This window comes from Eublepharis macularius, chromosome 5, assembly GCF_028583425.1.
Source record: "Eublepharis macularius isolate TG4126 chromosome 5, MPM_Emac_v1.0, whole genome shotgun sequence".
Taxonomy (NCBI): Eukaryota; Metazoa; Chordata; class Lepidosauria; order Squamata; family Eublepharidae; genus Eublepharis; species Eublepharis macularius.
Window position 1 is genome coordinate 37809777 of NC_072794.1, and position 72089 is coordinate 37881865.

The 72089-nt window shown below is 44.1% G+C and overlaps 1 protein-coding gene across 1 annotated transcript; it reads left to right on the forward strand.

Annotated features, from left to right (window-relative positions):
• Window positions 1-19274: 19274 nt before the first annotated feature.
• RGS13 (regulator of G protein signaling 13) lies at window positions 19275-47924 on the forward strand. The gene is made up of 5 exons (XM_054981218.1): window positions 19275-19595; window positions 27264-27332; window positions 34839-34900; window positions 39560-39726; window positions 47400-47924. The coding sequence occupies exons 2-5, from the start codon at window positions 27268-27270 to the stop codon at window positions 47610-47612; spliced, it is 507 nt and encodes a 168-aa protein (XP_054837193.1). The 5' UTR covers window positions 19275-19595; window positions 27264-27267; the 3' UTR covers window positions 47613-47924.
• The last annotated feature ends 24165 nt before the right edge of the window (window positions 47925-72089 follow it).

The following is a 72089-nucleotide window of genomic DNA, read 5'->3' on the forward strand; positions in this document are numbered from 1 at the left end:
TCCCGGGGTCAGTGAACTCACACGAGTAGCATGTAGTGTGAAGTGGGGAGTCTGAAATGGGGAGGGGAGAACCGGCAGAAACTGCCACCCCCTCTTTCACAAGTGGAAATGCTCTACTGTCAATGGAACCACATGGTTGAATACATGGCAATGTGCTTGCTGAAAGCTCAGAAGTCCAAAGGGCAGCTGAATGAGACTTCCAGTAGTCAATGGTGGGCCTTCAGTATCATGATAGCTCCTTGAGCCTCAACCTGATTAGCAATACTGGGGCGGGGAATGCAAAAGTAAACATTGCAGAATAAATTATACAAACATATTATGCAAAAGAGCTCAAAACCAGCATAATATATACAGAATGCAGAATTCTGTCTTTTCTGGGTGCATTACCTATATTGCTTCTGCACAGAATTTTGTTTTTATTACAGAATGCACACACTGCCTGGGCAAAGGACCACCAAGGCGATGAAAGCTGGACATGAACTATAGTGCACACTAGAGTGGCTCCATTTCAAGCTTAGGACTGGACTTATGACTCATTTGCCAAAAAGACTGACCACCCAGAGGGCTAGATAAAGTCAGTCCCACATAAACATTTTTCTGCAGTTTACCTTCTAAGAAAAAAGGAGTGAGACAGAACACTTCAGAGTTGTACTAACTAAGCAAAATAACATAAATTGTAGCCGGTTTGCAGATCAGCAAATTTAATCACTCACTTAAAAAGAGAGACACACATTTACTGCTTTGTTGGAAGAGGGCCTGGAATAGTCCAAATGGTTGTAAAAATAGTAATGTGCCCAGCCAGCCTTTGAGTATCCAAAGATCTCTCTGAAGTAGGGTTGCTAAGTATGGCCTAACAACTTGTGGGAGTCTGGAGGGTACATGGGGGGAGGTGCACTTCAGGGCGAACCCCAGAAGTGACATCATGCATCTCTAGGAATCACTGAAAAAACTATGGTAAAACCACAGATTTTCAGGCTGACATCACTTCTGGGTTTTCCCCAGAAGTAACACCACACTGTCACCAACAGCTATTTTGTAACCTTACTTTTTCCCACTGGCTGCAGGAGCAGTGCTGGCAAACAGGAGCCAAGGGCAGAGAGTCTTCCACTTCTAGCAAGAACCTGGGAACCCTACGGGAACCAAAATGATCAGACAAAAATTTGCCTTAAAAAATCAGCTTCCATGGGAGACATTACATGGCAACAGTGCCTTTGCACTTACCAAGTTTTCAAACACAATAATGGCTTCCAGTTTTCTATTTATTTAGGAAATATATATGTTGCTGATAGAGTCCTGCTGGAGGCAACTTATACGTAAAAACAATACCATAACATCTTAAAAACAGTAAATTATTGAACAAAATGAGTCATTAAACTAAGCTGGAACATAAAAACAACAAAACTACCATACAGCACCCTTAAAAAGATGCATAAAACATATCTTACAGACTGAAGTTACTGAGAGCCAAGCGACAAGTGACTTTTTTCACATGGAGAACACTTGATTGTTTTCACAAGTTTTCCTGGGAACTGAAGTCCTAGTGTCCTTCCCCTCAGTGTTAGAATCGCTGCCTGAAGAGCCAGAGAAAGCTGTCGGCGGCGGCAGCTTTTGCCTTCAGTCACAAGCCTGCTCTCAATGATCTTTGGGGGCGGGCAGCTGCAACTTTCTCCCTGAGCATCCTGCTCGACTTCACCAATATGTTGGCTTTCTCCAGAGCAGCTCACCGGGAGCAAGACACCCAGGGAGAAAGTTGCAGCTCCCCGCCCCCAAAGATCATTGAGAGAAGGCTTGTGACTAGAGGAACAATTTGCAAAAGCTGTTGCTGCAGCCGGCTTTCTCTGGCTCTTCAGGCAGCAATTCTAACAGTGAGGGGAAGGACACTTGGACTTCAGTTCCCAGGAAAACTTGTGAAAACGATCAAGTGTTCTCCACATGAAAAAAGTCACTTGTAGCTTGGCTCTGAGTTCAGTTCAGGCCTCTAGGATCAACAAGGAGTGCCAACCAAGACTCCGCCCACATCCACCAACTTACTACTGCTATTCCTATGCCTGACTGCATACATCCAGCTATCCTGCTATCTTTGTGTCTGCCTTCATCGCTGCCACTGCCCAGGATCCAGGGCAGTTCATGCTCCTTCCCTCCTGGTTCCTCCTGCTTTCTTTAAAGACAGCACAGCAAGGTGCATGTGCCCAATGCAAACTGTGAGAGTTCAGAAAGCCCTGTTGACATACTCAGCTTGCTGTCCTGTGTTTAAAGACTCACAGGGAAACAGGAGGGAAGGAGTGCTACTGCTCTGGCTCCTGGAGGAGAGGGTAGGAAAGGGGGGAATTTAAGGTTGTAAATTCCAGCTTGAGAAATTCCTGGAGACTTGGGGGCAGTGCCTGTGGAGGATAACACTTGGGTAGGGAAGGGAGCTCAGCAGGGGTGAGATGCCATACAGTTCACCCTCCAAAGCTGCCATTTTCTCAAGGGGAACTGATCACTGTTGTCTGGAGAACAGTTGGGAATTCCAGATTACCAAGTAGGTTTGCCAACCTCCAGATGATAGCTGGAGATCTTCTGGAATTACAACTGATCTCCAGGCAACAGAGATCAATTTCCGTGGAGAAAATGGCTGCTTTGAAGGGTGAACTCTATGACATTATATCCCACTGACGCCCCTCCCCTCCCAAACCCTCCCCTCTTCAGGATCTGCCCCCCAAATCTCCAGGAATTTCCCAACCCGGACCTGGCAACCCTATCTCCAGGCCCCACCTAGAGGTTGGTAACTAGAGGTGGGCAAGATCCCCCCCAAAATACCGATCAAGCTGATCGTGGATCAGTGCCGGCGACGATCCCAAATTAACGATCCACACCGATCATCTCCCGTTCCCGAGCCGTGGATCATGGATTGTGGAGGCAAAAGCCGAGGGGTGCCCCACTGTTCCCAGCGATACAGGAACGGTGGCTGATGCCGGCGGCATCTGTGTTTGTGTTTGGCTGTCTGTGTTTGGCCTTCAGAGCCGCCTATCAGAGTTTGCAGGGATGAGATTGGAGTGCCCATGGCTACAGAACACCCCCTTCCCCCTCCTTCCCTTGGGTGTCTTCTCCCAGCTGGTGATTGCTTTGCTGCTCCGTGGTTGGAAGGAAGCCCTGCTGATCAAGGCAAGCTAGGTTCCATTCAGGTTTCCAGGGCGACAGAAGGAGGGCAAACACAGCTCAGGCATTCCCCTAGCTCCATTGCCAGGGCAATAGATTGCTGGCGCCTGAGTGTCTGGCTTCCCAATCTGAGCACGATTGCCCCGATCAAGCCCCGATCCAGCCTCCCTCCCAACCGCTGGATCATTGGCCATGCCTGAGCACGATCCGCCGTGTCCCGATCGCGTGATTGCCATTATCGTGGGGGTTTTTCAATCGTAATGCAGATCATGCCCATCTCTATTGGTAACTCTCATGGCAATGACAGGCTGAGGGTGAAGGTGAGGAGATGGAAGCCATCTCCGGTGATGGGTTTCGGGAAGTAGTTTTGTCCACCTCCTTGTAAGAATAGGCGACTCAGTGAGACTTGGACGTTGGGGCTCTGCATTTGACTGTGTATATATTATTTTCCTGATGAGTAAGTTGCTTCTCTTTTCTAAGGCTCTCTCTGGGTGCTCCTCTTCTTTCTGTGTCCATTGTTTGAGAGATTCCTTTTTATATCCCCTTGAGGTCACAAAAGGTGCAGGATTTATTTTATTATTTATGTTATTTATAGTTCACCATTCTCACTGAGACTCAAGGTAGAATCAATAAGTCAATACGAACATTGGCTGAGATGTTCAATAAACAATACAATAGGGTAAGGATAGAAAAGTTTGAAAACAAGCAGAAATCGAATACAGAGACAGGGAGAAATGCTGAAACAAAACAGCATGGAAACATACAGTAGGAGCATACTTACCACAACAGACACTACACAAAAGTATAGTCTACTACAGTCCCTAGCCCTGTACCAAGGCATCTCTCTGAACTATTTCCTTACAGCACAGCCCTATCACCTGTGTACAAAAGCCCTCCAGAATATGTCCAGAGGAGTTAGCCACGTTAGTCTGCAGTTGCAAAATAGTAAAGAGCCCAGTAGCACCTTTAAAACTAACCAACTTTATTGTTGCATAATATATTGAGAACCACAGCTCTCTTTGTCAGATGCATCTGATGAAGAGAGCTGTGGTTCTCAAAAGCTTATGCTGCAATAAAATTGATTAGTCTTAAAGGTGCTACTAAGCTCTTTATTATTTTGCAGGATAATATGGTTTTTGCACAGTTTGCAGTAAGCAAGAGAGTGGGAGCTTTCCTGGCCTCTTCAGGCAGGCTGTTCCATAAGGTTGGGGCCATCATAGGGAATGCACTGTACAGGCAGCTGTTGATTTTGCTTATTTGCAGGGTCTCACAGCTACCATGATGGATGCATCTACATCTCTCTCCTGCAATGGGAATTTTCATCCATATACTCATGCAGCCATGACTAGAGATGGGCACGAACAGAAAAAAACCCAAACATGATATCCGTTGTTTGTTGCCATCCACGAACAGGGACTCATGAACAACCACGAACATGGCCCTGTTCACGAATATGTTCGTGGTTGGCTGTTCGTGGGGGCCAGCAGGCTCTCCTCCAGCCATCATCCAAGTCAAGATCCCTATTGCACCACTCCCAGAAACCTGACCTGAGCAGGCACCAGGAAAGGTACCAACAATAAATAACAGCTTGGCCCCAGAGCCTGGCAGCAGCCCTGGAACTTGAAGGGGTAGATCCCGATCCCACCACACACAAAGAAAATTCAAGCTCCAATGCACTCTCTCTATCAAAATGCCAACAGCTATGGTCTCTCCACTGTCTGCAAAGTCAGAGCTGAGAGCCCCCTACCCCCTGCTCTTTGCTCCCTTGTAACAAATTTGGAGCTCCACACTTGAAAGTAAGACCTGCCTATCAAGCTAAATTGGGCTTAGATTGGGGTTTTCAGGGCAACAGCAAGAGTTCAGACAGAGTTCAGACAATCCCTGCCTATGTTGCCAAGGGAATTGATTGCAGGTGACAGACTGGCTGGCTTGATGAACAGCAACCAACAGCAACAAACGAGGTTTGCAACGACCACCTGTTCGTTTAGAATGGGGCCTCACGAACAACTTGTTTGTGAACAGCAGATTGGGCTGTTCGTGGCTTTTTTTTGTTTGTATTGCTGTTCATGCCCATCTCTAGCCATGACGCTGTACAAATAAGCCATGTCGATAGTGAAAGTAATACTTTAGGCAAAGATTATTTTTCTTTCTTCTACAATTTTGTGAATTGGAATCTACCTCAATAAATTGTAAGCTGTATCTTTTTCTATAGTGGCCGTTTTCACACGTCTTACCTGCCGCCGGAACATCACACAAAACACCCGGAAGACAGCGTCTTCTTGTGCGAATCATGCCAGGAAGACACGATTTCATGCAAAACTCCCAGATGACAGAATCTTCCTGGCACAATTTTGCGTAAGAAGATGCTGTCTTCCGGGTGTTTCGCGCAATGTTCCGGTGGCAGGTAAGATGTGAAAATGGCCAATGTTTGCATTAGAGCTTTCTGGCTGGGTAATTATGCTAGCAAATGAAATCTAAACATCCCAATACTCCTCACTTTCACTCTTTTCTTGTCAATGTCATGTCTTGTTCCGCATCAAGATATCCTATCCAACATCATGCTTGTGTATAGGTGGGGGGGTTGTTATGGCAAAGTTAGCGCTTCTTAAAATACTTGCTGCCATAAAGTGAAATCCAAGCCTGCACAATTTCCAGAAGCACGTACAGGACCCTCCTCTTTGTGCGAGACTTTGGGGCTAAAGATTCGGGCCCATTTATACAATCAGCAGATGAAGCAATATGGTTTTTTCTGAGTTGTACTAATTTGGGATTCAAGTAAGCAGTTTCAGGTGGGTGCCCATGTTGGTCTGTAATAGAAGAGCAAGTTTCAGGTCCAGTAGCACCTTAGAGATCAACTAGTTTTCCAGGGGGTGAGCTTTTGAGAGTCAAAGCTCCCTTCATCAGTTGTTTCACTGAAGTCTCCTCCATGGAGATAAAAACCTCTTTGGATATAGAAAACTAGCAATTCAGGGAGAAGGGTTTCAACCTTTTTTTTTTTTGTAGCACCCTAAGAATGTAAGAAGAGCCCTGCTGGATCAGACCATTGACCCAGTGGCCAACTAGATGCTCACAGAAGGACAACAAACAAGGCACAGAGGCTGAGGACTCCCCCTAATGTTGCCTCCTGGTACTGATACTCAGAGGTTTATTGCCTCTTAATTTGGAGGCTCCCTTTAGTCACGTAGTAGCCATTGGTGGATTTCTCCATTGCTAGTTTTTCCTATTTTGCGACATACAGAAAAACTTTAGTTTGAGTTTTTCACCCCATTAGGGGAGCGTTTGAACTTTCAACCCTCCACTTACAACCTGAATTCCTGGACAGTATTCAGGAAAAAAGTTACTACCATTAGGAAACTGTGACCAAATTTCAATAGAAATTTAATGCAGTAACATTTTATTCCAGTTTGCAGGAGAAGGGATATATTTTTTAATGTTGCTATTCTTTTGCTTTTCTGACCCAATGTAAGACCCACTTGTAATAAGCTGGACCATGACTCTAAATTAAATCAGTCAGTACAGTAAAATGAAAGATGCAGCACGGCAGTAGGCATCTGTGTGAGAGAATGAGAATGAAGGGCTTAAGAATAAGCAAGAGGAATGAATAGAACTGCAAAAGGGAGCCAAAACCAATGGCCAGGGCAGAGGCCACAAGGAAACAATGACAATATTTCAGATGGGAGGAAAAGTATTAATTGAGAACTTCAAGAGAGAGTCAGAACAGCCACACAGGTGAGTCGGAGCTTGTTCAGTCTGTTACGTAGCCCTCAACACCATAATAATTGCTACTATAAATTGCAGCCATAAAGTGGTGGGCCTGATATACAGGCATACACAATCATTTGAGTGGTCTATAAAATCTGAGCAAAGCTGCCTTCAGTTTCTTGGAAGCAGGGAAGGGGCTGCAGCTCAATAGTAGAGCATTGGCTTTGTACACAGAAGTGCCTGGCAACTTTATCCCTGGCACGTCCCACCAAAAACAGTTCTTAGGTGGGAACAGAGCTGTAGATGGGACATCTGGGGCCTAAGACAAAACATAATATTGAAACCAGCCTCATGCACCCCTCCACCTAAAAAAAAAATATCAACACAGCATGATTTAGCACACGGAATATTGACATTATAAATATATTATACAGTAGTATCTAGTATTTTATGATTGCAAATAGGAAGCCTATTTGAATCTGTAAACCACTGTTCTCAGTATGATTGCCAACTCTGGGTTTGGAAATGCCTGGAGATTTTGGGGGTGGAGCTTCGGGGTGCATTTGGGGAGAGGCTAGAGCTCAGCAGGTAATAATGCCATACAGTCTACTCTCCAAAGCAGCCATTTTCTCCAGGGGAACTAGACTTGCCAGTCCCCCATGGAGGTGGAGGATTCCTCCACCTCTCACCAGGCTGGTGGTGGGAAGAAAGGTGTGGGAATGTGATGAGTTGTGCTGGGGTGATTGAGTGAAAATCGGCCCCGAATTTAGGGTTTGGAGCACATCTTCACTCAATTACTCATGGGAGTAAGGCCCATTGAATAACAGTGGACTTACTTCTGGACTGTTTAAAATTGCTCCTTTAGTCTTCTTCCAGATATAAAATAGGGGTCTGTCATTTTTAAAAATCTGCCAATCATTGTGGGTACAGTGGCCAGCAATGCCTTAGCAAATGCCATAAGATTTTGAGGGCAGTGCCTAGGAAGGGTGAAGTTTGGGGAGGTACTTGTGACATCACTTCCAAGTAATGGTCTAGGATTTCCCCCAATATTTAACATAGCAACATGGGGAAATTCCTAGAGTTCACTATGAAAACCATTTTCCAGCCATTTTTTTCTCCCGCTTTTCAGTTTCTCAGCAGTGGGAAACTAGTCAATGATGGGCAAATGGCTAGTCTAGTTGTGGGGAAACCTGCAGAGGCCTAAGCGTTAAGCCCCTGATATTCCACTTTGGCCTGAAGGGTGAGAATAGCCTCCACCTCTGCCTCCTCCGCCTCCTCTTCATGGTACAGAAGTATCTGGGCACCAAGAGACTTCTAGGACTTCTTTACCTGCCTCCCAACTCCAACTTCTTTCCCCCTTGCTCATTACTAGCTAGGTTTACCAGCCTCCAGGTGGTAGCTGGAAGTTTCCTGGAATTACAACAGATCTCCAGGCTGTAGAGATCAGTTCCCTGGAGAAAATGCCTGCTTTAGAGGGTAAACTCTGTGGCATTATACCTTGCTGAAGCCCCCCTTGCCAAACCCTGCCCCTCCAGGTGTTACCAGAACTGCTATTTTTATAGGGGAAATTAGCAAGCAATTCAGCTTGAGCTAACGCGGGTCTTTAACCAATGTATACCAGAGTCAGTCTTTCAGATTACTCAGACAAGAAAGAGGACGCTAATATTCAAATAAATAATGTTTACTAAAAGTGTTGCATATGCCTACAATAGCACTTACATACATACAACATACAAGAACTAAGAAACAAAGGTCAGAAAGAATCAAGAGACATTTGCATTAGCAGGTTCCCACTTGAGGTCGATGGAAGAGAGGCAATATGTACCTGACTACGGCAAGGAGCAGAGATTCCAGCAGCGAGGATGGGGGAACGATGTACAGTGCCAGCACCATACATGCAGAAGGTCTGTCAGGAGTGGGGTAGGGTTGGAACAGCACCAGTCCGAACCCCTAGTGTCAGGCAGAGCCTGCTTAAATAGCTGAAATGTGCCCTGAGGCGGGGGCTCTTTGGGGGTGCCTCATGGTGGCTCTCAGGATGTTTTCAACAAAAGATATAATGGGCCAATGTTAGGAATTTGATGGGCCACTTTAGAATCTAATTGTGTGATAGCAACACCCTTGGGGTCAGGACAAAAGGAAGGGAAGGAGTGCAGGGCGGGTTGATTGAATCTGACAGGAAGCCAGGTTGCACTTGATGGGATCGGCTTGGAATGATGATGTTTGATGGGCATATTGATAAGCATCCATTATCCACACTGTACAATCAGCACGCTGCTCCTGTCCCTGGGCTGCTGCAAGCATCTGCATATCAGGGCGAGGCATAGCTTCAGACGTGACAGGAGCCTTGCAGTGAAATGGTGGACTCAGGGAGAACTGTCTGTAGTAACTGCCTGTTGCCTGAGAAGATGGCTGCCCTCTGGTTTGCTTCTGTGCGTTTGTGGGCTCGCTAGCATGCTTCTCTGGGTGTTATGGCGGGCACAGGGCTTTCCTGCGGGAGCAGGCCAGGGGGCGCCCAGTTCATCTCACAGAGAATCCTTCCTTCTTGCATGTCGTTGCTAGCTGCCAGGTTCTTGTCCCAAGGTACAGTTCATGCCCAGCACAAGAGATGCAGAGAGAGAGAGAGAGAGCGTCCATAATCCAGGGGGCAGAAAACAGGCACGGATAACATAGTCCATGATTCAGAGGGCAGGAGACAGGCACAGGTAACATAGACCATGATTCTGAAGGGGGAGGTTGGCAACACAGGCGCCACCCCCAAATCTCCAGGAATTTCCCAACCTAGAGCTGGCAACTCTATTACCAGCCCTTTATGTGTGGCCATAGGATATGCAAGCAAGCAGCCCATTAGATGCAGCATCAGACTTGTACCTATGCTCAAGTTGCTCCTCCTTCAGTTTCCCAGCAACCTCTAGGTTTTCCCTTGACCTCTGGACAATCATAGCAAATTCTATCTGGTTTCAAACAGATAAAAGTTCAGTGCCAAAGCTCCCACCAGCAATTTTAGGAGCGACTCCTATATCCTAAATCGTTTTAATTCTGCTGCCCAGAACAAGTCACCCAGCACAGATAAAAAGTAGGCAAAATACAAAAGCACATTATTTATGAGGTGAACCAGGGACTACTTTCCAATGCACGAGAGCATGCCTTCCACTCAGACAAGACCTCCATTTTCGGTGTGTTTGTCCTTTGCTCCCAGGCTTGTAGCTGGTTAGTTTGTTTCCCAGCACACATTGTTGGCACCCTGCAAGTAAATCTGTTTTCAATCTACTGGACATGGCTATTTTGTACTCAGTGTACGGTACGCCCATTAAAAAAAAAATTGAACAGGGTACAAATCATTTAATCCAATTATTGCATTGAATAGCACAACACAGGAACAAAAATCTCACTATTTAAAGAAGTGTATAATTTATAAGTTAATCAGGATATCTTTGGTCATTCAGGAAAGTGACCTCAGTTCACCAAACATAAACAACAACTTTTCGAGAAGAAATGAAATTTTTGCATAGCCACAAAGCTTCATTTGCCACATTTTGCATGCCGAAATTTTGGCACGGAGAGTTGAGAGCATTTAAGCATATGTGCAATTTGCATCCCAAGGAGAAGTAAGTCTTTTAGAAAAGAACCTAAACATGAACCCATAAAACTGCCTTATACTGAGTCAAACCATTGGTCTTATTAAGATCAGTCTTTGAGTTGCCGTAGTTCTTCAGGCTATCAGGCTGAGATCTTTCTCATCACTTACTTCCCGATTGTTTTATTAGGAATTGAACCTGACCCATATAGGTGAAGCTGTCATTTAGGGTACCAGGCTCTATGGGTACCAAATTCGATGGAGGTGAATATGTTTTCTCTGTTTTAAAAAATATACCAATATGTTATTTCTTATAAATGAAAGAAGCAAATATTGTACTTCTCTTTTTTTCTCTATATTGAATGGGAGGATAGGCACCAAAGTCATACCTCAATTAGGGCACCAAAAACCTGTGAACCAGCCTTGGTTACTAATAAACTTGCAAAAATAGTAAACTAGGAAGGAAGAGGGAGAGCAGCCTCAGCTGTTCTTTTGCCACCAATAGTAGAAAAATGTACTTAAAATCAGTATGCGAAGCTTTTCACAGCACAGACATAAATGCTACCATCTGTTAGTGTCTTCGCATCAAACTACTATTAAAGGCTACCAAACACTTGAGACTTGGTTGTGGTAAAACCATTGTTTTGCATGCAGAAGGACCCAGATTCAATCCGTGGACTCTCCAGTTGCAAAGGAACAGAAGTGAAAAATCTTGACCCAAGAGAGCTACTGCTAGTTAGATAGTATATAAAATGCCATCAAGTTGTAGCCCACTTGCTGGGGTTTTCAACGGAAGACACTAGCAGAGGTGGTTTCCCATTGCCTGCCTCTGCATAGCAATCCTGGTGGTCTCCGATCCAAGTACGAACCAGTGCCACCTCTACTTAACTTCCAAGCTCTGACAAGACTGGGCTAGCCCGGGTCATTCAGGTAAGGGCAGTTGGGGGATATAACAGCCTTAACAGACTAGAAGTATAGGGCACTTTCTCTCATGTGAAGTTGTAGCAACACCGTCACTTCACAGATTTTGCTGCTGAACACTGATGAGCATGCTCACTTAGAACACAGCATGCTCTGCAGAAGCAGCTTAAGTCCATTGCTCTTTTGCTGCCCACTGCAGTAATCATATCACAAAACTCTGAAGTGATGGTGGATAGGTATGTATGGTGCTATTTTACATCCAAGTAAGGTAAGATGGGAAGAATGTGATATAGCTTATTATGAAAAACTTGCACTGCTGCAAAACAGCCCCCAAACTGGGAAGAATAAACTGTCAGGTGAAGTTACTGTTGTCATAGCCCAAGACACTTTGTATGTGTTCAGGCATATCACTTCCTTAGAGGCTGGCCACTGCTAATTTCTGATGCATACAAGAACAAAAGAACTGGCTATCATAACATTCCATTGGTAAGTCAAGCCAGCAGGTGTGTGTTTTTAATTTTCAGTGCAACAAAAAAGGGTACCTTGCTTGCAATAAGTAATTTTGACAGGTAGGGTTTTTTGTAGTTCAGAAAATGCCATTAGGGGATAAAATTGGCAAGGAGGTGCTTTTGTTGTTCTTAGTACCAGTTCATATAACTGGCCCCTCCAGCTGAGCTCTCTCTTGATTGTGGTCTGGGTAGCAGCCCCATGGCACTCAACTGAGGACTGTTGCGTGCATGTGTGAACTAATCGTGGTGAATAAACTCAAGAAATGCTGACCTGGGCCTGCTTTGGGTCATGTTTTGTTCAAGCTAAACCTGTTTAAATAAATATTAATAAATGAGAGGCTGCTGCTAACCACAGTTTCTGGCCACAGCTGCTGACCGCAGGGGGCAACATTGACAAAATGTTTCTCACAGTACAGCAAAGCCTCCTACAGAGTTATTAATTTCCCAGAACCTTCAAAACTGCTAGATACATTTGTTCTTTGGTGAGAATATGCACAGAGACCATTTTAATTTAAGATCAAATTGAAATGTTTTTGACTGAAATGGAACAAGGCAATCTATTTTACACTATCAGATTGCACCGCTGAGATAACAGGAACTATTGTTGTAGCTTTTTTGTTTACAACTGCTGTGGGTGAGGCCTTCCTTTGCCACCAGGTCCTCTCTTAGGTTGTAGATCTTTCACAGAGGTGAACAAGACAAAGAGCCATATGCAGCCCAACAACATAAATAGTGTGACTTGCATGCCCCCTCCTCCATTTTGGTGGTAAAATAGCTAAAATGTATATGCCAGGCTTTGGTTGAGCTGATTAGTTATGCTGATTGCTTCCTCGTGACACAATTGAATCAAGAGCATTCTCAGATCTGTCTTTCAGCATTTCAAGTTTCAGATAAATTCTTCACGCAGTTTAGGATGTTAAGCATTTGAGTTGTACAAGAATTATTACAGTTCACAATGGAACAGGGTTCCCAGTTAGACGTGGGCACGATTGGAATTACAGTCTGAAAATTGCCCCGATTTTGTCGTTTGCGCCATCAGGACCAGGCTGATCGGTTCCGTCCACGGCTCCTGGTTCAGCGCTCGGGTGGGGCACTCTATCGGGTCTCGATCGGATCGATTGGTTTACGTTCGGGATTGCAGTCTGCAGACAGTCTGGCGCCAGCCATCTGTTCCCGAGGGAACGGAGCCCTGTGGAAACGGAGCCTGGGGAATGCCGGAGCTGTTTGCCCTCCTTCTGTCGCCCTGGAAACACGAATGGAAGCCCAGCTTTCCTTGATCAGCAGGGCTTCCTTCCAACCACGGAGCAGCCAGAAAAGCACGCGCCCGTCTCGTCCATTTGGGAGAAGAGAGGGGAGGGCAGGGGAAGGGGGTGTTCTTCGGTAGCCATGGGCACTCGAATCTCATCCCTGCAAAGCCTGAGAGGCAGTTCTTACGGCCAAACACAGCCCTCCTGCGTAGCAGACCCAGGCTTTATAAATAGCCATGTGCTGTGCAACAAAGTTTCACTTTCCGCTCGCGGGTGGAGTGGGACAGAGGCGAGCTCTCGCTTGCCGCTTTTGGAGAGAGAAAGCGCAAGAGAGGAGGGGGGAGCTTTAGCTTTGGGCTTCAGCGGATAGGGAATTAGGGAATAGGGAGCTATCTCCTCTGGTTCCAGGGCTGCCGCCTAGCTCTGGAGCCAAGCTCGGTGGGCACCTCGGCTGAGGGCTCAGGTTTGGGGGGGAGTGTTGCAGCTGGGGTTAGGCTCTATTCCTATTCTCTCTCTCTGATTCCAGGGCTGCCGTCTAGCTCTGGGGCCAAGCTCAGTGGGCACCTCCTTGGCTGAGGGCTCACACAGTATTACACACTCTAGTGCCTGGTCACTCTGGTCTGGGGGAGTGTTGGTGGTGGGGCACCCTCCTGCGTCGGCCTTCCTGATTCCTGATTCCCGATTCCCGATTCTGTATCGGAAATGGGACTTGATGGGTGAGGTTCAGGTACCCGGGTTCGGCAGCGCCGCGGAATCATGATCAGCTAAATCGGGATTATTTTTTGGATCGTGCCCATGTCAATTCCCAGTCTCCCAGTGGGGCAGGGGATCCCTCACTCCCAGCCTCTGCCCCCTGCTGCCTCTTGCGGAAGAGAAATGTGTGGGAAACGGGCCTGGGAGCTCTGGAGCATGACTTTGTTGTCATGCAGGGAATGACATCATTCATGGTGCAACAACAAAGGTGTGATGGACTGCATGTTTTAACAAGCCTGGAAGCGCTGTACACACAGCTGCAGGACTGTTTCACAAAAACAAAGAGCTTTGAGTGACAGGCTACTCTAAGGCATCTGACTGGGTAGCATGAGCTGGAAAGAGGAGAGTTTGTTTTCAGTCCTAGCAGAGAGGAATTGAGTATGAAGAGTTGGGACAGCCAAAGTCCTAAGGGAGAGCAGTTTTGACACCGGCTGGGAAACTGGAGAAGGTTAGTGAGGAACAAAGACAAAGCACATTCCAAGGATGATTTCCTTCCAAAGATGATAAGGAGAGAGCATAAACCCCTTCTCCTCCTGTGGAGATACATGACTACTAACATGTCGCTTATGGTGGCCGTTTCCACACGGCTTACCTTATTCTGCAAAATAGCGAAATCTCGTGCGAAATCTCGCGAGAAGACGCTGTTATTGAGTGAGAAGACGCTGTTATCATGCGAGAAGACGTGATAACAGCGTCTTCTCGTGAGATTTTGCTATTTTGCAGAATAAGGTAAGCTGTGTGGAAATGACCGGTGTTTGAGTAAGGGGTCTGCATAACCATATAAAGGCAAAATCAGAACGTAGCAATGTGATAGGCCACACAATAGTTGTAGAGATATCATGAGAATTAGAATGAGAAGTAGACGGCAACCAATTAATTAGTGCCAAAGCAGCCAGGTGTATGTAAAGGCCAATGATTGATCACCCTGCAAAATGATACTTTAATGATGTAACTGTAGTATAAGAGGACGTGTTCATTTATTCAGTTGAACACTTAGAGGCCTGCTTTGAGCAGTGTTCCCTACTGCAATAATCCTTCCTTTCTCAGCACCCTTGTTTGTCTTCACTCTCTGTTCCTGGAATGGGTGGGAACAGAGGGGTACCTTTGTCTGTGCAACATTAGCAAGGAGGTATGGGGAATAGATGCAGACTCCCTATTGGGCCAAAGAAAAAGGATAAGTCTTCTAAGGAGAGGAGAATTTCCCTACCCAGTCAAACAGTAAGGTACCTCTGGAGAGTGAAGAGATCCCTGGTCAGGTGTGGTTGGAAATTGCCTGTGGAGTAGAGGTGGGCATGAACTGTGAAAAAATTAACTGTGTGGTTCGTGGTTCGGGCATTTTCACGAACCATGAACCACCAACTTCCACAAACTGGGGCAAGTTCGTGAACCGGTTCGTGGTTCATACTTCATGGGGTTTAAATGCCCCTTTGCTTTGCAGTGGCATGAAAAGGTGCATTTAAACCCATGAATCAGCTGCTTGTTGGTGAGATCCCCAACAATCTGATCATTTAAACAGTGGGGCTTGGCTGCCCAGCCAGGAGTTCCCAGCTGGCCAGCCAAACACCGCCCGCAGTTTAAATGGCCATTTAAAGTGAGCAGTGGGAAATGGCCATTTATAGTGAGTGGTGGGAAATGGCCATTTAAAGAGCGGGTGGAGCTTGGCTGGCTGGCTGGGAGTTCCCGGCCAGCCAGTCAAGCCCCAGCTGCAGTTTAAATGGCCATTTCCCTGCAGCTTGGAGCAGTGGGGAAATGCCCATTCAAAGAGCAGGTGAGGCATGGCTGGCCAGCCTGGAACTCCTGGATGGCCAGCGAAGCCCCACTCGCAGTTTAAATGGGCATTTCCCCACTGCTCGGAGAGGCGGGGAAATGGCTGTATAAACTGCGAGTGGGGCTTGGTTGGCCGGCTGGGAACTCCTGGCCCGGCAGCCACGCCCCACTGTTTAAATGATCAGCTGCTTGTTGGGGATCTCCCCGACAATCAATTGATCCACAGGTTTAAATGCCCCACGGGTTTAAATGCCCCAGCGGCACAGAAAGGGAAATTACTTTTTAAAACGAACCCAATGAACAACAGACCAGTTCGTGGAAGTTCATGGAAACGAGCTTTCACGAACCACTGGTCCGCGAACTACGAACCGGGCCAGTTCATGATTCCTTTTGGTTCTTGTTCCATTTTGTGCCCATCTCTACTGTGGAGACCTTTAGATTCAGTTAACTACTGAAGGAAAGCATTGGTTTTTGGAGCAAAGTGGATTGGGGCACTAGAAAGCGTGTACCAGCATTCCTAATTCCAAAAGAGAAAGAGAATACTAAAAGAAAGTATACTAGAGTGGGGAGGGGGAAACCAAGGGAACAAAAGCCTCAAAACATAAACATTTAAGTATCTGTGAAAAGCATAAGAACTAAAGTCTGTGCAAATACCGATTTTACCTTAGAGGTAGATATATGTTGAATTGCCTCAGAAATTTTCAAGCCTGATTTCACTTGACCTTTCCCCTCTAAAATAAATAAACTAGTTTTTGAATTTTAAAAAACACCTCTGGTGCCATTTCTGCTGTTTAAGAATGAAGGAGCATGTGATTTTAAGCAAAAAAGCTGATTTTAAGCAAAATACCCCATATGCTCCAGAGCCTTCGTTGTCATGCCGAGAATGACATCATTCCCCTCATGGACCCCCTCCCATCCCCCAATTTCGACACTGGAGGAAATGACAGCCCTATAGTGGAAACAGACCAAGGGAGATTCCACACAAATTATGTGTCTTGAGTTCAATACTTTTGGGAAGAGGTTCCCCTGCCCTGCTTCCCCACAGCATTGTGGTTCATTTGTGCACCTCTGGCAGGTTCCCTGGCTTTTCTCTGAATTTTCTCAATCCTGCTTTGCTCCAAAGCTTTGGGAATTATCACCGTCTGAAGGGCTGCTGTGTGGGCAGATTAATTTGTTCTTTCTGGTTTACATGGCAGCCATTTTGCTTGACCCAGTCCCCAGGAATACACAGTCAAGGCAATATATCCAAATGTTTATAATTCATATATTAGTGCAATGGTGCAAAAGTGCAAAGTGCTGTATAAATATAAACAGTAAATATAATATCAATAAATACAATAAAACATCATATACATGTTCTACAAGATGAATAGATGATCCATGCAACAACTGCAATAGGAGTTCACCAACATGCAGATGGAGAGCCGGAGTAGCAAATAGGGCTGACTCCAGTCCAAGCCAAACTGAAATCTGGATGTGCCGACGGGATTATGTGTGCATATTTTACCATTCCGATTTCGTAAAATATACTTCTTCCTGGGCACAATTTACTGGATAGTCACCAAACCCTTGGTTTCTCCGGTATAGCTGCTCACATCATATTCATTTCAACATAAGGATTCTCCAACGGACATCCTCTCCCCACCACCAAATAGGCTTTTTAAAAAAAATCAGCAGCACTAGAATATTGTTATATTGATATACTGTTGTTACAAATAGGTGTAACATATTTTCCAAATTCTCAGCTTTTATTAAAAAATAAGTCTCTTGCCATGGCCTGTAGAGATACAAGGGGAGGGGGAACATATCTTTGTAAGGAAAGGGGCTAGAGACTTACTCTTTCTTTGAAATTAATGCTGGGAATTCAGAGAACCTGCTCCACAAATGATTCTTGTTGGATATAAGCTAATGATGATCATTTGTTCAGAGCTACAGTGTTGGCTCTCTTAAATATGCTCTCAGTTTTGAAGCACGCTTTGATGTGAAAATGTGCATGAATGCTGACAATAAAGCCTTGTTACAGATACTCATCTGAAACAAATTCTTGTCATTGGTACAATCTCAGATTCAGTTGTTCACACAGAATGGAGTAAGTGATGATCATTGAAGAAAATCCATTGATCTTAAAAATAAATCAGAGATGGGATTGGAGAAACATCAGGAATTTAAGAACTTTAACCAACTTGTGCAGCCACAACATGGATACTCAACAACAGATATAAAGAATAGAAAGCCAAAGCGCCACTTGTGCCCTTGTAACACACTTTTTATGCAGCCCTTCTTCCAGGGACCTCAGGGAAGCGTATGGTGTTGGTCTTTCATGCTGTCATCCCTGCAACCATCATGTGAAGAAGGTTAGACTGAGAATGTGTGTCTGGCCCAAGCACTCCCAGTGGACTTCATGACATGGTAGGGATATGAATTCAGAACTACTACATCATGCTGTCTCTCCCTTAGGTTAGGTCTTTTCTAGTGGAGATAAGGACAACCACTTGCTAGTAAAATTCAAACAGTACCTTCTGAGCATCACTTTTAGGCATCTGGTGAGACAGAAAAAGAGCTAGGAACTCCGCTCTTTAGCTGAAGTATATTTAATTTATTAAAATATTAATTTAGTTATGGTGAAAATGGGATTTTTTAAAAAAAATTAAGTTCATTGGGGCCAGACCCAGCAGAAACCACTGGGCAACTTGCTACAACCCAACTTGCATGACTTACCCAGGCCTGGCTACTTTCTACTGTTCATCCATAGCCATTTCATGAAAACCAGTTTAATGTAGTGGTTACTGTCTCGAACTAGGATCTGGAAGACACAAGTTTGAATCCCCACTCTGCCATGGAAGCTCACTGAATGCCCTTGGGACACACATACACAGCCTAATTTACCTCACAGGGTTGTTGTGATGGTAAAATGGAGAAGAGGAGAATGAATTCTGAACTGGACCCTAGAGTGTGAATTAAAAAAACATACAAAGAGGCCATGGACAAATGGACAATGGTGTAGGGTTCCTGCAAACGTGAAGAATGCCCCAGATTTGCAGAAAAATATTATTTTTATTGAGGTTTAAAACACCATTAAATTAATAAAGCAGCGCTCACTGAGAACTCCCAAGACATTCTGAGATCTTGGTGACCATTTCAGGAGGTTGCAACTTGCTAGCCAACCACAATAGTATTATAGTCAGGAAAACTAATGGAACCAAACTGGATGGGGGAGGGAGATTGAAAACTAACTTGTTTTTCAAGAGAAGTTTCCTCTATGCTAAAAGTACTGATTTGGACCCAAAATTTAATCTCCTCCTTAAAATGTTCATTGGGAAAGCCAATTTAAATAGTATAGTTAAATGTGAATGACAACTACTTTTTAGACCTGAAAACTCAATAACCATACAAAAAATGCCAGTTGCATTTCTTGATAACAGGCCACAAATGTGTCAGTATGGGAAGATGAGTGTTAAGACTTATCTCTTGTCCCCAGTCATTTTTGGTTCTTTAAGGAAGAGGCTTTGCAGTTTACAAAGGAAGTATCATTCGATAAAGGTTGGAAAATATTAGTCACAAAATAATGGTCTTGTCTGCCAACCATTTTACTACCAAAACACACACACACACAACTTCAGTCAGTTTAGTTGATCAGTAAAGATATCCTGAGAGACACAGAACAAACATCCTCTTATCAATGGTTCATTGAAGGCAAATGGAACATTTTTTTTTATCCACACCACAAGTAATGTTGGCAAGTAGATTCATGAACGGCAAGTCACAGAGCAGAATTGGCAGAGAGGATCCGATTCCCAACTGCCAAGGGTAAGATCTTGGTTCTTTAAGGGAAAAAAATGAAGAGGAACCATATGATAATGGATATTTTTGCAGACAAGCCCCTCAAGTGCCGTTGCAGCTGCTAAAGAGAAACCAATATCAGATTTCAAACAGAAGCAAATTATTTCATCAGCAATAAAACCCAAAGCCCTGGAGGATATTGTGGTGAGTACAAGACTTGCTTAATCCCAGTATTTTCTCTGTTTCTCCCCACACGGAGAGAGTTTTAAAAGCCACAGGGCTCTCCTGGCCTTTTAAAGACCAGGGGTTGGATCCAAAGGTGCAATTCTATCCCCATGATAGTAGCTGTGTTGATGTTATGGCACTTCTGTCAGAGAAGGGGGGGCGTGTATTTTTGCCAATTCCCCTTTCCCATTGCGGTTCCATTTAAACCTGCAGTTGTTCCTTTTACAGAGGCTGTTTTGACCCCAAGAACAGAAATCCAGAGGGTTCAGTAGGCTGCAGCAGAAGAGGGAAGCCTAACTCAGCTTTGGGGCCAACGCTGACATGATTTTATTTCAGCATAAGTTTGGTGGGCTAGAGCCTGCTTTGTCAGATACATGATTGCCTCCCCATTTTGCTGTGACAGCCTAACATGGCTACCCCTCTGAAATGAAAAGGGATGAGTGTTGCAGATTTCTGAGCGAGCTTCCCAAGCCAGCCCATCCAGCTCTATGAGCATCTTTTCCATAAAGATCTTTGACCCCCGCTTCATATCTGGCAGTCAAGCCAGATCGATCGCCGCTCTGATTGTTGTTTGCCACTCTGAGCTTGTGTGCGGGGAGAGCGGGGTACAAATGCAAAAAAAATAAAAATAAATAAAATATAAATAAATAACAGGTTGATTGACTGGGAACACCTTTGGCAGAGTCAGTTTTAGGGACCTCTGACTTTCCAAGATGTGACATTCTTCCATACCTCATAAATATTTTATGCCTTGTATGGCACAACATTTCTGTGCTGCTGATAATGTGAAGAAACATCATTTGGACCCTGGGAAACAGGTTTCCTTTTCTATTCCTCATTCTTCAGTCCCAAGGAAAGGAACTTCACAAAACTAAAAATAGAGTTATTCTTAATTGTATTGGTTCATCAGCGGAACAAGACTGAAGTGTGGCCAGTCAACAAAACAAGGAAAATTTATTTATGTATAGATGGTTTTTAAAGAACAGAACAGCAGCCTAAGTCTCCCCACATTCAAAGGCGATACCTGGCTGAGGCACTTAAACTTAAGCTAGCTTTGCTTTAGGTCCTGATCTAAATTCCTTTTGATGCTTGTGGTTACAAACAGGCTTTCACAGGTTGGATCCTCTCACACACAGGATTCCAATCTGCCCTTTCCCAAGAGTCAGACTAAATGGCAGCAGGTCTGCTCATCACCAGAGATAGGCTTCATGATGACAGGGTAATATGTTCTCTCCCAGATGTAGAGCTAAACCACTCTGCCACACTAGGAACCAGGGCTATACATGAAACTGCCTGCTCTTTCGCAAACAAAGACCCCCAAACTGTCTGCTCTCTCCATGAGGTAACCCTGAACGGAACTGCTTCGGCATTTCCCTCCAACATTCCATCCAGGGCTGTATTATTCATAAGGCCAACTCGGCTGAAACCTAGGGGCCCCGCAGGGACTAGGGGCCTGTCAATTTTTTTTGCGGAGGCACCCCCCCATATAAATTACAATTAATTGATTAACCTCTATTAATAAGATAATTAACTGCTTCCTTATTGAAGTGAAACAAATTGTCTCTTATATTAAAACAATTATCCATAAATTATATATTTTTAATAAATAATAAAAAATTTATTCACTTAAAAGTATTACAATATTGAACAATTATACCCCCAAAATGCGCTTTCCTGAAGAGTTCTACTTGCGCAATAAAAATATTTTTAAAATGTGACTAGAATTCCTCAGGAGACCCTCAAAATGGATATAGGGCTATGTACTGCGGTCTAGTACCGTAACAGGGTCAGGCTGTCAGCTGTAGTGGAGTGAAAGATTGAAGTGCTGGAGGGGGCCCAAAATACCTGAAAGCCTAGGGGCCTGGCCATGGGTTTATATGGCCCTGATTCCATCCCCCTCTGAAAGGTGACTGGATGCTGGGGTAACACTTCCTATAGACTCAAGGATGTTACAGCTGGGTGGCCTCCTATCCATCACACTTAGTCCTTCATCAGTTAGAATCTGGGAAATATTGAGTTAATGTGCAAATTGTACGCCTGGCACCTCTCATGGAAACTGGGATTAAATCACATCAGTAGAATAAGCCCAACCTGGGTGGAACTCTAAACAGCTATGCAAAAGCAAATTTACTAACTTCATGCAATTCTTATGCATGGGTTTGCATAAATAAAAAAAAATGGACCAAGAGCAGCAGAAGCCAGCTTTCAGGAAGTACAAATATGCTGTTTGTTCAACAAGCCCTCAAGCATGAGATTTGCTTAACACCTTTGTATTTGTTCCATGTAAATCTTTCAAGATCCAGGAGACCTCTCTTTAAACTTGAAGTTTTCATATACCGTGGGAGAGGGGGGAAAATCCTTCTCATTCATATTTTAATCAGAAGCCAACTAGACAGCACATGTCAGTTGAATGCTAATACATTTTCCTCACTTTATGCCATAGATCTCAGTGGTACTGTCAGGGCCAGATTTGGGGTTGGAAGTCCAGAGCCCCAAGACATGGGTTTGGAGGGGGGTTAACATAAGTTGTAGCATCACATTTCCTACCTTTCCTCCAAGGAGTCCAGGATGGTAGACATGGTTCTCCTCTCCCTCATTTTATCCTCACAACAACCACCATATCAAGTGGGCTACTTTGAGACAGTGGACCAATGTCACTAGTAGGGTTGCCAGGCTGTAACCAGTAACCATCAGGAGGAAATAAGAGGCGGGGCCTATCACACCAGCAATGCTCCAGCATACTTAAGTTACTTCCAGTAAAAAACAGAAGTGTCATATGTGTTCCTACCTCATTCCATTTTCTTCTGTCAGTGACCAATGCCCAGCAGGAAACAAAACAGGATACCAGAAGGATATCCCTAGTTACTGGTAAGTTTTATCCAAAGTGGGGATTTCAGCCCAGGTCTCCTAGGTTCTAGGTCTGCTACTCTTACTGCAGTACCACACAGGCTTACAGCAAGGCTAAACACAACTCACAGGAATGATCTACTTTCATGGAATCCAGCAGGCATCCAGAGACATTCTGGATACCTCAACTTCAAGAAGTGCATTCCCAGCCATCTAGAAACCACATTTGTATACTTAGCCGGTATCACAGGCCATTTTCCTCAGGGCACCTGACTTCCTCAGTACATGGTGATCCATTTGCCAATCTGCATAGATCCTCTGCTTATCTATAATGGAGGTGAGGTGAGAAAATTGTACAGGATGATTCACTTGTTGGAAGGCCAAGGGTGAACAGGCCTTTTAACTTACAGGGAAATTTCCGGGTGGGTTACTGCCCTGAAGGTAGGCTAGCCAGGCGATTGCTGGTAAATTCCTGGTGGTTTGCCTCTCTGCCCACCAATACTTCCTCCTACCTATTGCCAGGAAAACCAGCCAGCCCTACCCAGTGAGCCCGGAGCAAGCAGAGCTGAACCCCAGCAACTCTGCCTGATCCTCAGGGGCGATTGGGCCAAATTCCTCACCAGCCATGGCAGTTGGCAGCTGGTGTCAGCCCACCAAATGTCTCTTGTTGTGTTGCTTCCAGTTTGAGAGATGATGCAGTGAGTTAATGACCAGCATCAGTTCTAGTGAGTTTGCAGTGCTGACTCTTAGCACAGCAAGGGCAGTGCAGCTTGACTTGCTCCAGGACCATTGTCCCTTCCCAGTCCCTCGCCTCCAGCCTCCACCCCCCCCCCACAACCTCTCACTTGGCCGTGGGGGGGGCGTGGCACAGGAACAGGGTAGTAGGTGCAATGTATCAGGGCCATGTCAGTAATAATGGTATTCTAAAATATTATATTTACTGAAATGGACAAGACAGGTTTAATACCCGATGCTTGGACAAATGCAATATTGGTGCCTGCCAATATTCAAAAAAGGGGATTGTCAACTCCCAAGTAATTACAGACCCATTAGTCTTCTGTCTATTGCAGGGAAATTTTATCCAGGACACTTAGCGAATAAACTTAGTGTATGGGTGTCAGAGCGGCAAATTCTGGGACCAGAACAAGCTGGATTCTGTCACGGGAAATCTACCTTAGATCACTGTGTAGTGCTTAGCCATCTTGTGAATAAATATAAGAAAGTGAAGGGCTCCAAATTGTTTGTGACCTTTCTAGATCTTAAGGGAGCTTTTGATTCCTTTGGAAGAAGCTTATAAGTGCTGGAATAGATAAGAGATTATTATTTTTTATTTAAAAGTTACATCAAAACACTACTTGTTGGGTTAAATGCTCTTGTGAAGATATAACTCCAAAAATTCAAATAAATATTTGGGTGAAACGAGGTTGTATCTTAGCCACACTATTATTCAACCTCTTTATTAATGATCTGCTCCCTTCTTGGAGGATATAGATTGCCACGGTCCCAGACTTGGGGCAATCCATGTTCCATTGCTTTTATACGCAGATGATGCAGTTTTACTTTCCCTCTCACAAATTGGTATGAAACGACTTTTATCACACTTTTATGATTACTGTGAAATAAACAAATTGACCCTGAACTTTGAGAAATCGAAAATCGTGGATCTTGCAAAAGCGTGCAAACACTTAAAATGGAATATAAGAGGTAATAGGATTGAACATTTCAAAAGTTTTCATTATTTAGGAATCTATTTCAATTACAGAGCCAGCTGGGTTCCTCATAGAAGGGAATTGATGAAATCTGTGAACTGCAATGTACTTGCACTCACTTGCTTCTATTTTTACCAAGGGTAATCAATTTGTGCCCACTGCTATTTAAGTATTCAACTACAAAATTAGTGCAGGATTGTTTTATGGAATACCTGTATGGATTATAGCTTTCAACAAGGAAGTGGAGAGAATACAATCTACATTTCTATGGATTCGGTTTCGTTTTCCCAGCCATGTCGGACGCTCCTCTCCGCAGGTCCGGGAGGAAACGTCTGAGAAGCCTGACCGGGCGGTTGACCTGTGAGGGTTAACCCCCAGGACTCCCAGTGAGGGGGCCAGGGTCCGGAGCGCGGCGGGAAGAACCCCCTGAAAGCAATGCAGGGGGTAAATTGCCTGTTTGCTCCAACGGAGGCCAGCAGACTTGCGCAGCACATCGCGTGCCGCCGGGCCATGGAGAACGGCAATAAGCAGATTTAAGGTGAAAACCTGTAAGTAAGCGAATCCCTTCTGATTTCTAAGTGTATGCGAAGGATTGGTGGGAGTTGAAGCTAAGAAGGCTTGGATTTCTTCCCCTTCACAGAGTTTCGAAACTTAGCTGGCGCCCCCCCCCCCCTAAGATGGCGACGAAAAAGCAGAGCCCTGCGATGAGTAAATCGGTGATGGCGATGTTACAGGGGAAGGGGGAAACCCTGGAAGAGATGGTCAGACGAGCGGTCTTTGAAACTATGCAGCCCTTTGCAGCGAAGTTAAATGAAATGGGGCAAAAGGTTGATTCAGTGGAAAGCGAAGTGAAAACCATTAAAGAAACAGCATCTGGAGCAGAGCAGTCTGCACGTGAAAACGTAGTACTCATGAAAGCAACAAGTAAAGAAGTGAAGCTCTTGGAGAATCAAATAATAGGATTGCAAGTGGACCGTGCCCAAACGGTACTGCGTCTTCAGAATGTAAAAGAGGCACAAAGTGAAAATTTAAAAGATTTGGTGTCGGAACTTTTGGCGTCATTCGCAAAGGCAACTAAAGAAGAGTTAAAAAGTGATATTCTGGAAGTCCGTCAGACATCTTCAAAATATGCAATGAAGCGTCAGCTGCCTCGCGAGATTATTATTGACTTTTCATCTAAGAAGACTCGGGACACCATCTTATATAATTCGTATAATGTGGACTTGGACTATCTGGGCAATAAGGTTAAAATATTGAAGGATGTTCCATTTTTGGCTCGTAAAAGAAGATTTAAATATAAAAGACTTGCGGCTTTCCTGAGGAACTGTGAAGTAAAATATAAATGGTTGTTTCCGGAAGGCATCTGGTTCAGATACAAGGATCAAACCTACAAGATAACATCGGAAGTACAGCTGAGGGACTTTTTGTTTAACCATCAGGAGTTTCAGCAAGAAGAAAGTCCAAAGTCTGAAGGGGAGAGTGGGGGGGAGGAGGGAACGAGCGCAGCTATTGTAGCTGCACAGAGAGAACTGAGACCGAGACGCGGGGGGGGGGAGAAGACCTGATCCTGAATGTAGTCTGTATTTTATAAGATCTACCAATCTGATAGCATATTAGAAAGTTAACTTTAAAGAAAAATTGCAGTATGAAGGGAATACAAGACATGTAGATGTAGTGTGTGTTTTCTGTTTATATGTTGCTCTTCCCTTTTCCCCAGTCCCCTTTTTTCCTTTATATTTTTGTAGTTTTTTGTAGTTTTCTATGTTAGAAATTTAAAAAAAAATCTACATTTCTATGGAAAATATTGGGCCTTCCCATGTGTGTGTCTTATGTGGCCATCTGCCTTGAAACCAATCAAAGACTCCTTGAGCCTAAAGCATGGATTAATACTATTAAATTTTGGTTACACCTACATTTTAAGAATAATAAGGATAGCCTCATATTTCATATGTTGATGGAGTCTCAGTCATCTATGTGGCTAAACCTAATAGAAGGGAAAAGTAACTCAATAGGGATTAATATTGAAGATTTATTTTCCCTCACAGAAAAATCAGCTTATGCACTAATTAGACAAAGACTCCTTGACATCAAGATCCAGAATCTTAGGAGTCTTGCAAAAGGCCGATACTCATCCCTGGGTTTGGGGGGTTTGCCCCATGGGTATAGGGCAGAGTATCTTACCTGTTTAATGGCCCCACATTATCTCAGAGCATTTTTGCTAACTCGGTTTAATGCGTTACCCTCCGCGATACTTTATGGGACAAAACGGCAACTGGTTATGCACTTGTGCTTGGCGGGACATAGAAACCCTGGAACATGTTTTCTTCTACTGCACTTATTATTGTGATATACACCCCACATTTATTGATCCCTTGCTGAGAGAGCAAATAGGGAAACCTGATGAATGTAAAATTATCTTTCTGTTAGCTTCTCAGAACCAAAAGGTGATCAGAACTGTAGCTAAATTTTTGTATTTTGCATCTATGAGGCGAGCTATGTATTTGTAGACTGACCTCTAATTCTGTGGAGTGTTTCTGTCATTAATATGAATATAATGCCAATAAATGTTGCTGCTTTGCTTGCTTGCTTTGCTTGATATTATTATAACACTCCATCTATCCAAATTGGGCAGTTTTCCAACTGGAATGTATAGCTTTCTGATTTCACTTTACGGATATATTTCTCTGTCACATTATTTTAAAAAAACCTGAACATTTCTACAAAACTACTCCAGAGAGTGGGGTGCTTTGTCAAGTCACAGATACCAGCTAATTGCTCCTGTTCACAGGCAGCCCTTCTGCATTTGAACTGAAATAGTGTAAAAAGCTACAGAACAATGGAGGAGGGGCATTGTTTTGTTTTACCAGCATTCATCCCAGGAGAGAAAAAGGTACATTTCAGCTAAAGAGATGAAGGCCATATCTTTGGGAAGAACCTCTTCCCCCCCCCACCCCCCGCTATACACCCACATACTTCCTCTTTTAATGTTACATCTTCCTGTACTTTAACTGTAGTGGGGGAAGTAAAGTAACTATTATGATACAGTATACATCAAGAGCTTTAAAATATTTTGTTTGTTTTCTTCACCTAGGATAATGAGTCCCAGCATCTGTTGGCTTTGTAACTTATTCCGAGATGGCACAAATGGAATCACTTCTAAGTAAGTACAAAGCAATCTTAAATCCACATGATTTATAGAACAGAAGGTGAAGAACAAGATCAAGAACTTGGTGTTGTTAAAATGAATCTTCTCAAGTTCACACAATTCTTCAAGGTTCCCCAAAGGCTACCTAGGGCAGATCTATATTGCAGGCATAAATCCGTTTTATTCAGAGCCAGTGTGGTACTGCGATCAGGGTGTCAGATTAGGATCTGACTGACCCAGGTTCAAATTCTTACTGTGCCATGGAAGCTTGCTGGGCTTAGTCTGACAGTTTTTGCACGGAGCATGCACCACTACACAGTACCAGAACTTCTTTCCACAGTAGCAGCACCTTTTTCAGCTGGCAAGACTGGGCCTCCAAGGCAGCAAACATCACAACTACCAGTACCTCCCTTTTTAAGGAAAAAAACCAAAAAACACTGCAGCTTAGCTTCTTAATAACATCCATTTCCCCCCTCCCTTACAAACAGTATCATTTGCCAGTTGTTGCTCTTCTGTGTTCTTTTCCAGGGGTCTGTAAAAACATGGGGGAAACGCTGGGAAAAAACCTGGGAGAGCAACAAATATCAAATGATATTGGGGGGGGGGGGTGATACAATTAAGAAACCAAGCTGGACTAAAAACTCAATGCTTTACAAGCTGCCTTTAGGAAAACATCCAGATGCTATGGAACCTCTGTGCAAGCGTCTCCTGCTTGCTCAGAACTCTGTGCATTGCAAGGCATTCCAGGGAATATTCTAGGGTGTACAGCCAGTTCATACAAGTCGTCAGGTCTGTGCAGCCCCTGAAAGTGTGCCCTAAAATACAGCCAATGTGCTCTTGTGGGAGTGCATTGAAAGAAAAGATTAACTGCAGTGGACAAGCTGATTTTCAGAGAAATGTGTCCACTGTTATTAATTTTCTCATGGAGGAAACTCTGATCAGATTCCAAGGAACTGAATTTTCCTTATCAAACACAAAGGCTGTGGCAAGTTCTGACTAAACTCCCATTGAAACCAATGGAACAAATAAATCAGGGTTAACTTGGATACTCCCTTAGAGTATTACTCTCATTTACAACTACCTAGTTATCTTCTGGTTACAGCTTTTGCAAAGAACTTTATCAAAAGAAACTCCCACAAAACAGAATCAAAAGGAAAAATTCTGTCATTTGGAAAAGAGTAGTACTCTCTTGTCAACGTACTTCATAGAGCTTATGGATTCAGCATGTGCCTGATTTCCTTTTGTGCTTTAAAGATGTATTTTATACCATCAATTAACTGTTGTCAGCAAATATGTATGATTCCTCTGAGGGTATGCTCTCTTCCACACAAGCAAATTACAGACAGCGCACATACAGGAGGTTTTCAAGGAGCAATACTCCTCCACTTGAAGCCAGCTGGGCGACTTTGGGTCAGTCAAAGCTTCTCGGAGCTCTCTCAGCCCCACCTACCTCACAGGGTAATTGTCACGTGAATAATAATAACTAGGAGTGTGCGATACAGGTTTCTGATTCAGGTAAAGTACCCGAATCGGACCTGATTTGCAATGATTTGGCATGATGGGCCGGATTCAGAAACCCCAAAACAAAGCTTCCTGAAGTGATTTGTATTGCTTCAGGAAACTTTGGATTAAGGGGTTTAAATGCCCCTTTCTGTGCCGCTTTGCAGCGGCATGGAAAGGGGCATTTAACCCCTGCGATCAGCTGCTTGGCTGGAGAAATCCCCACCAAGCAGCTGATCCAGATGGTGGTGGTTTAAATGCCTCTTTCCATGCTGCTGCGAAGCAGCACACAAATGGGCATTTAAACCCATGGATCAGCTGTTTGGCGGGGAGATCCCCGCCAAGCAGCTGATCCAGCCGGTGGGGGTTTTATGCCTCTTTCCATGCCACTACAAAGCAGCACAGAAAGAGCATTTAAATCCATGGATCAGCTGTTTGACGGGGAGATCCCCACCAAGCAACTGATCTGGGCCTTCCTCACCACCCAGCTGGCTGCTTCAGTGGAGGAGGAGGCAGCACAGGCGGTGGAGGAGTTGGCTCCGGGCTTCCCCGCTGCCTAGCTGGCCGCTGTGGTGGAGGAGGAGGTGGTGCAGGTGGTGGAGGAGCCAGCTCCGGCCTTTCCCACTGCCCAGCTGGTCTTCTTCCTGGTTCCACAGCCAGGTAAATGGAGTGGGGTGGGGTGGAGTGGGGTGAGGTGAGGTGGGGGTGCAGAGGACAGGGGACTAATTGGGGGGCTGGGTTGGGGGAGGCTTGGAGACAAGCAGCTTCCCGACTCACTTCAGTACGCTCCGAATCTTTACGGGGCATACCAAATCAATTGGCTTTTGGGTTCTTACAGATCATTTCCCCACTTTTAGTAAACCTAAAGCGGGAAAACTGAATTTTTGCCCCGTGCACACCCCTAATAACAACACACTTTGTAAACCACTCTGAGTGGGTGTTAAATTGTCCTGAAGGGCAGTATATAAATCGAATGTTTATATTATATTATATTATATTATATTATATTATATTATATTATATTATATTATATTATATTATATTATATTATATTATATTATATTATATTATATTACTTTCTGGGTATTTTACAAAACAAAACTCTGTATTGCTCCTTCTGGACTAAAGTCATATGCAGGGAGGAAAGCCTTTATTCTCAGCTAGGGCTGACAGACCCATCCGTGTTCCTCTTCCAAACTTCCAGGGTAAAGTCAGAAATATGAAATGATCTTAGGACATCAACTTGTAGAACATTTGTATATATAAAAGCTTAGGAGCTTTCTGTGTAGCAGAAAGAGAACACAGTCCTACATTATTAATGTATATGTTTGTTATAATGTCATGTAAACATACGCCCCATGTTTGTGCCTTTTAATTAGTTTGTCTGCATAAACAGAAATTAAGAATAAAGGAAATAAACTGAACAATGGATAAAACGCAATAGCTACTCTTGGGGGCAGGGATTAAAATAATTCAGTGCTGTATAGCAATTAGGTACCAAAAGTGCCAGTTCTAATTTACTTGCATAATATGCTTCTCTCTAGTGTGAGTTTTTTAAATAAATGTGTAAGATTTTTTTTAACAATCAGTGCTTGAATATGTTTGTGGCTTTGAAAGGGGTCCTAACAGATTAGCTGTCTGAGGTCCCTGAAAAACTTTGGAGTATACCGGGATGGGGGTGAGGGAACAATATTCCAGGGGACTAAGTTACTGGGGAAGCCATGTGATTTGCTTTAATCTGATGTTGTAAACCACCTTATATTGTAAGCTGCCCTGAGTTCCTGCAAGGTAGAAAGGAGGCTAATCAATGTTTTGGATGGATGGATGGATGGACGGACGGACGGACGGACGGGTGGGTGGGTGCGTGAGTGAGTGAGTGAATGTTTGTGCTGGGCCTCCATCAGCTCCAGTGGGGATCATGGTCTAGGGGCACAAGATAGCTCTCAGCAGCACTAGTATACACTAAAACTGAAAAGAAACTACCTATTTACCTTATTTGGGGTTCATATTCATATCAGAAAGCACTGCATATTTCAGGTAGTTTTTGACATTCATTGCAAACTTTAATGTCATCATGGTATCATTTACTCTTGCTGGGAATTTTTTTCTGTTGCAACTGTTAGATATAGCTTGAGAGTTAAATCTGTGGCAACATCTGTTTTTAGGCATTGTTATATAGCATATGCTAAAGCTAAAGATAAATCTGGATTCATCAGGGCAAGTCTTGGTTTGATCTCCAAGCTGGGTATCTGTGAGAAACAGAACAAACCGCACTGTATGGATCTCACACATACATTTAAAGCATATGGGCCATGATCCAGAGGGCCATGAGAAGAAGAAAAAATAATGCTCCTATAGTTTCAATATGACTGTGTAAGTGATATGCACAGTTAGTCTAAAAGACTTGTGCGTGTCTGATGTCCTATATCTCAGCAATCCCCAGCACGGTGCCTGTTGGCACAATGGTGCCTGCTAATATGTTTTCTGATAGCCACTTCCGACTTCCCCAAAGCAAAGAACCAATTCTAGCTTTCTTTCTTCTCCTTGGTGAAGGAAATGGTTCAGAAGAGCCCAGGAGGCATAAATTCAGAAACAGCTGCCTCCATCATAGGAGTAGCTTGGGTTGAAACCTTCCATCATTTTGTGATTGGCCCCAATCCCCATGGTAGCCATTTTGTAGTTGGTTGCATATCCCCATTTTGTGGTTGGCTGCATATCCCCAAAATTCCTCTCAACATTTCCCTCAAAAATTGAGGCATGCCTCTCTGTAAATCAAATCAGATTTATTACAGTCCTAGACCAACAAGGATATTACAAGAATAAAAATAGAACATACAGTTTAAAAGGTACATAAGTATAGTGATAAATTACATTGCCTTACGTTACATTAAAAAGTTTAAAATTTAGAATTTAGTATATCATAAAATCAGATATCATAAAACCATATACAAGACTATCCTTAATTAGTAATGAACAATCTCCTGTTCTTCATTGCCATCCAGCCAAATTTGGCAACCTTAGATGTTATATCCTCCTGGGATCTATCTGAGAGCATTTTTGAAAGGAGAAAAGCTCATTGTCTTCCCGGATGGGCAGAAAGTATAGGCCTTATGTAATCTTCTTGTAGTTGTGTGTATATCTTATAGTCAAAGATGACATGTTCTAGTGATTCTATTTCCCATCACCACAGGGACACAAACGTTCTTCTAGTGGCATTGTTTTGCATCTACCTTCACGTACAGCAGAGGGCAAAATGTCCCATCGCATAAACGTGAAGGCTCTCCTATGTTCATGATTATAAAGATAAGGCATAGGGGTTAGACTAATCATGGGGTCAGGGTCAAATAGAAACATTTTGGTTCTGTTTAAGTCGTGTTGCCTCTCGGCCTCTATTATTCTCTGCTTAATAGAGGCATGCCCCTCAAAATTCCAGATGCATTCACAGACTTGGTAAGATGCACTTTGCTTTACTTCATATGAGAGCTGCTTGCATTAGGAACGTACCTGCTCCAGATACAGAAGTCTATGTCTGTTCTATGTTACCCTTTATTTATTTATTCAATATATTTTTATCTCACTCCTTCTTCAAGGAGTTCAGGGTGGCGTACATCATTTTCCCTTCCTCCATTTTAATACCACAACCCTATGAAGTAGGTTAGACTGAGAGAGAGATTGACTGGCCCAAAGTCACCCAGAAAATTTTATTTATTTTTATTTACTTAGTTTATCTCCTGCCTTCATCCCCAATGGGGACCCAAAACTTGCCTCTCCTCCATTTTGTCCTGATAACCAACATATGAAGTAGACGAGGCTGAGAATCTGGGACTGGCCCAACAAGCTTCCATGACAGGCTGGGGATCTGAAACTGGGTGTCCCAGATCCTAGTCCTGTACACCACACTAGCTGCCCTTTCTCCCCAGAGGGAACCCAAAGCAACTTACATCATTCTCCTCTCCTCCATTTTATCCTCATGGCAATGCCATGAGATAGGAGTGGGTACAAATGGCCCAAGGTCACCCAGCTAGCTTCCAAGGTAGAGGGGAAACTTGAACCTGGGTCTCTCAGCTCCTAGAGATCCTAGTCCAATACCCTAATGAGTATACCACTATGCCACAAGAATATTTAAGATACATTGCATCAAATACTGTACCAAAGTAAAGTCATTAGAATCCAGGTGACCAAACTACACTAGAGCAATGTGACACAGCATGGAGCTGCCGGAGTTCCAAAGGTGTTACAAAAGCACCTGCAGAAAAGTACAGGCTGAAGGTTTCAAACGATAACAACCTGGAATGCTTCCGTCAGCAAGTTAATCTTCTTATTTGCTAACAAAAAGAATAGAGTCCAGACTCCAGGCCTAGGGGCTTTAGTAGAATAAGCTACCAATGCTCCAAGGCAATAATGGGGATGTTTAGAAAGAGACTAGACGTTAAAATCCTACAAACAGCTGTTGGGCCAGGCAGGTTTCTAAAGCTTTTATTTGGGCTTGGCCTCCCAAGGACAATTTTGTTTTTAATCAAGAATGGATTATAATACTGAACTGAATAATAATTAAAGGGCTTTGGTGAGCATTTGGTAACTGATATGAAGCCAAGAATGAATGAAGAAAACCACTCTTTAGCTTTCACTATGGAGTCTGATACAAGGTCATCCATAATGGCTAATCCCTTGCACTTCTTTTAATGTGAAACGTCTAGTCATTTCACTTCCCTTTCTTTGCCTAGTCATTTCATTTCCCATTCCTTAACCAATGAGTTGCTCAGATCGGCCTTTGTTTGCATTATTTAGTTTCCTTTGAGAAAGTAATATAGAAAATAAAACAGGGACCTCTTTCTTAGGGATCCTTGTTAACCTAAAAATTCACTGTGCTGATTTTACTCCTCCTTAATTCTGATTTATAACTAGGAAACTTTCTCATATTCCAAAATTGGAGCATGGATAGTCTGCCACAGTATTCAGGTCTTTCCTGTGCAACTTAAACGAAACATATGCATTGTGATAACATGCTGCAAAGAAAAAATTGTGCAGTGATAATTAATACATATGACTGCATCAAGATTATTTTGTGTGCAGTATTTTACCGATGTACAAATGCCCTCTGACTAGGGGTGGGCATGGATCATGAAAAAAACGAACTGTGCAGTTCGTGGTTTGTGCGTTTTCACGAACCACGGACCACAAACTTCCCCGAACTGGGGCAAGTTCGCAAACTGGTTCGTGGTTCATAGTTCATGGGGTTTAAATGCCCCTTTCCGTGCCACTTAGCAGCAGCACAGAAAGGAGCATTTAAACCCATGGATCAGCTGCTTGTCGGGGAGATCCCTGACAAGCAACTGGTCATTTAAACAGCAGGGCTTGGCTGGCAGGCCATGAGTTCCCGACCTGCCAGCCAAGCCCCACCTGCAGTTTAAATGGCCATTTCCCCACCACTCTGAGCGGTGGGGAAATGGCCATTTAAACTGCAGGTGGGGCTTGACCCCATTGGGCCAGTTCGTGGTTATTTTTGGTTCATTTTCCGTTTTGTGCCCATCTCTGCGTCCGATATACTGGTAAAACTCTACACAAAATGCATCTTAATAGAACCATACATGCATCGAGACTGATAACACACTGCAAAAAAGCATATCAGTAATACAGAGGGGGCAATGCAAATCATCCAGCGTATAGCATTCTGAAATTTAAAAAATAGAATACTGGAGGATTCTTAATACAGTAGTTCTGTTTAAAGAAGAAGAGTAGATCATTCTGAAGTCCAAAATATCAAAAGAAATTCAGGTGAGCAGAATACTGAAAGCATCCCTATTTTTGCTTTAGTTTGTGAAGTGCCTGTACAGTGTTGGTAACATAAAACAGGGTGGTTTTTTTAAAAAAATAATTGGTGTGGTCATTTTTATACTTCCCATATAGTCAGAACCACAGATCTTCAGCGTCATTCAACTGAGATTTAGTAATATGAGTTGTGAAGGGGAAAAGAATTACCTGCCATTCTAAATTCATAATTATTTCTCTTATTTCTCAAAGAATGTGTCTGGAAGAAGTGCTACAGTGGTCTCAGTCTTTTGAAAAGCTGATGGCTACTAAACGTAAGTAGTCACATGAATAGTGACTAGAGCACTAAAAGTGTTTTAAAAGGTGTAGAAACTGAGGCAGGGAAATAAGTGGGTTAACACTGAAGGCTAGTTATTCAAGAGCAAATGTGACTCTCTGTGAGCCACAGAGTGAGTATCATTGCCATAAGAGGACTGTGAGAGGCTCCAGCAGGAGCCCTCCAAACCTAGTGGATGGGAAACAAAATGGTAAATGAAAATCAGTGTAAATGCAAAACAATGTATATGCTGGTAGAGTCTGAGATGGTAATGACAAACCAAGAAAAGGACCTTGGGATTGTGGTGGATAGTTCACTGCAAGTGTCAACTCAGTGTGCAGTGGTGATTTTTAACAGACCACATTAGGCATTGTCAGGAAAGGAATTGAAAATAAAACTGCCAGTGTACTGCATGACCCTGTAAAAGCAGTAATGCTGTATACAGTTTTGATCACTGCCCTCAGAAAGGATATCGAAGACTAAAGGGCAGGAAAAAGGCAACCAAACTGATTGTGGGGCAAGGCTAAAGCATCTAGGGATCTTTAGTTTAGAGAAAAAAGCAACTGAGGGGGTGACATGATAAAGGTGTGTGAAATTATGTATGGTGTGAGAAAAGAGGAAAGAGAGAAACTATTCTCCCTCTCCCATAATACTAGAACTGGGGTCAATCAATAAAACTGATATGGCAAAGGGCATTAGCTGAGATGGATTTAAAAAGGGTACTGGTCAGATTTATAGTAGAGAGGTCTATCGTTGGCTATTAGATAGCTAAAATGGGGCCTCTGGATCCCCAAAATATCTCAGATCATCAGACAGTTGGGGAACAGTCAGCTGGTGAAGATGGCTGCCAGCATCTGAATGCCCACTGTTGGAAATAGGATGCTGTGCTAGATGAACCATTGGTTGAACCATTTCTCATCTAGTTCAACCATTGGTTGAATTAAATGAATCATACATATCCTGATGCTGCTACCAAAACCAGAAACCCCATGCTGAATCATAGAATCATAGAGCTGGAAGGGGCCTTACAGACCATTCAGTCCAACTCCCTGCCCAATGCAGGAACAGCCTAAAGTATCCCCGACCAATCCAGCTGCTCCTTAAAGAGTGGCAATGAGGGAGAACCCATTACATCCCTAGGCAGCTGATTCCATTGCTGAATTACTCTTAATGTGAAGAAGTTTTTTCCTAATGTTCAGCTGGTATCTTCCCTCCTGTAATTTAAACCTATTGTTTCGAATCCTGTCCTCTCTTGCCAATAGGAACAGCTCCCTCCCCTAAATACTTAGAGAGCAATTATGTGTCCCCTCCACCTCCTCTTCTCCAAACTGAACATTCCCAAGTCTCTCAGTCTTTCCTTGTAGGGCCTTGTCTGCAGGCCCCTGATCATCCTGGTTGCTCTATTCTATACCCATTCCAATTTGTCCACCTCCTTTTTGAAATGAGACCTCCAGAACTGCACACAATACTCCAGGTGGGGCCTGACTAATGTGGTATCTAGTAAGATAATGGCATCCTGTGATTTGGATGATATGCCTTTGTTGATACACCCAAAATTGTCTTTTTTGCTGCTGCATCACACTGACTGCTCATATTTAGTTCCCCATCTACCCATATCCCAAGATCTTATTCACACATAGTGCTACCTAGGGGTGTGCAAAGGCACACCGTTTCGGTATTCTTGTTTCGGTTATTATCGAAACAAGAAACCGTTTCGGTAATCACTAATACTGAAACAGCAAGCCGTTTTGGTATTCGCGATTCGGTAATTGTTTCGGTATTTTGGCTTGTTTCGGTAATGCATTTCAATGGGAAAAAGCCTCACCAGGCTTCCGTGAAGCCTGGGGGAGGCATTTTCCCACCGAATCAAGCCAATCTTGGTTGGGACCTTCCTCTAACTCCCCTCTAACAACCCCCCAATCCACTGGGGGTGGATTTGGGTCTGTGAGGGGCTAATGTGGGAGTTTGGGTCTGTGTGTGGCAGCTAGGGGGAATTGGGTATGTGTGGGGCTGTAGAGGGTGGACTTTGGGGCTGAGAGCACCTACTTTGGGAGGCCATGAAATGGCCCCCCCAAGTGGGAGCTGGCTGAGCCTCGGTGGGGGGTGGGCGGAAAGGTGGGAGAAGGGCCCCTGAGGGTTGGGGGCATTTTGCATGCAAAATGCCACCCCTGGCAAGACAAGCCTCTGTTATTTCCCAGCTGGAAATAGTGGAGAAAGGGAGGGGGGAGAGTACCTACTTTGGGAGGCCCCCCAAGTGGGAGCAGGCTGAGCCTTGGTGGGGGGTAGGAGGAAAGGTGGGAGAAGGGCCCCTGAGGGTTGTGGGCATTTTGCATGCAAAATGCCACCCCTGGCAAGACAAGCCTGCCTCTTCATTTTTTCCCCATAGGAAATAAAGAAGATCAGCAGCAGCAAGCACAAAAGAAGAGATTAGCAGCAGCAAGCAAAAACCTTTCCCTTTTTAGGCGAGGATAGGGGGACCTGTCCAATCTGTCTGAAACATGGGGAGTTGTTATAGATGAGTTAGAGGAAGGTCCCCACCACGATTGGCTTGATTCGGTGGGAAAATGCCTCCCCCAGGCTTCAGGGAAGCCTGGGGGACGCTTTTTCACAATGAAATGCATTATCGAAACAAGCAGAAATACCGAAACGATTACCAAAACATACCGAAATGTTTCGGTAATCGCTGTTTCGGTATTACTGAAACGTTTCGGTAATCATGAAACATTTTGGTAATACCGAAACAAACCGAAACAGGTATGTTTCGGGATTTTTTCCGGTAATTTGATTACCGAATTACACACCCCTAGTGCTACCCAAAAGTATATCCCTCATCCAGCACACATGCTTTGCATTTTTGTTACCCAGGTGAAGAACCCAGCACTTATCTATGTTAAATGGCATCTTATTCAAATCTGCCCATTTTCCCAGTGTGTTCAGATCTCGTTGAGTTCTATCCCTGTCTTCAAGGCTGTTCACTACTCCTCCATTTGGTGTCATCTGCAAATTGAATAAATAATCATTTCACACCTTCATCCAAATCATTTATGAAAATTTTGAAAAGCACTGGGCCCAGAACCAAGCCCTGCGGCACTCCACTGGACACTTCCCTTCAATCAGACGTGATGCCATTGACAACTACTCTTTCGGTGTGGTTATCCAGCCAGTTTCCATATCCATCTAACCATTCTAGAGTCCAGTCCACAGTCCACCAGTTTACCCATCAGAACATCATGTGGCACCTTGTCAAAAGCTTTACTGAAATCCAGATATACTACATTGACAGCATTCCTGCAATCCAGTAAGCCTGTCATTTGGTCATAGAAGGAGATGAGGATGGTCTGACAGGACCTGTTGGGGACAAATCTGTGCTGCCTTCCCCTGATTCCATCTCCTCTTCCTGTGTCATTAAGGAAACGTGAGGTCCTGCTGTACATTATGTTACCATATGTGGTCCCGTTCACATGCATCCTTAGATAAATACCTGGGTTTGGGACTCTTACCCAGAACCACAACCAATTTGAGGAAATAAAGCTTAATGTCAGGGGGAAACCACTTCCCTTGTCCACAGCCTAGCTAGCTTGGAAAATTGACACACTTGCCAATTAGGGGGAGAAAAACATGTGATTTAGGGATCTTTTACCCGAATACTGAACCAGCGAGCTCAAAGTGCCTCTAATAGGCTACCAGTAACCACAAAATGGCCAGATCTTTTCCAAAGTAAGGTTTAGAATTTATTGAGGGAAATATTGGGGTACAGAGATTGAAAAGGTATTCAAGCATAAGAACAGTGCAATTGTTGTGTTCAGATGGACATGTACAGCCAATTTGGTGTAGTGGTTAAGAACGCGGGACTCTAATCTGGAGAACTGGGTTTGATTCCCCACTCCTCCGCTTGAAGCCAGCTGGGTGACAGTCACAGCTTCTAGGAGCTCTCTCAGCTCCACCCACCTCACGGGGTGATTATTGTTGTAGGGATAATAATGACATACTTTGTAAACCACTCTGAATGGGTGTTAAGTCATCCTGAAGGACGGTATATAAATTGAATGTTGTTGTTATTGTTATTATTATTACTATATGGAAAATTATATGAAATGAGAGAAAGTAAAAGAAATTCAAGCCTCTGGCTGAGTGGGAATTTGGCACCGGGGAATGGCTGCAAGGAGAAGTGAGGGGAGGGGTTAAAGAAGGGGAAAGGAGAGTTTTTAGAGGAAAGGAGTGAAGAGAGGAGGAGTTTACATATCCTCAGCCTGCAGAGCTGGGCAGAGTACATTGTCAGGTTTACCGTTTGATGGTCCAGAGACTGAGAGTAGAGGATCTCAGGCAGAGCTTCTCAAAGTCCCAAGGAAAAGGTTGGCTGGTTCTGAATGAGAAGGGTGGAGGGCGCAACCTCTGAGCCAGCAGAAAGGGTTAGACTGCTTGCCTTTGGATGGCAGAACAGCAATAGTTATAGGAACACACACAAAAGAATATCAAAGAAATAATTTTAATGTCCAGGAATTCAGGGTGAGTCCAGGATGGCAGAAGAAGGAGAACTTCATAAGGGGTTGTTCATATTCATTTCCACAACGTCTGGCTAGGACCCCATCTAGGGACATTTTCATTCATAACATTACCGTGTTGCTAAATCAACAATTGACTCCTACACAATTTTCAGATGGGCGCATAATCTACAAATCCTACCTGAAGACAGAATACAGCGACGAAAACATGGAATTCTGGCTTGCTTGTGAGAACTTCAGAAAGATAGCTTCACAAAAGAAAAGGATTTCAGTGGCACAGAAACTTTTTCAGGACTACATCCAGCCTCAGGCTCCAAGAGAGGTAAATTAAAACTCTGGAGAGAAATATGGAAGGACGCTATTACTTTCGGAGAGAAAGATGTGGATACTATCCATTAAAACTAAAACAGTAGGCTGCAACATATAAAAACAATGCTCAAAAACTTTATAGTATGTCCAAACAAGAGATGGAGGCCAGTGTTTAAGAAGATTAATATGGGAATGAGACTGATTAAGCAATCATGTTTTGTCGCTGTAGTGATGTTGTTGATTCATATTTTGTTTTGGGGGGTTGGACTGAATGTGGATAGTAGCGGGGCTAGGAGTGTGATCAAGGATAAGATGATGATTGAGTGGAATAGTCGATTTTGCATGTAGTAGTAGAAGTTTAATTGTATATGGCCAAAGACCGTCACAATACAGAGTTAAGAACAGTAAAAGTAGAAATTTATCATGCAGACATAAAATACAGTTATTAAAATGGCAAAATAAAATACAATTAAAATAGAACTTAAGTAGATCCAATTGTTCAGACCAGTATTAAAATACAGTACGATTATAAGCATCTGAGATGAGACCAGATAGTTATGAAGAAAATTAATTTTCTGAAGAAACAATCTTGACCTTAATCTTTTTTGCAGCTTAGGCAAACAAGGATACTCTGCTAGTGACAAATGAATCAGTATCAGATAACAAAAAAACCAATTTGTCAATATCAGAGGTAAAGTTGCGCCCACTAACAAATTTGCAAAAAATTTAGCTCTAGCCTCTGCATACATAGGACAAAATAAAATGTAATGTAGGAGATCCTCAGGAACTGAGGCACCACATATACAGAGACGAAGAGCCATTGGGGTTTGAAGATATCTTCCAGGTTTTGCATGTACTTTCACTTGGAGTTGCACCAAGTAGGGCTAATGCCTAAAATTAGAGGAAGTCTAGTATCCTTTGCAAGTTAAGGAGTCCGAGGAGTTTAACTTCAGGTAGTAGAGTTAGCAGTTCTAGTTAGGCAGTGTTTATGCATCTCCTGCCTGCTCAGAATGCTTCTGTAAGAACATAAGAAGAGTCCTGCTGGATCAGACCAGTGGTCCATCTAGTCCAGCATCCTGTTGCACACAGTAGGCAACCAGTTACTCTGGAGGGGCAATGAGAGGGCATAGAGGCCTTCCCTTGATGTTGCTGCCTGGTATTGGTATTCCAAGGTTTACTGCCTCTGAATGTGGAGGTTTCCTTTAATCACCATGGCTAGCCGCCACTGATAGATCTATCCTTTACAATTCTGTCTAATACTCTGTTAAAGCTGTTTATGCCTGTTGCCATCACTACATCCTCTGGCAGTGAATTCCAAATCTTATTCATTCATGTAAAGAAATATTTCCATTTGTCTGTCCTGAATCTACTGCCCATAAGATTCATTGGATGCTCTTGAGAGGGAGAAGGAGAAAAAGTTCTTTCTGTCTACTCTCTTCCTCATGCATAATTGTATGTCCCCTCTTAGTCATCTCTTTTCTGAACTGAAAAGTCCCAGACTCTTCAGCTTTTACTCATAGGAAGAGTGCTCCAACCCTCTAATCATCTTGGTTGCCATCTTCTGTACTTTTTCCAGTTCTGCAATGTCCCTTTTGAGACACAGTGACCAGAACTGCACACAATTTCCAAATGAGGCCACATTATTGATCTATATAGGGGCCTTATCATATTGGCTGTTTTATTTTCAATTGCATATTCTGCAAACTTGGCCACTATACTGCTCACCCCTGGTTCCAGATCATTTCAGAACAATTTAAAAGTGCCAGCCCAAATACAAATTCTTGTAGGAATCCACTGCTTAAAATCCTCTTATCCCATGACTGGTAAGATTACTCAGTCAGGAGTCTTTGGTGAAGTATGTTGTCAAAAAACTTTTGAAAGCCCAAGTATATAATGTCTAGCAGGTCCTCATTATCTATATGTTCATAGATCCAGAGGAGTTAGCCATGTTAGTCTGTAGTAGCAAAATCGAAAAGAGTCCAGTAGCACCTTTAAGACTAACCAACTTTACTGTAGCATTAAGCTTTCGAGAAAGCTTAATGCTTTCAAGATTGCATTACTCCCCCCTCCCCTCTCCACATATATCTGATCAGTTTCTTCTTACTCTCCACGCATGTGATGAAGAGAACTGTGATTCTTGAAAGCTTATGCTACAGTTAAGTTGATTAGTCTTAAAGGTGCTACTGGACTCTTTTCCATTATCTACGTGCTTGTTCACTTTCTCAAAGAACTCCAAAAGATTGGAAGCCAGGCTGATTTTCCTTCAGTGGGCTTTGTTCCTCTATGTGCCTAATAATTCCACTGTAACAATTAAATATTGTTCAGGATTTCCTACTTTTCCTAGGCCTTTTATGAAACTATCCCTAAAATATAGATTGAGGAAACAATATACCATTCTTTTTCTTATTGTGCTATTTTTGAAATACAAAATTCCCCTTGGGCAATACCCTTGGTATTGTTTTTTAAGACAAGCAGAGAAAAGGTACTTGTTTCTAGAGATGGGCATGAACCAGAAAAAAAAATGAACCACGTGGTTCATGGTTCGTCGCATTTCACAAACTTTCATGAACCTGCCCCAGTTCGCGAACTGGTTCATTTGGTTCATGAAAACATCACTTCCAGGTCAGCAAATTGTCACTTCTGGGTCAGGAGGTCACTTCTGGGCCAGCAGAAGGCCACTTCCAGGTCAGCAGAAGGTCTGCAGAAAGTCCATCCCCTGTTACCTGGGAAACTGATTGATTGGCACCAGGCTGTCTGCAGCAATGAACCGAAAAATGAACCAAAAAAACCAGCCTAAAGTTCGTGGCAGTTCATCAGAAATGGGCTCTGACGAATTGCCAGTTTGTGAACCACGATCCAGCCTGGTTCATGCCGAATTTTGGTTCGTATTTTGGTTCATGCCCATCTCTACTTGTTTCCTTTCTTTACTTACGCTAATTGCAACCTGTCCCCCCGCCCCCTTTGCATTGTCTTGATTAGGAAAATGCACATCTCTCAGCAGAGGAGACTACATGTTGAATATTTGCCAACCTCCAATCTACTCATGAGTAAAGTGGGAATGTACTATTACTCCCCCCTTGATCAAAACCATCCTGAGATGGAGAGCATAATAAGGAAGGTGATTAAAATGGAAAATGTAATACTGGGCGACTTCGACTTCCCTCATGTTGACTTTGCAAATTTGTGCCCAAGTCATGCCACAGAAATGAGGTTTTTAGACATCATACTGAGCTTTTTCTTTTTCTCTTATAATAGTAGAAGTTTAAGGGTACCCACTGACATTGATGGTGAAATAGGTTCAGGATAGACAAAAAGAAACACTTCTTTTCTCACGATTAATTAAATTGTGGACTTCACTGCAGATGGATGTATGAGCATGATGGCCTTGCAGATTTATGTGCCCCATTGATGGCTACTAGCCATTGTGAACAAAGAGAGGCAGTAGATCTCTGACTACTAGTGTGAAGAGGCAGCATCAGGGGAAGGCCTTGGCCTCTATGCGCTGTATGTTGGCCCTTTGCAATAACACTAAACTGTGTGCAAGCTTTTAGGTTCTCCTGATCTCTTCATCTTCAACCTGCACCCATTGAAGTCAGATGAACATTCCACCAGGGATACAAACAAAGGGGTCTTAAGAGCATGATCTGGAAAACCCTTTTTCCTGATGAAGAGTTCTGGAGAAGGGCTATACTGTGTTACTTGGTTTGGCCTTAGGCCTTAATATCAAGTACTATAGGCTTCTGTTTTAGATTTCACATTAATTAGGAGATATTCAAAAAGAATGATTAAACAACAGTGCTTAATTATCATAGATAGACCAAATAAATGTTTTTCTACTGGAAGCACTGAAAAAGCCATACTGTGTCAGGACAATTAATGAAGAAATTCCTAGAAAATTTTGTTACAAGCAGGGCCGGCTCTTACATTGAGGCGGAGCCGGCCGCCACCTCAGGCGCTGAACTCTGAAGGAGGCACCACGCTGGCCCCCCCGACCGGCGTTCCCTGCAGTGTGCGTGCTCTCCTATGCTCATGCAGGAATTCTCCTCTCTTGGCACAAGGCATTTCTTCTAGAGTGCAGAAGGGCAGCCCTGTTTTCCCACTCAGCCAGTGGCTGAGGAGCTTCAAGTTCAGCCCCATCAGCGTGGATATTTCTCTCTCTGCCCTTTCCCCCCCCTCCTCCTCCTCTCTCTCTCTCTCTCTCAATTTAAGCCAGGGACATAGCTTCCACGAGCAAGAGACACTCTAGCTGGCTGGGGAGCCGTGAGCTCCCATCTTATCATGGCCATTTCCAGATGGCTTACCTGAAGCCGCTCCATGCCACAATGTTGTGGATCGTGCCAGGGAAAATGCGAAATATTGCGTTTTCTCACACGAGTTTTGCGCGACATTGCGCAAAACTCGCGTGAGAAAACTTGATATTTCGTGTTTTCCCCGGCACGATCCACAACATTGCAGCATGGAGTGGCTTCAGGTAAGCCATCTGGAAACGGCCCTTTTGTCCCCCTTGCTCTTTCCTTTCTTTCTTGCTTCCCCACCCCCTCGCCATGTAGTAAAAGGAACGACAGGAGGATTGCCCATTGGAAATAATAGGAGAGGCCCATTGAAGGCCCATTGGAGATAATGGGAGCCAGGGATGCCAATTTACTTGCCAGGGCTCCATTGAAATGCATCTCAACACAAAAAAAGTTGCAAAGAAAATGTGGAATGGATTTTCCATAAAGGTCTCTGGGACCAGATGGAATATTCTGGGAGTGAATGACAGCCCTCAGAGTGCAATGACAGTCCCTAACTATAGAGTTTGTGCTCCAGGACCAGAAGGACAGGTTTCAGAGTGGAATGACAGTCCTTGGAATAGGCTCAGTGCTCTGGGACTGGAAGGACAGCCCCCAAAGTGCAGTGTAATGATAGCCCCAGGAGTAGAATAAGCATTCTGGGACTGGAATGACAGGCACTAGACTGGAATGACAGACCCTGGAAGGAGCAGAAGTGTTCTGGGACTGGAATGACAACTCCCAGAGTGCAATGACAACCCCTCTGAGCAGAATCTGAGCTCTGGGAAGGAATGACAGATTGCACAGTGGAATGACAGCCCCTGGTAGTAGAGAAGCATTCTTGGAGTGGAATTACAGGCACCACAATGGAAAGACAGCCCCTGGAAGTAGCAGAAGTATTCTTGGACTGGAATGACAGCCCCAGATTGGAATGACAGCCCCTAGGAATAGAACCTGTGCTCACGGACTGGAATGACAGGTCAAAGAGTGGAACGACTGTTCCTGGGAATAGGGTCAGGGCTCTGGGACTGGAATGACACCCCCTGTCATTCCACACCCACTGCCATTCCAGTCCCAGACCACTGATTCTTCTCCCAGGGACTGTCATTCCACTCTGGGGCCTGTGTTGATAGATCAAGATGGGTAGCCGTGTTTGTAGCAGTAGAAAAAAGCAAGAGTCCAGTAGCTCCTATAACACTAACAAAATTTGTGGTAGGGTATGAGCTTTCATGAGCCGCAGCCCACTTCTTCACTACTGGACTCTTGCTCTTTTTTCAATGGAGCCCATGCAAGTAAATTGGCATTCCTGGCTACCATTTTCTCCAATGGGCCTTCAAGCTTCTCCCATTATTTCCAATGAGAAATCCTGTCATTCCTTTTAGTACATCCCTTTCTCCCTCCCTGGCTGGCATCAATTCTACTTCTCATCTTTCCTCAGGCTTTTTTTTGGGGGGGGGGGGTTGCTTTTGGTGGAAAGAGTGGCTGGTTGAGTGTGCACCGCCACAGAAGGTGGAGGAAGTGAGGGTGAGACACACACAATTCCCTTTCAGTCCCTGTGCGACAGGTAGGAGCAAATCACTGTTGTTGGGTTTAAAGTTGTTGTTTTAAATTCTATTACTTTCCTCCCCCTTCTCCCTTTTGTTCTCTCTCCCCCTTGCTATTCTCTGATCTCAATGTTGCTCCCCCTTCACTCCAGCAGAGCAGCACCCTGCTCTGCGCCCCCCTCTTTATCACCTTCCTTCTCTCATTCCCTAGTTTACATATATCACCCCACCTTTCCCCTCTCCCCCAATAGTTTATTTCAATATTTATACACCACATGCTTAGCTGTCAGCTGCCATTCACTTCAAACCCTAGGGGTGGGGGAGGATGAGCATGGAGGGATCCCGAAAGGAATCTCTGACAAAGGTGATCAATATTTTAAGGCTTAGAGAGGGTCAGAGAGAAAGAGAAGGCTTCAGCTCAGTCTCCCCCTTCCAAACCTCTCTCTCCTCCAAGCGGGCCCTGTAAGAGAAGCCCTCCTTCTACTGCCAAGAGTCTCTGGGTTCAGAGAGAGGTGGGAAGAAAGAGAGAGGGAAACTTTTTTACACACACGCACAAAAGGAGGTGTGGTCAAAACTTCAATGCAAGTCAATGTTTCTGCTCACAAAATAGATTCTTGGCTCACAATAAGTAAAACAAAGATTGTTGTTATTCTCACACTTCTTTAAAAAATTAAAAATTTAAATTAAGAAATAAAAATTAAATTAAAAATCTAAAAAGTTTCAAGTTTTATGCTTTTCATTTTTCCTACAGTTCTTCTTTTTTATAATTTGTTAGCGGGGTGGGGGGAGAGGCGCAAGTAGGTATCTCGCCTCAGGTGCCAGAAACCCTGGCACCAGCCCTGGTTACAGGCCTATGCCATTTTGTCCTGTAAACATACACTAGGGATGCACTAGAAAAACAAATGAAGTTTGAATCTACCTTATGATAACCTTTTGAAGTAGCTGATCCTTACCAGTCTTCTTGATTGATGAGAACTCAGTAAAGCTATCATTGGTTTGTCCAAACAGAGATGAAGCTGTAAGGTGGTTTCTGGCTGGGAAAAACAAGACCAGGCATGCAAAGTTCCCATCAACTAATGAGACTGGTAAATTTCAAATACTGTCAGATACATTACGCACCACAAATGTGGGCATTCTCCAGTAGGATCTTCACATTGTAAGGTTAAGTGTCTGCAGCAGCTGTTATATAATGAATTGGATTTTTTTCTGCACATCAAGTCAGAATCTCACCACTTCCAAATATAGGGCTACAGCCCAACATCCAGGGGAGGGATTAATATCCCAGGAATGGGAGGAGGTGCATCATAACTTCTTTAAAAAGTGAAACTTTAAATATAAGTTGCACTGGATGTTGCAAACGTATTAAATAATTTTAAGAAAACGTTCTTCACATTTCTTTAAATTAAATAAGCGGCAAGGGCATGCCAGCCTTTGCACTTATTGATTAGGAATCTGGCTATGAAATATTGAGTTTAAAAAAAGGACCCTTCTGCAGCATAACTATCAGTCGTTCTCATGAAAAGTCCCATTTCCTGTGTCGCTTTGTTTCTTAAACAAAAAATTTCTATCATAGATGGAGCTCCCAAACCATGAGCAATCCATATAAAATAGGAAGATGTTAATTCTAAGCAAAGATCAGTTCATACACGTACCAAAGCCTTCTTGGTCTGCTCCATTGCCATAATAAAGCTCACAGTTGCCTGCACCAACATCTTTAAGTTGTTGCTGTGGTTTCCATGTTCCAACCTTCACAGGCTTTTTATTCAGTGTTCTTCCCTTCAGAACTTTACTTCCTACCCTTTGACTTATAACCACCCTTTCTGGAAAAAAACCAGACATATTAATTCTGTTAAAATTATTTTAATTTTCAGATTAATATTGATAGTCCAACAAGAGAAGCTATTATTACAAATATTCAACAACCAACTCCATCCTGCTTTGACGAAGCTCAGAAAATTGTTTACTGGCATATGGAACGGGATTCGTACCCCAGGTTTCTTGGATCAGAAATCTATCAAAACCTTATCCGGGGTCTCACTGCTAGAAGGAGGGAGCCGTCAGTGCATATCAAAGAGAAAGAATGAGAACTTGGAGCATGCTGGTGTACCCATCTCTTTTAAAAGACCTGAGAAACTAAAGCCACTCAGTGGCAAAACACACATGTACGTAATGGATATCTTTATATTACTATTATAATTCTTTTCAACTTTAAATTTTGCAAGGGAATTATATTAAATGGAAGCATAACAATCATATACAAAACAAGGGTCAACAGAAGGTTTGGCATTTTATTTGATTCTGGAACCATCACAGACCCAGGTATACTTGAAAGAACACTCATCTCTTATTCAAAACCTGCTCATTTACTCATCACTGTCCGTTTTTTGTTACCTCTAGTAAATAACTATTGTTACACTGTACCTGTTTCCACATTTGGGGATGCTTTATTAAAATGTTGTTAGTGCAAATCTCTCAAACTGTCACCTCTAGGATTCTGTACCCTCTGCAATCTAAATGATATATTTCAGAGTAGGGTAATAACCACTGGATCTAGTATTTAGTATGCATATCATGCTGTCAGGTCCACGCCTGAGCATAGCTATGCCTGATGCCTTACTGCCTGGCAGGGGCCCTCCTGCGTCCACCTTGCCCCCCCCCCTCAGCTGGGGCATAGCTGCGCAGGTTGGCCTTGCGCCGGGCAGAGGTCTGAGGTAAACAGCCTTGACTCGACTCGGCTCTGGCCCTACTGCTCTGTGTGTCTGGGCATCTGTCAAGGGTTCCTGGGGAATGGCTTTCAGGGTCATAGCCAGCATCGGGTTTGTGGCCAGAGGAGGGTATACCTTACCCTCACTCCCTCTCATCCATCCCTCTGCCTGGTTGGCCTCTTGCCTACTCTCCCTTCTCTACAGAACATCCTCCTCCTCCTCCTCCATTCTCTCTCCTGCTTACACTGATTCACTCTCCTCCTCTCCTCTCCACTTACCACCACTCCTACACAACCCACCTCAACCTCTCTAAGGAGCCTGCCTTTATAGGGCTTCCTCCAGCTTCCCCCTCCCTTCCTCCCAGGCTTCCTCCTATCCCTGGGCAGCTTCCTCGCCGTCGGAGGACTGCTCATGATGCCCTCCAGCTGGGTATGCTCTCAGGTGTTCTTCCTCTTATTCCAGTCCCTCCCTGCTTCTCCTATCTTTTCTGGCAGAGTGGGGCTAGATGCCGTCCAGCTGGGGAAGCTCCCAGGTGTTCCTCCTCTCATTCTAATTCCTCCCCGCTCTCTCATCCTTTCTTGCAGGAAAGGGCTAGCAGGGCCTTTCCAAGTAATGCAGCTTGACCATTTCCTTCTCTGCTTGTGAGGTGCCAAAATGGCCTCCAGGGTTCTGGCTGTGCGTGCCTGGCTGGCTGACCAAACTGGCTCCTTTTTCCCTTCACTCCCTGCTGGCTGGGGCTGAGCTGCCTCCCCCGAGCTCTCTGGGCCTGTGGCCGGGATGCCAGCTTGGGCGGCTGCACTGCTGTCTCCTGGCCGTCTCCTGTTCTCTTCTCCTGGTGAGTCCGGGGGCTGAGCCTCTGACCCTGCACATGTGTATGCACTTGACACTAATGGCTGGCAAAATGAGCATCGGGAGTTTTGTTCCATCCAACAAATTCAAACTGCAGTCAGCCTTTATTTGCCTCAGAGCTGTGCAGAGAAGGAAGAGCAGATTTAATATTTGAACCTCAACTCAGTTTCCAATCCAACCCAGCCCCCCATTTTTGTTGTTAAAATTTTAAAGGAGAAAAGAGAACTCCTTTAACAACAGGAATGTTTTCATTTGAACAGATAATAGAGCAAGGATCCTTGTTCCAAAAAGCAAATCTCAGTGAACATTTTGATCATCCCCTGCACTGCCCTGAGACAAACTGAGGCTGCATGAGCCTTCAGTTTGCACTTGATTGACAGAATGAGATTCTTATATTTCAGGGTCAAACCACAGGAGACAAAATACACCTGAATTACACTCCAATTACACTCAAATACACTCGAATTACAAAATGCACTCAAATTACCCATGTAATTCAAGTGTATTTTGTCTCATGTGGTAAGACCCTCAGTCTTTCTTAAGGCACCATGCAGGGGACAGCCTGCCATTTCACACACTCCTAATGCTGAGATGGATTTTGAACTGTGATAGCATATTATCAGATTATTATATATTTATAATATATGATTAAACAAAAGAACTTTAAAATCAATTGATAGCATAAATGAACCCGCACATTCATGAAGCATACATTTCTACAAATAGCATTCAGCAGTGGACAAGTGGAAGTGGCTTGTGCAGCGAACCTTTGGTTTGAAAATCAGAATATGTTCCTGTTTTCATCTGTGAAGTATTGGAGATTATTTCAGATCTTCTTAGACCTCACTTTCTAGTACATGATAGAATAAACCAAGCACTTTTCATGTTGGTGCTTAATCTGGAGTAGCTTCTACCCTCTTGATATATTTATAGCCAAGGAAGTAGAGATACCCAATTAATACCTAAATAGTGTGTGGAGTTGGCATGTCTGAGAACCTGTCTCTTATTTAACCGAAGAGTTGTCCAGTCTTGTGGAGGGAAGATTGGAGGAATATTACATCTAAGAAGTGAAGAAAATAGATTAGGCTTGTGGCTCCCAACCTTCTTGACATGGGTTCAAATTTATTTTGTATGATGATCCATTCAGGGTGGGCCCAAGAAATTAAGAAGGCACTGTTGGAGAGGGGGATGCCAGGTTGAGGAGATGTGGGAAGATGGCAGATGTTGGCAAAGAGGTAGGTAGCAAGTAGAGATGGTCACGAACCTGAATATGAACCAAAAAAACCCACAGACCAGCCTGGTTTGTGGTTCATAAACCAGTAGTTTGTGGAAGCTCGTATTAAAGGGCAGTTTAAATGGCATTTCCCCAGGGAAATGGCCATTTAAAATTTTCCTGCCACTTGCAAGCAGCAGGTCCCTTTAAACTATCAGCTGGCAGGAGGGATTCCCCCCCTTGCCGCCTGCCGGCTGATAGTTTAAAGGGACCTGCTGCTTGCAAGCAGAAGGTCTTTTAAACACCCAAATCCCACAAACTCCAGCTTGCAAGCAGTAGGAAAGGGCCCTTTAAATGATTAAATGCCCCGGAAAGGGGCATTTAAACCCCACGAACCATGAACCATGAACTGGTTCAGGAACTTGCCTCAGTTTGTGGGAGTTCCTGGTTCCTGGTTTGTAGAAACCCACGAACCACGAACCACATGGTTCAGTTTTTTTGTGGTTCATGCCCATGTCTAGTATCAAGTAGCCCAGCGCAATACACATCCCACAGCAGGAAGAAGGCAGTGAGACACTGTGGGGGGCAGGGCTGGGCAACAGGTTGGGATGCTAAAGGAGCAGTGTCAAGACAGAGCCTATGCTCTCACCCAGCTTTCTTTCCTCCTGTTGCTTTTCCATGTGCTGAACAGCTCCCTCCTACAGTCTCTCTACATGATCCATCTGACACATGAAGAACACATGTTGGGAGATTTAATGTTAGCCTGGAAGGGTAGGTCTAAAAGACAGCTAGCAGCAGGGCAAAGGCCTTGTTATACACTGGAACTGTGTGAAGGGGTTGTGAAATGCCAGAAGGGAAACTTCAGCCCATTATAATCTCTCTAGTTCCAAGCCTGGCTCTGGAAGGCAGCTCCAGCCCATTTCCATTCCTCACTGCCCTCTGGACTGGGAGATGTGAAACTGACAAAGTCTTTGGGAAGAAGAAGATGAAATTAGCAAACTCCTCTGAGGAGCAATCTCCACCAGCTGTCTTTTTAAACTATGCTTCCCAGATAACACTGTGGCCGATTCCAGATGGCCCCCTGCCTCGCGAAACGTTGCGCGTCGTTGCGCAGAAAACGCGAAATATCGCGTTTTCTCGCGCGAGTTTTGCGCGACGTCGCGCAAAACTCGCGCGAGAAAACGCGATATTTCGTGTTTTCTGCGCAACGACGCGCGATGACACGCGACGTTTCGCGAGGCAGGGGGCCGTCTGGAATCGGCCTGTGTCTCCTTTGACTTGACGAGCATGTGCCAAGGTGTCTCATGCAGAGAGACTTCTGGTCTCCATCCCCCCCGCCCCCACTTCTTCCAACTACTATTGTAAAATTACTAGTTGCCCGACAGGTTTTTTCCTCTCATTATTGTCCCAAAAGGTGAAGTGAGAATGTGCGAAGCTGGCAAGGAGGAAGAGGAGAGGAGAAGGGTGAAATGAGCAGAAGCCACCATTAGGGATGGCTGGCCTGCAACCCACTTTCAGGGGCTTTGCAACTCACTTTTGGGTCCCAACTCACAAGTTGGGAAACAATGGATTAGGCCAACTCTTGTGCAAGAACTTGTGAATATGTTATGGACAAAATCAATAATCTTGCACAAGGAAAATTATTTCTTCAAGAACAACAGGGAGGAATCCAAAAAAATCCAGGTATTCAATGGATGCTAAAGTAGCTAAAACTTTGACAGGTAACCAGCAAAGTACAGGAAGTCTTAAGCAAATAACATTCCATTGATAGGTAGGCAATTATTCCTTAACTCAAACAAGACCTTTCGCATTGCATCTGGCAAACTGGATTCCTGCTACTACCACTCAAGTACCACTCAAGTGAGAAGAAGGGGGGACATTTCCACCTTCTCCCTCTTTACACAAAAAAAGTGCTGAGTTTCAGGTATGGCTTCATAAATAAACACCACAATATAACAAAACAACACAACAGTCTAGAGAATGAAGATTCTCCAGCTAGGGAAAGGTTTTAAAAATACCACTGAACAAATCCATCGGTGAGAAAACACAGGTAGCACTGCAACACTACTATAGGTTCTTCACCCACACTGGGAATCCAGCTTTGCAATTTTCACAGAAACATGCATTCCAGCAAACTGAATACTGAATCGACCAAAATCTTGCTCCTCCTATTTACTAATTTTGAACATGGCATATGCATTTACAGGGCTTTTTTTCTGGGAGAAGAGGTGGTCGAATTCAGTGGGTTGCCCTCAGAGAAAATGGTCACATGGCTGGTGTCCCCGCCCCCTGATCTCCAGACAGAGGGGGGTTGAGATTGCCCTCCGCGCCGCTCGGTGGCATGGAGGGCAATCTAAACTCCCCTCTGTCTGGAGATCAGGGGGCGGGGCCACCAGCCATGTGACCATTTTCAAGAGGTTCCGGAACTCCGTTCCCCCGTGTTCCCCCTGAAAAAAAGCCCTGTGCATTTACATGAACATGGCATATCATTTCTGAACTTTATTCTATTTACTGCAATGCAATCTTCTCCTTTTGTGAGCTTCCTTGGAGGGCTTTTGTCATGCAGCAGTTAAATACATCCAATGAATACTTCACATAAATCAATACCAAAGGGGCCCATTTTTCACAATTTGCCCTAGCCCAAGAAAAGGAACATGCATTCTATGGAATGACTTCCTAAACCATCCCACTGGTCTAAAAATGCTTGTCATGAATCACAGAAGGAGTCAGTATAAAAGTTTGCACTGCGGCCACAAGGGGCACAGGAGAGGGGGAGCAGGAAAATGCTTCAGGGCCGCAGAGGGTGGGGGACCCATCAAGTTGGTTAGTGGACAAACAAGGTTGAGCCTGAACTATCTTTCACTCTGGACTTTCAGATCAATGTCTTAGGAAGCCTATTTCGTGAACTGGCATTCATGCTTATTCACGAATTTATCATCATTAAATAGTACATACCAAATTACATTGTAGTGTGCATTGATGATGTTTATATGCCATGTATTTAAATATATAACATTTGGGGAGCACTTCTCTGAAGCCAAATTAGCCAACAAAGTCACATAAGTAGGGGGAGACACAGTCATGTGTAGTGGTTAGAGCATGTGTAGTGGTTAGAGCATCATAGGATCTAGGGAGACCTAGGTTTGAATCCCCTCTCTGCCATGGACATTTACTGGGTGACATTGGACCCATCATTCACTCAGTCTAACCTACCTCACAGGGTTGTTGTGAGTGTGAGGATAAATAATAGAGGAGGGGAGAATAATGTTGTAAGCTTTTGGAGAGAAGTTTATGGTACACACAGCTAAACAAATACAAACTTTAAAATGTGACCATATAACCATTTTCATTTAGTTCCAGAGCAAGTTGTAGTGATGTTAATGGTTATTTTAAATTTTTGTACAGTTTGTATCCAGTTTCATTTCTGAGTTCATAAGGCAGGGTAAAAGCAGTTCATTAAGCCTTAGCCAGAGCCGAGATGTGGGTTAGTTTAATGACTCATAACAGTAGTCACTTCGCATATCTGGTTAGTCAGGCACAGCAAAGAACATATGTCTCAATTAACTCTCTGAGAGGTCTGTTTGCGTTCTGCCTGGAGATAATTAGTATTGTGGAAACCCAGCCATTTTTACTCCTACCATGTAGGGCTACCGTCCCACATCACTAATTACTATGCTACAAAAAGGATTTCCCTTTTCCAATTAAATCATTGTTTGTGGGATACCCCTTCTGCCCATGAAACAAATGTTTTACACCTATAAACTTACGTAACTTTGTATGGTTTACCTTCCAGTTATGAAAGATTACATGGCTATAAAATAATGCAATTTATTTTTGTTTGTGAAATGGCTTCTAAAGGCCAGGGAAGAAATAAACGAACTACCAATAGAAGGGATGGGACATTTTACAAGGCTGGCTAAAGATTTTTCATCACAGTAGATATATTTTGCACAGCGTTTTGCAGGCCTATAGGGAATCCCCTAAGAACAGGATATTCATTCTAAAGGATTCATCCTTTAGAACAGCAAAGCCATTGAAATAGCTAACAACAACACTGATGGACTGCCTATCCCTTCTACTCTCACCAGCTGGGTTTGAGCTGTGCAACCCCTACACAAAGGCTGATGGACTCAGACTCATCCTGTGGAGACTCTATGCTCACCCATCACCTTCTTCTCTGTTGCCACCAGCCAGGTCTTACCAGAGCAGTCCCAGCTAGCAGAGATGCAAGCGAGGCACGCCTATTCTGAGCCAAGCAATCCATGAGGCACTGCTAGCGCTGCTGGGGCTTGGCGTTCTCCTGGTTGCCAGCAGCCCTCCAGGGATGCAGCCCACTGAGAACTTTCCCAGAGGTAGGAAAGCAGAAGGAGAAAGTCAGTGTTCCATGGCAGGGGCCAGATTCCAAGTTCTGTCCCCAGCATCTCCAGTGATGGGTATCTCAAGTTGCAGAAAGGTATCTGTCACCCTGGTGGCCATTGCCTATCAAAGCAGCTAGTAGAACTGATGCCAAATTTATGTTACTCTTCAAATACTGAAGTACATTTTCAAATCTGAACTGCAATTTTTGAATGAATTTTTCCTCTCATAAGTCAAAACATGAAGAATTAGATACATCAGAAACCCACCCAGAATGATCAGAAGAGACTGGTTTAATTGCGTCACAAAGGGTATTTTATACAAATAAATCCTTTCCAGTGAATATATAAGTATGTGTATATTCTCACAAGTGACTCTACAGACACATCAGTGATAGTAATTTACAACTCTGCTCAAACTGGAGCAGTTGGTGGGGGGAGTTTAATATCAGTAAAATTTACAGGAAACAGTCTGCTTTCTACATTTGTCTTGCTTTAAACAGCCCAATCCGAAGCATGTTTAATTCAGAGAAAGTGCCACAGAGTTCAGCGGGGCTTACTTCCTAGCAAGTGTGTTTAGGAATGCTGCATGTAGCATCGATTTAGCAACCCATTAACCAGAAGCTTGGCTGGAAGATGTGCCTGAATCTCATGCTGAGATTTAAAGAGGCACCATTTTCTGGAAATGGCTAAAGAGTAAGAACATTGTTTATTCACCATTACACAGAAGAGAGATCTGCAGTGGGAATATGAAGGTATGCCTTTTACTGGATTTCCTTTTACTCATTAGCAGATGAATAGCAATAGCTTCTATCAGGTCAGACAGGTCACAGTAAACATTTGCTAATAGCTACAGCAGCAGAGCTTATGACTTTAAGCTCATGCATCTAAACATTGTCAGGAAAAGTACTTGATCACCCAGTTCAGTTGTACTTTCCATCTGCATCCTACCTGCGAAAGAGAACGTTCACTTCCTCCTGCGGCATTTTCTAAGCATGCCTCCAAAGGGTAAAGCAGCAAGCCCAGAGTTGGGAAAGCCCATCACCACATGTAGTTTCCTCAACAGAGCACATACACACACACACCAGGGCCATTTCAGGCTAGGGAAATTGCAGCAGGAGGCTAAGGCTTCTTCTTGCCAAACTCCGCAGTCCCAGTATGAATTGGCCTCCCAAAATACTGGGAATGAAGTTCAAAGCATAGAACCCATAGTGCAGGCTGATCACTGGGACTTTGGGGATGACAGGAGGAAAGTGCAACCTGTAATTAAGCGCTTGACAAATAGTTAAGATGGAGGTTTATTCCCATCAATTTCCCCACTGTCAGGCTTGCCAGGTAGTTCCCCAAAACACTCCACTGCATCACTTGGGTGAAGTAGTTAAAATGTTTATTAAGGATTAATACCAGTATCAAGCAGTTCAGACAATGGAATTGGCCAGAATGCCTAAAGCTAGTAAAGCCCAATCAATTATAGAGTAATGCCCCAGCCCCAGTGAGAAAGAAAGTCAGTTAGGCCTAGGAAGAAGGGAGGGGGAAAAGAGGAGTTTGGGAGGAGGGAACATGGAGCTTGGTTTCTCCTGGTGATTTCGCGGGAGACACGCTGTCTTCCGGGACATTCGCGTGATGTTCCGCAGGCAGGTAAGACGTGTGGAAACGGCCCAGGTTTCAGTCTGCACATACTCAGAGACCCAACAACAGATGCAGATACAATCAGATCCATGGCAGATATGCAGGGCTTATCTGACACCCATTTTCTTCTAGGGCTCCCCAGGTAACTTGATAGTTAACTATCAATCCATCCCTACTGCAAAGCGCTTACTGTTCCCAGGGAATAATACCAGCTTAATTGTAATTCCCTGTCTTAATGTAATTTGTGGATTAGGTAGCAAATATATTAATATTAAGAAGTGCCATTCACAGAGTTGGCTAAGTACATGAGTCATTCAGTGTCACATACGCTTATGTAATCTAACAAAATAAAGTGTCAATATTATTTTGTTCCAGAACACCAGGGACAACTTCACAGATACTGTTGACTGATATATAATTCAAGGATCTTGCTGTCTATTTATGATTTGTACAGAGAGAAAAAACAAGGTTATCTTGCATACATTTTCTTTTAACTAAGACAAGATGGATTTTTGTGTGTTTTATACATGGATATGCACATTTATCCACTATACAGGACAACTGAAAGTGGCCTCAATATAATGAGACCTAGTATAGGATTGTGGCAAAGGGCATGAGGCCTCATGGGGTATGTCACAATTGCACCACTTTAAGTTGCAGGTGAATGAATACTCATCTCTTTTAAAAACTTCCACATAAAAAAATAAGAGAATGAGGCAAACCTAGCTTTATTCCTGAGCTTCCCATTTTATATCTGCAGAGGGGGTTATAGAAAGGAGTATTCAGTCATGTGCAGCCTGAAGTACAGCTAAGGTTGCCAGCCATAGCTGGCAGATAGCCCATAGAGAACATTTAGGGTGTGGGGACAATTTCAGAGTGTGCAGCAAAACTGAAAGTAGCGTCATTGCATTGGGACAATGCCCTAGAATTCACCCAAAATATGGTTAAATATGGAGTTCTGGGAGATTCCTGGAGCGTCACCCTGACACAATCATGATCCTTCTGGAAGTGATGTTGCACATAGGTGTGATGTCAAACAGACACTCAAAGTAGGGCTTCCAGTTGCCTGCTGGTGACAGGCAATCTCCCAGTGGTTTGCTCCGTTGCCTGCCAATCACTGACGATCAGTGGGTGGTAACAAACTGCCCAGCGATCACCTGCCACTGGCAGGCAACCCAAGCAAGCATGCAGTGGGCACGCTTCCAGCAGGGCATGACAACATCACTTCCCAAAGTGACGTCATCATGCTAGCTGTAGGAGTACTCCCACACTTTGGCATGGCAAATTTTGGCCCCCAGTGGGCTGAATTGGCCCCACACTAAGCATGGGAGTATGCCCGCTGCCAGCATAATGATGTCACCTCTGGAAGAGATGTGACTGTATCAGTGCTGGGAGCACGGGCATGTTTCTCACAGAGAGCAAAGATCATCAACATGGTGAGTACCGGGTCCCCCTCCTCCCACTGGGAGAGTATAGGAAGCTGGCAACAGGGTCCCAGGCCAGAAGTGATAGTCCCCCAAAGTACAGCCCAGACACAAGTTTACTGTAATATTCAGAAGCCTATTCAATGTTTTATTATACTTCCAAGGTACTACCATCTGGAGGAGTTCCAACTTCCAAACCAGTTGGCTGTGAATAAACTGGATCTAAGCAAACTTCTAGGAAGAACTCTGATGGACCTTGAGCTCCTTTCTTTGTTTCATACTGGAACAGACGTATACTCTGTTTATTTAAGAAGAGCTTCAGCATATTCCTGAGTGACTGCATCTGACATATATCACCTGATATATGAACTTACAACTGTCACCAAAACTGTCCTTATCTCACCTCGACATTAACAGTCCCTGGGAACTGGTAGTTTTAGGACTTTCCCTAAGATCACATGATCACAAGACCTGTAGACTGCTGTACAAGATGTTTTAGTTGCTTTTCATTTCATTATTTATTTCATTTTATAATCATTTTAAGCCATTTTTCATTCTGACAGTTTATCTGTAGACCCTCTACAGATTTAGTTGCATGCACAACTAAATCAATGGGCATAAAGGGGAAGTGGGCATGGATGTTCTGGCCCAAGTCCCATCCCCCACCAATGCATGATTGCCAGCTCATAAACACAGATCCTGTATACATATGAAGTGTACACATGTAGGTTCCCTCCTTATAATTAGGAACATTTGGAAAAGCAATCAGTGTTCCTGATAATAGAGAAGAGACTTAAGTGCTTATGAGCTCCATGCTACTGAGGTGGACTTCACATGTCAGCCACAGACCTGGACAGCATGACAGCCTGATCCCTCTCTATATGTGCTGAAGTAGTGTTCTAGGCAGACAACTAGTAGGTAACCAGACAGTTGTATTAGATCTTCAGCAAAAACATATTTCAGAAATAACAGGTTGGATCTAGTGCAAGGACCCTCTAGGGTCTGCACAAGGATCCTCAGTCTTCCTGGCTTTCCCCACAGTAACGTGGGAAAATATATCCCTTGGCATTTCAGGACCCATGTGAAGTAATAACTATGTCATTTAGGATGGGAAAGGGGATGAAATTGCTCCTTCCTTCTGTGGTCAGAGCTCCACTCACACAAGAGGCAGGAGCATGGTGCTACCTTCTCCCCTCTGCAGCCTCCTGACTTGCAGGGCTATTACTCCATGTGGGTACAACAACCCCAGAGATAAATTTTCCTCAGGGCTGCTGAACTGAAGGAAGGAGAAAGCAAGAAAGTGGCAGCTTTCAACACTTCCCACTGATAGACTGTGCAATCGAACCCAGTGTGTTTGTCAACATAACAGGGATGCAGGGAATGGTACTTACAGAGGAAGACTGGCAGGAGGGACAGATGATTAACTCTGCCCTGCAAACAACCCCAGAGCATTTTCAGCCTAGTTTATTTATGGTTTTGGAGCCAGGCTGGGCAACAGATATCCAGGTAAAAAGATTGGGGTAACATTTGCAAGAGAAAAGCAGTAAGGGGGAGAAAGAGTTAGGAACATAGGGTTGCCAGCCTCCAGGTGGTAGCTGGAGATCCTCCAGAAATTCAACTGATCTCCAGGTAACAAAGACCATTTCCCCTGGAGAAAATGGCTCCTCTGAAGAGTGAACTCTGTTATTATAACCCACTGAGGCCCCTCCCCTCCCCAAACCCTGCTTTCTCCAGGATCCACCCCCAAAATCTCCAGGAATTACCCAACCTAGAACTGGCAACCCTAAGTTACATCTTGCATCCTCCAATAGTCCTTTGCAAGCATTCCCTTAGAAGAACGTGGATCTGGAAATCTCATCTTTCCCTCACAACTTCTAGTTCTGTTATTAAGCAGGACACTTTTCTCTCATGCATGACGCCATGTGCGGGGGAGGGGTCGGTAGGCGACTGAGGGCGTCAGCGTGCCCGATAGCCTTACCCGGTCTGTAGAACAGCTGGTAATCATAGGCCAACAGGAACACCAACCAACGCAGCATCCATGGTGACATAACCTACAGCGTCTGCTGGTCAGCCACGAAGAAGCCGAGGAGGGGCTTGTGGTTGGTTGCAAAACTTGCAATTTCAAACAGACACCTGTAGACATAGCCATGGAATTTCAGAACTCCCGCAACCAGCACAAGGGCCTCTTTGTCAATCTGTGCGTAGTTCCACTTGGCTCGCCATGACAGGGACCGTGAAAAATAGGCTATAGGGGCCTCCTGCCTGTCTGGCGTCTGGTGGCTTAGGACTGTGTCGATCCCGTATGGTGAAGCATCACTGGCGAGGATGAGCGGCTTACATTCATCGAAGTGCATTAACATGGCATTGAATGACAATAGCTCCTTGACCACCATGAACGTGCGGGCATGCTTTCGGTCCCAGGTCCATTGGGCGCCCTTTTTCAGTAGCCAGTGTAGGGGCTCTGCCAGTGATGCCTTGTGCAGTAGGAATGCATGGTAAACGTTCAGAAGCCCTAAGAACACTTATAACTCCTTCTTAGAGCGAGGCAGCAGTGCGTCGGTGATAGCTCACACCTTGCTGTCCATTGTGTGGATGCCACTGTCATTGATGAGAAAACCGAGGAACTCCACTCGTGGAATGCAGAACTGGCACTTCTCTTTCTTGACTTTGAGTCTGGCGTCCTGGAAGTGCCGTAGCACTTCTCAGAGGTGTCCAGAGAGCTCAGCTGGGGATGCCCCTGCGATCAGCACATCATCAAAATATGGAATGACACCCAGGATTCCCTGCAGCAAGCCTTCCATGAGTCCCTGGAAAATGCCTGGGGCTATGCTGACCCCGAACTGAAGCCTCTTGACCTTGAACACCCCACGGTGTGTCACATGGTCCGAGCTTCCACGGTGGCATCGTCCACAGGGAGCTGCTGGTATATTTATATTTATATTTATATTTATATTTATATTTATATTTATATTTATATTTATATTTATATTTATATTTATATTTATATTTATATTTATATTTATATTTATATTTATATTTATATTTATATTTATATTTATATTTATATTTATATTTATATTTATATCCCGCCGTCCCCACAAGCAGGCTCAGTGGGCTCAGCGGGCTCAGCGGGTTACAACAGAAGATAAAATATACATGATAAAATCACAATAAATTAACACAGCTTTCTAATAAAACACCTGCTCACCGTATAAAAACCGTATAACATCTGACGGAGGTGGAGGTGTGGCTTAACCATGTGTGGTCGCTCATATATGGGGGTGTAGATGGTCAATACCCCCTACAGACATAGAGGAGACCAGGAGAGAGGCTCATTTGGTGGAAACCCTGATGGCCTCAACCATATGCCTGGCGGAACATCTCTGTCTTACAGGTCCGCCTGAAGGAGACAAGATCATGACGGGCCCGGGTGTCCTCACAGAGAGTTCCACCAGGCCGGGGCCAGGACCGAAAATGCCCTGGCCCTGGTTGAGGCCAATCAAGCCTCCCTGGGGCCAGGTACCACCAGTAGGTGCTTACAGGTTGATCTCAGCACCCTCCAGGGAGTATATGAGATGAGACCGTCCCTCAGGTATGCTGGTCCCAGTCTGTTTAGAGCTTTATAGGTTAATACCAAAACCTTGAACCTGATCCAGAACTCCACAGGAAGCCAGTGTAGCTGCTGCAGAACTGGAGGCACACCCATCAAGACACGGGCAGCAGTATTCTGGACCCGCTGTAATTTCTGGGTCAGACTCAAGGGAAGCCCTGCGTAGAGCGAGTTACAGTAATCCAATCTGGAGATGACCATTGCATGGATCACTGTTTCCAGGTCACGGGTTGAGAGATAAGGAGCAAGCTGCCTGGCCTGCCAAAGATGGAAAAAAGCAGACTGGGCAACTGCTGCGGCCTGGTCCTCTATTGACAAAGAGGAATCCAGCATCACACCAAGACTTCTGACCAGCAAAACAGACACAAGAGGTGCACCATCGAAGGCTGGAAGCTGGATCCCCCCCCCCCCACACACACACAACATCCCATGACCTAAGTATAGGACCTCCATCTTCGTGGGATTTAACTTCAGTCTGCTCTGCTTCACCCAACCATACACGGCATCCAAAGCTCTAATCAGGGCTTCTGGAGCCGAGCCAGGCTGGCCATCCAACAACAGATACAACTGGTATGCCTGCGCTAAGTCAATTTTTGCAAATGTCCTTGCTCCTGCCAAGGATGCCAGGAGGTAGCTGACGACTGGTACAGGATATGCATGCTGCTGCAGCACCTTGTTGATCATGCACTTGTAGTCTGCACAAATTCGAACATCCCCGTTGGTCTCAATGGGCGTGATGATCGGTGTCTCCTAGCGGGCATGCAACAGGGGCTCAAGGACTCCTTGGGTGATCAGGCACTCTAACTCTTCACCTATGTGCAGATTGAGATCAAATGGGACCTGGCGCACCTTAAGGCGAATTGGCAGTATTGCTGGATTGAGGTCAAAGGAGATGGGCAGCCCCTTATAACATCCTAATGAGCCATCGAACATGGCGGAAAACTCCTCGCAAACTGCATCGATGTCGGATTGGTTGTTGAGGTGCCCAACACCTCAAACCAATTGAGTCCCAGCAAACTAGTGAGGCACCCCTTGCCTCCCCTCCCCAAACCCCACTTTCTCCAGGCTCCACCCCCCAAATCTCCAGGAATTTCCCAACCTAGAACGGGCAACCCTAAGTTACAACTTGCATCCTCTAATAGTCCCTTGCAAGCATTCCCATAGAAGAACATGGATCTGGAAATCTCATGTTTCCCTCACAACTTCTAGTTCTGTCATTAAGCAGGGCACTTTTCTCTCAGTCTTGACCCTCCTCCCCCACAATATAAAGAATAGCAACCAACATTCTACCCTCTTGTAAAGATTTTCAAGATACATACATGCTATGTGTTATTATGTGAAGTAGTCCTTGGAAAACTTTTTGAGATAGCAACACTCCTGTCAAATAAGTGTTTCAAACCAAAAGGGCATAAGGCTACTGAGGGCTGTACCATCTGCCCAATCCAATACTACATCAAATAACACAGAGGAAACACAGCAATCAAGTTAATTGCCCTGCCAGCAAGAAAAGGCAAGTGTAATACAGTGAACTAAATATTTGCCTACAGGCCTGTCAGCCTACACTGACAGATTACAATCTAGTGGTACATCAAGCTATTGTAATGAAAAGGTAGATTACTTGAGTTAGCAATTTCTTTTCCAAAGGGAAGATAAATGTGCCCATTAGTGCTTGTTAATTCTTGTCCATTCTCGTTTCCGTAAGCCAATGTGGCCGTTGATAGCACTTCTATCCAGCTCTTTAACGCCAGGTGACTCGATATCACGAGGACATCTTATCAGATCAAGAACCAGCATTGGATGTTTACCTTGGAGGAATGCAATTTAAAGTATCTGTAATGCACACCTGTCTTCCTACACTGTCTTCACACATGCAGGAAATGAAGAAGTCCTTCTGGGTACATGATAGCCTCACAGCACTGCTCTCTAAACTGCCGGATTAAAACAGTTCAAGTTTCTCCCTCTTCATTTACTACAAAACTAAAAAGTGTTTAGATGGGAATCCAACAAATCTGATATCTGAATGAGAAAGATTTGCTTGCCTCACACAGAAAGAAAAGGAAAGTGTTGCAATTTTCCAAAAGCAGACTGTGCAAGAAGCAGGGGTGCCATTGGAGACAAAGTTTGAGGAACAACACCTCACTGGCCAATTAGCCTCGGTACCTCTGGGCATCTGGACAAGGGGCTTCCACTTTTCCTGCAGCACCATTGTTCTCACTTGAAACAGTCAGGGGGGGAGGGGTATTATTTGGGAACCACACAGATCCCTTGGGATACAAATGGGTTTTCCTACACACCTCGTAGTACAGCCAGAACTGTTTCAGGCTGACAAAAGGGAAGGAAAGGGAGGCTGAAACCCTTTTTCCACATATTTTTCAGCCTTGATCCATACTGTACACATTGGAACTGAGGAGAACCCTAAACTCTCTTGAGACTGTAAACAAAGGATAAGAATCCAAATCCAATCTGTGTAATGTGTAAAGCCAAGCACTTTTTGAGAGGGGAGAGGAAAACTCTTTTAATATTTGGAGGAGATTTTAAAAAAATACTTTATGTGGGGCAGAAATGCATTTTTTTATCACTTGAGTAGTGAAAAACAACTTAACACTTTGGGGAGAAGAAGAAAAGGGTTTTTTAAAATGTCTTTGTTACAATGGTAAAACTGGATTTGTTTAAAGCAACATTTTGCCTCTTTCAAAATGAATCACGTTAACATCAAAGATCTTTTAAATTTGTTCTTTCTTATTTTTAAAACGACATTCAGACGCTGTGTTCCCAGGTCAGCCTATGTGCTAGGAAAAACAGTTAAAATACTGTGATGTGGAACATGTCCCACAATCTAGTTCTTCCACACTACATGGAAGCATGTTCTAACTTCCTAAAAATGGCTTGTGAAAGTCGCCCACCTACCAGATAGCTCAGCTCTTGCATCGTGATTGAACGGGCAACCCAATGAGTCACTGGTGTGTGCCTTTCTGGTAAATCTTTAAAAAGCTGTTGCCTCTGTGATTGATGAACAAATAACTTCCGCCTTGTAATTCTTTCAGATTTAGCATTCCTTGAGGGATGTTCCAAACACCCAGGAAAATGGTCATGTATTATTCATACATTCACCACAGTAGCAACTCGAATACTATAAATAATCTGGGGGAGCTTTTCCCAAAAAGTTCTTGCTGCTGCTGCTGCTGCTGACAAACAGAAGGTGGACATTAGAATTTCAAATGTTTTTTTTTTCTTTTGAATGTTCTGATTATGTTGAAAAGCAGCATGTATGGCTATTGAATAACCTACCACAAATACCCTACCCAAATTTCGTTAGTCTTATAGGTGCTACTGGACTCTTGCTCTTTTCTACTGCTACAGGCAGACTAACACGACAACCCATCTTGATCTATTGAATAATGTTAGACTTCTCTGAATATCCAATTGATCTGAGAGAAGGACAGCCATACTTCTCTACTAATTTATTTGTTTTAATGTAGAGGGGCAGTGCCATCCTAAACAGAGTCACACCTTTCTAAGCCTCCATACTTTTCAATGGACTTAGAAGGGTAACTATGCTTAGGATGGCACTGCTGGAGTCTTTTAATTTAGGGCTCTGTAAACAAGAATTTTAATGGTCTGAAGAATAGAACTAGTTTTCCTATCTGCCAGAAATCTAATATGAAGGATGCCTTGGAGCAAGGGAGTTTCCTCCTGAAAGTTTCCTCCCAATTGGATGGGAAGGGGAGTTACAGCAGGAAATATGTTTCCTATTGAAACCAATGGAAATAAAATAAAGAAAATGTGTATAATCAAGATAATAATTTTTTTAAAACCTAGAATGAACTGAAAATGAAAAGACTTTTTGCGTACACCAATATTCAACGTCAGCTACAAAATACTGTGGTTAGAGTACCAAGGGAATAAAATATCCACACTTTTGAAATTAGATAAAGAAATATATATTTTGGTTCAGTATTATTTGTTTCAATTCTCAGTCAGCCATACTCTACAAACAAGTTAACAATATATAAAAAAGAATAATATATTCTATAAGGGATTCATATTGCTGTTAAATGAAGAAGCTGTTAACATTCTGAAAAGGCTGTTAAAATTTTGAACCAACTGCTTCCTTGTTGAGCATGCCAAGGCACAAAATGTTGCCACCTTAAGGGTGGTTTTCATCAAAATGAACATCAAGGAGAAGAGAGACATAAAAATTATCAGATCTACTCAGATACTTGGACAAGATTGGAGGAATATATATATTAAATGAACAGAGCAAAAGTGCATGTTGAACCATTTCAACAATTTAAAAATGTAAATAAATATATAAATATAAATGAACTTTTGGTGTAAGGCTCTTCCCTCAACAGCGCCCCCACCAAACATCTACCATCCTGCCTGCTTCCCCAGGAAGGCATCCTCAATCCTCAGAGGGGCAGGGAAGGGGGCCACACCGCCTTGTTCCTTCTCCTGTCCTGGAAGTGACAACACACTCTACCTCCCTCTTCCTTGAACCTACTTCTAAAGGATTCCTCTTTTCCCTCCTCTCTGGGTTTCCCACTCCTCATCCAGCCCCTTTCCCAGCCTATCTGATGGGAGGCTGGGTAGACTCTGCAGTCTCCCAGTCCCCACCACTCCTTCTCAGCCCAAGGCGGGGCATTAGCTCTGCTCTCTACCTGCCTCACCCCTGTTGCTTCTGAAGCATCTCCAGTGTCTCTCTTGGCACCCTGGGGCCTGTGCTTGCCCTGATCATGCTGCCAACAACCTCCTGTGGGCCTGGCTGAGGCTGAGCTGCCTGGGCAACTGCAGGAGAAAGATGAGTCAGCTCGGTGGCTGGGGGTTGTTGCCCGGGGTTGTGCATGGGTGTTAGCAGTTGCTGTTCCAATCACCTGCAGAAGGCTCTGGCAGCTGAGGTAGTGATAGAGGCAGTGCTGCAGGGCCTGGGGACAGTGCCTGTTACTGCAGAGCTGGTGGGGGACCAACAGGAGGTTAGGTCATGGTTAAGCAACTCCCAGCATGTAAACAGACAGCAGCACACCAGGCCATTTTGCTTGGTGTTCAGGGCAAGATCTACGCCTAAGAAATGAAGAAACTTGCTGCACTGCTGGAACCAAAGGCACAGGAGAAGGAACAGGCGTCGCAGGACAGCACAACCAGCAGAATTCCTGAGATGGCTGTAGTGCTTTGGGGCTTGCCTTGCTCCAAACATCTGTGGCCAAACACCTGTCTTCCCTCACCCATTTTCTTTGCTGACACACCAACATCTTCATAGTTAAATATTGCATTTTTTTCAGTATTTAGGCCAAAAACGTTTCCTTCCTCTCTTTTGGATTATTAGGGGACATTCTCATCCAGAGCATTGTATGGCAAAAAGAAAGAGAGAGAGAGAAGAGAAGATTTTATATTCTAGTACAAGATACCTCCATTTCCTACAACCTGAAAACATTTTGTGTGTGTGTGACACTGTTGGCAATTTTTCCCCCCACCACAAATATAGTTGAGCCATCAGGTGCTGGATAAAATTGCTTCAGAGACCACACAAGCCACCAGCTGGCCAGCCCTGATCTAAAACTAACAAGTCAGGACTTTAAGAATATCTAATGCTACTGGATCTTACATCTGCAACAGAAGACTCCTAATGAATTCAGAACAGAAATGTGCACATCTTGTGTTCCAATGAGGGAAACTGTCCTCTAAGAGTTCAGTTTCACAGGACCTACAAAACTTAATCATATTTTAAAAGATCAGCAAACAACCAGTACATTCTGTCCTTGTAACATTTCATACTTGTTCCCTTCTCCCTAGTGAAAACAAGGAAGGGTAATAGTTGCCATTGTATCTCAGTCAAATGAATAATTGTAAGCAAAAATCTGAAAACAAAATTTAGATTTGGCAGCCCTTCTCTGGACCAGTGAGTAAAATATTCAAACCAATGATGGACATAGGATCATTTTCCTTTAGAGGTAGTATATCTGCAAAGGCACAGCAGGGCTTCCAGCAATGACAATAACCCAGGAGAGCTTGGCACTTCAAAAGATTCATCCGGAGGTATCGCTGTATGTATTTAGTCACTATGCAAAGATGTTTAAATGGGCTTTCTAACCATATTTTGTAATTTGGGTCACAGCTAAACCCAAAGGGAGACAGAACTATGTCGTTGGAGGCTTCTGCCAGCCATGCTGTTCTTAGGCCATACCTGCTTCTTTCCATGGGTCCCAAGGCTGCTGCAGGTGGGTAGGGCCTAGGGTTGCCAGGTTCCTTCACCCTCTTGGTGGGAGGGAAGACCTGGAACTTACATTTATGATCTTCATGTGTGGGCGCTTTGTGCGCTCACACTCCCAGAGGACATGCAATGACATCTCTTCCGGAAGTGATGTCATCATGCTCGGCAATGGGCATGCTCCTGTCCTTCACAGGGGCCAATATGGGCCCCTGTGAAGTGCGGAAGAATGCTCGCCACCAGGCATGATGATGTCAGTTCTGGAAGTGACATCATTACAACCAGCTGGAGCACACCCACTGTGTGCTGGCCTAGGAGATTTTTTGCCTCCCATGCCCATTCCCCAGGCCTTTCCCCCCTGCCAGCCAGGTGAGTGACAGCAGGGGGCAGAAGCTAGGAGAGGGAGATCCCCTACCCCCACTACAGGACCTGGCAGCCCTAGCCTGTATTCTCCAGGGCCAGACCACTGGAGGTTTGCCAACCTCCAGGTGATAGCTAGAGATCTCCCAGAATTATAATGGATCTCCAGGCCACAGAGATCTGTTACCCTGGAGAAAATGATTGTTTTGGAGAGTGGATTCTATGGAATTATACCCTGCCGAGGTCCCTTCGGTACCCAAACCCAACTCTCTCCAGGCTTCACCCTGAAAATCTTCAGGAATTTCCCAACTTAGAGCTGGCAACCCTAAGGCCTCCAGCCAGGCAGGTTGTTCCTGGGCTACGCAATACCATTCAATACCTTTGCAATTCAAATTTTATAAACATAAATCATAATGCTACCTAGAAAGCAGATGGAAGTCTAAAGGTAGGAAGAGGAAATCAATGAGGGAATGTCAGATGAAAGAATGAAGTCTTCACCTGCTGGCAGAAGACAGCAACAGAAAGGGAAAGACTTTCTGCTCACTAGTAGCACTTCTGTCGTGTTGGGATTAAGCTTCAGTTTATTAGCCCTCTTCCACTCCAAAACTGCCTCCTGGCACCAGTTCAGGGTTTCTACAATTTCCGTGGGATCTTTCAAAAGCAAAAGATAGAGCTAAGGGTCATCCACTTGCTGGTGTAACCCAGCCCAAATCCCCAGATGACCTCACCCAGCAGTTTCATTAGACTTTGAAAAGCAGAGGGGACAAGATGGAGCTTTGAAGGACCCCATGGGCCAAAGGCCAAGGGGCTGGGAAGCTGTCCCCAGTACCACCTTCTGAAACCTATCCTCAACGTAGGACTGGGCTACTGCAAAACAGTGCTTTCCAGTTCCAAACTGCAATCAACAGACTCATACTCCCTCTGCCCATCTCCCAGCACAGTCATCCATCAGAGTGTTCAAGGCTGTTTGAGTTCCATAGCCAGGCCTGAAAACAGATTGGAAAGGATCCAAACAATCCTTGCTCTTCCTTGACAGTTCTTCCCTCCATCATTTTGTTCGTTTATACTTATTTTTGTACTTTTAAATTTTCTCTAATGTTTATTAGTTGTAATTTATCTAATTGCAGTACTTATGCATCAAATATCCTACTGTATAAAAGGCAACCTGTGATGCCGATGACTCACTTTTTATCCTGGAACAGGGGCAGTGAGTTGTCTGCAACACTGCATGTGCACCAGGATAAGCCCAGAGAAGGCACGGAGACCCAAGGCCTCTGTGGTGCAAACCTCGCAAGGAGTCCTACAAAGCGACAGAAGCAGTGGGGAGGCCCAGCACACTGGCATGACCCTTAGCAGGCCCCAAGCAGGCATGCGACAAGGCCTGGAGAGCTCCTGCACTCTGTAGCAGACCAATTTCAGCCCATTTGAGGCCAAATCTGGTCTGTTTGAGGTCCAGTCTGGCCCATTTGGGGCCAAAATCAAGCCACTGTGGAATGAAGGAGTACGCAAGGGCCTGTTGTGCCACCCCGGTAGCATTCTTGTGCTCCACAGTGGGAATGATTTCAGCCCAAAATTGGCCAGAATCAGCTAGCTGCGGAGCAGAGGAACCATTTTCTAGAGCCCATTTTAAAAATGGGCTTCGTTGTTAGTTTTATATAAATATGTATGTTTTGTCAAATCAAGTATAAGAAACAAGAGGGCTTGCTGGATTGTACAATAGTCTGTCTGATCCAGTATTACATCTCCAACAGAGCCAGATGCCTCTGAGAAGCTCATCAATAGGATACCTAGTTCTAATGTCATTAACACTGCCATTTCGGCACATGTCCTTTGGCCCTAAAAAGACATTGGGTCTGGATTCCTGCTTTTAATGTCTAATTTAAATTTAATTAAAGCCTTAAGTAGCAGTAGCACTATCATCAATTCAGTCCACTATTATTTAATGTATTTAGTCTCTTTTTTGTATAAAAAACAAGCAAACAAGAAAAAATAAACAAGACATCCCAGGTTGATGCCTGCCATTTAATGAGGCCAATATAAAGAAGGTAATTTTCTTATATTCAGCATTTATTATAATGTTGAATATGAGCATGCAGGGTGGTTGTAGCATAATATGCAGGATGCAATTGTGTAAGTTAGCAATAGGGTTGCCAGGTCTCCCACTGTGGCAGATAAGCATTTTTCATTGCCCACTACCATTTGGAGCAATAGCAGGAGAAAAGAAAGAGAATGATGTTGCGTGTGTAACATCAATTCCAGGGAAAACCCAGAAGTGATTTCACATCATTTTAAGAATCACCAGAAACAGTGTAGTTTTACCATGCCATTTACAATTATTCCCAAAGAAATGTGACATCAATTCCAGTTTTTCCTGAAGTGACACCATGATGCATGCAATGTCAGCGCACCCCCCATGTCCCTGTGCCCAAAGCTCCTGCCAGTTGCTAGGCAACCCTCGTTGATAGCATCAACTTGTTTTTCAGATGGTGCCACCGGGAGGCCAAAGTCCCAAAAGTGCCGGGTGGGCCATGAGGTTTGGGGGCCCCATTGAGGGCTGATTTGTGTTACATCCTTGTGTTTGTTGATGGATGACACAAGGCCATGGCATCAGATGTTCAATGGGAGTTTTGTGCCTCCCAAATTCATGAATGCCCTTTGCTGCTCACTACCACAGCATTCAGCCTACAATCCTCCCCCCCCCCACCCCGCCCTGCTGTAACATTTGCACTTTCTCAGACCAATCAGTGGAGCTGCTATCATTCCATTAGTGAAATCACAAATGGCTGTGTGTAATTTTCACAACAGAGCCATATAGCAGCTCCACAGAATGGATTGAGGAAGTAAAAACAGTATGAGATTGGTGGTGGTGGGAGAGACTGAAGATGATTCTACCCACACGCTGCAGACACAAGGAGGAAAGGGCATGTATGAGTCTGGAAGCCCCAAAACTCCCACTGAACACCTGATGCAAAGTCTTTGTGTCACCCACCAACAAACAAGAGGACTTTGTTAAATGTTGAACCGCAATCCCATCTTCCTTGCCTTTCGTTGTTGCTCATACTTCTCCCATGATCTTGCAGTTTCTGTCTCTTTGCTGTCTCTACATCTGGCCATCACGGTCACATACTGGAAATTATAGTCTAGATGGAAGGAAGCAACCACCTTGATTCATTCTGAATAAGCGCCAAGGAAGTGAAATGCTGTTCTGGAAGCCTGTAGAAGAGAGAACTGAAACAATCAGGCCTCACTGTTGCCAAGACAATTTCCTATAATAAGATCAATCAGGGACAAATATAAATGTGTAGCTGATGAAAGCATCCTCAAAATACACCCAACACCCACTGACTCCTGTTGAATACACTGTCTGGAAATATATTATTCAGACCTGCTTTCTACCATGTAAGGATACTTGGTTCAACTACAAACAACCAAGAGGAAATATCCCTGTGCCCGATATAAATCAAATGGGGAAAGAAAAAAAAGGGGGGGGGGTGTTCAATGGTTAAATAAAGACTGGGAATGGTTGTCTGCCGTTTATACATTAAGTGATAAATTGAACCTAGGCCATGGTATGGAAGAATACTTATTACTACTACAAAGTTAGATAATGAAAACAGAGGGCTCATATAAGCAACACGTATCAACGGCACAAGTGAGTTTCACCCCCTTAAGAATTTAATGAGGCTATTTATCAATGACAAAACAAATTGATAATTTGGCCCAGGGAATGTTCTGAAAGTATATGATGCATTTCTACGGCTGAAGCTACAGAGACCTACTCCTCCTGAGCACCACTAAGGCAGGAGAGCTTAATCTGGAAGATACACTTTGGAGAAAGAACACAAATATGTAAAAAGAATAAAATATAACTCAGCAGTTCTGGGACATGATACTAAATGAATAAAATGGGACTAAACATGGCACTCCATATAACCAACTGATATTATTGCTGGCGATAGTTCCTTCACAAAGGAGGTGTAATGGCATCTATGGTCACATTAATGCTTTCTATTCATACAGAATATTATACTCAGGGCCAAACTAGATGTGACAGTATTAGGGTTGCCAGCCTCCAGGTGGCAGCTGGAGATCTCCTGGAATTACAACTGATCTCCCGCTGACACACATCAGTTTCCCTGGAGGAAATGGATACTTTAGCGCGTGGACTGTATGGTATTATACCCCGCAGAGGTCCCTCCCTTCCCCAAACT

What these genes read in the sequence shown, in the direction of transcription:
- RGS13 (XM_054981218.1), top strand. Translation starts at nt 27,268, where the DNA reads ATGAGTCCCAGCATCTGTTGGCTTTGTAACTTATTCCGAGATGGCACA. An exon ending in AAAGCTGATGGCTACTAAAC is followed by an intron (nt 34,901 to 39,559) that starts GTAAGTAGTCAC and finishes CACAATTTTCAG; the next exon opens with ATGGGCGCATAATCTACAAA. An exon ending in AGCCTCAGGCTCCAAGAGAG is followed by an intron (nt 39,727 to 47,399) that starts GTAAATTAAAAC and finishes TTTAATTTTCAG; the next exon opens with ATTAATATTGATAGTCCAAC.